The sequence below is a fragment of the Chenopodium album genome, chromosome 9, assembly GCF_948465745.1.
Source record: "Chenopodium album chromosome 9, dcCheAlbu1.1, whole genome shotgun sequence".
Taxonomy (NCBI): Eukaryota; Viridiplantae; Streptophyta; class Magnoliopsida; order Caryophyllales; family Amaranthaceae; genus Chenopodium; species Chenopodium album.
In genome coordinates this window covers 61,079,827-61,151,915 of record NC_137842.1, presented here as the reverse complement: position 1 = coordinate 61,151,915, position 72,089 = coordinate 61,079,827, and the positions used below count along the sequence as shown (strand labels likewise).

Below are 72,089 nucleotides of genomic sequence, written 5' to 3'. Positions count from 1 at the left end.
CCGTTGCCATCCCTACCAATTAGTTACATCAATCATTGCTTGGTATTTTACTATTTTATCATTTTGCAAAAGTGGTATCGTAATCCGTAGTTATGAAAGACAGACATATCTCATGGCAAACTCTTAATTAAAGCAAACTTTTTAGGGATTGTTTCACATCGTTATTTGTTTTCAGTTTTCTATTTTTTTGAAAACTAAAAATAAAAAAAAACAGGAAACAAGAAAAAGGTGTTTATATTTTTGAGTTGTCAGTTTTCAAAATTACCATGACTTTAATAAGTTAAACTAATTTTGAAAATTTGTAAAAAATAATCCCAACTTTCACGTTTTCGCTTTAAATAATCCCAACTTTCGATTATTATTAAATAATCCCAACTTTCGATTATTATTAAATAATCCCAACTTTAGGGTGTATTCGCTCAAAACAGGCCCTGACTGGTTACTAACCTATTATAACAGGTTTTTGAGACACGTGGCATCACTGATTAGTTATTTTTTTTACAAAATTTTATTAATAAAATTATTTTTAAAAAAAAAAACTTAAAAAATAAAACTGCCCTAACACCTCCACCCATGAACCACCTTTCCAATCACCACGGCGGCGGTCGGGAGCGTCGCTCTTCCCCACCCCACGCGTCGGCAGTTACTCCTTCCCCTCGTCCTTCACGTCGGTCAGCCATTCTTCCTGGCGCTCCATCCCCAATAACCACCAAATCCGCCCACCCTAAAACCCACGAAATTCCAAAAAATAAGCTCGTCGCCGCAAAAACCCCCAAACGACCCTTCCCCCACCATTGGAACTCTAGCGCTAGGGTTTCAGTGGTGGGGGAAGGGTCGTTTGGGGGTTTTCGCGGCGGCGAGGTTGTTTTTTTGGAAATTCAGGTGATTAATTCATTGGGCAGGTTTGGTGGTTTTGGGGCAAGGTACGCCGAGAAGGGGAGTGCCGGCGCGGGGGAGGAGGGCTGGGTGTGACGGTTTGGACGGGGGATGTCTGCACTGGCCGTTGGGGGAAGTCCATCGGAAATTTGGCTGGTGGTGGTGGTTGTCGTGGGTTGGGGATAATGTTTTTTTTTAAAATATTTTTTTTAAATTTTCAGCTAATCACACGATGACACGTGTTATAAAAAAGGCAAAAAAAAAAAATTACTTCTTTAACCGGTTATCGGTCACTTAGGCCTGTTTTAAGCAGATACACCCCAAAGTTGGGATTATTTCATAATAATTGAAAGTTGGGATTATTTAAAGAGAATACGTGAAAGTTGGGATTATTTTTAACAAAATTTCCAACTAATTTTTATTTCATTATATGATAGGAAAAATACACTTTAATAATCCCAACTTTGCTCAATTTACTTTAAATAATCCCAACTTTTGATTATTCTGTAATGATCCCAACTTTCACCTGCATTTTCTTTCTTCAGTCCCAAACCGGTCAACAAAAGTCAATGACCTAATATTCTAAGTCACTTGACACGTGTCAAGTCGTAAGTGGTCCAAAAAATTAAAGAAAAAATCAATTAAAAAAAGAAAAAAAAAAAATCAAAAGTAGCCACCACCAGCCCACAACCACTGGCGGTGACCACTTCCATCCACAGCCAACCCCGAACCACCGTCTCCCTTGCCCCAGCCACCAAAAACTCCTTAGAAACCGCCTTAACCGTGAAATCGCCCCCCTCTTCCTCTCCCCACCACCAAACCAGCCATAGCCAAAACTCTAGCGTCGAAACCGCCGCCAATAAAACCCAAAACCACCATAACCAAATCCCAGGCCACATCCCTGAAACCGTCCCTATCCCCCCCAACCCCCGAAACCTCCTGTAAAACCAACCCTGACCCTCGAAATCACCTCCCTTATCCCCGAAACACAAAAACACAACCCTTTCTCTCTCCTATAATCGCCGGGAATCGCAATCAAAAGGAGTGACGAGAGGGTTTTCGGTGCAGGGATGGTTTCCGGTAGGTCGGAAAAGAGGGGTTGGGGATCAAAGATGGTGGTTTGGTTGTGGGTCTTGTTGGTTGGGGAAGTGCCGCCACCAGCAGTGGATGGCTGGTGGTCTTTGTTTTTTTTGTTTTTTTATTTTTTTATTTTATAATTTGATTAATTTAAATTTATTAATTTATTTTTTTGAACCAATTAAAAAGCTACACGTGTCATATATTTTTGTTTTTTTTAAAAGAAATTAACCCTTTCTTCAGGTAACCAGTAATCCGAACTGAAGAAAGAAAACACAGGTGAAAGTTGGGATCATTGCAGAATAATCGAAAGTTGGGATTATTTAAAGTAAATTGAGCAAAGTTGGGATTATTAAAGCGTATTTTTCCTATATGATATACATTATGTATTTAGGGGTGTTCATTAATAGGCCCGGACCGAAAAAATGGACCGGACCACCTCGGACCAGACCGGACCGAATTAATCGATCCGGTCTTCGGGTCTAGAAATGTATTTTTTCGGTCTTCGTTCTGGTCCGGTCCAAAACCCTATAACCGGGATTTTTTTTATTAAAAACACGCGTGAAACCTTAAATAATGGTTAAAATTATCCTTAATAAGCATAAAAAACTTTAAATTTATGAGCTTTTTTTGTACTAAATATACAAAAAAAGACAATAAAGGGTAGATTTTAGGAAAAATTAGAAAAAATAATCCCAACTTTGTCTAATTTATGTAGAATAATCCCAACTTTCATTAATACTGGAATAATCCGAACTTTGGGGGGTATTCTTTTTCTTCAATCTCAAATACCGGTAACCGGTTCAATGGGGTAATTTTTTTTTTTTTTTTTTGTTAAAGTGACACGTGTCACAAATTAATTAGCTAAAAATATTTATAAAAAAACAAAAAAAAAACAAAAAAAAAAATTAAAAAAAAAAAAAAAAAAACCATAACCACCGGCCAAAGCCCCAACCACCAGCCACCAGCCAAACCACCATCCCCCCTCTCCGAAACTCCGGCACCCCTGTCAAAAGCCACCAGATTCGAAAACCCCAAAAGCCACCAGATTCGAAAACCCCTAAAGCCACCAACCCCACTCTCGAAAATCCCTCACAGCCACCAGCCCACTCCCGAAAACTACCAAAACACTCCTCCCCCACCATCGAAAACCCTAGACGCTAGGGTTTCGGGGTGGGAGAGGAGTGTTTTGGGGTTACGGTGGTTTTTGGGGTTGGTGATTTAGGCGGTTGCGTGGGGTTTCGGGGATAGGGGAAAAAGGCGACTCAAAGGGCGGGGGAGATGCGGCGGCCTGGGCTGTGGTTGTGGAGGTTAGGGTGGATAGGTGGGGCGGCGGGCTAGGTTATGGTGGTGGTCAGGTGCATGCTGCGGTGGGGGAAGGGGTTGCTGAGTGGTTTTCTTATTTTTTGTTTTTTGTTTTTTGTTTTTTTTTTTTAATTTTTTTAGACCAATCAGGACTTGACACGTGTCAAGTGACCTGATATAATAGGTCATTGACTTTGGTTGACCGGTTTGGGATTGAAGAAAAAGAAGACCCCCAAAGTTCGGATTATTCCAGTATTAACGAAAGTTGGGATTATTCTACATAAATTAGACAAAGTTGGGATTATTTTTTCTAATTTTTCCTAGATTTTAATTTCTTTATTTTTTTTCGAGTTTTCCATAAAATTATTTAAAAATTAGAATTCTTTTTAAAAAATTTCTTAAATCGGCCCAAAACGGTCCGGTCCGGGTTGTGGACTGAAATTTGTTCTATGGAGGCGGATGCACGATGCTCCGTGCATCCGTTTTCTCTTTAAAAACGTGGAATGAACATTCCGTTGTTCAGTAAAGAACGTACATTTGTTTTGTAAAGAACATATAGCTTTTTCATAAATAACATCACATATAGCTATATTGTAATGAACATATAGTTGTTTTATAAAGAACATATACCTATTTTGTAAAAAAAAACATCCAACTTTATGTTCTTTATATATATCTAATTAAAGAACATCCGTAATATTAATTAAAAACATGATAATTAGAGGTGATCAATTTCGGCCCGACCCGACCCGGCGCAGCCCGAAAATAGGGCGGGTTTAGACAAGCCTAAAAATGCATTTTTAGTTAAAAAAATCCAAACTCGACCCGGAAAAAAGTCGAAAATCCAAATTAGAGCTGTATTGTAATGAACATGTAGTTGTTTTATAAAGAACATATACCTATTTTGTAAAAAAAAAACATCCAACTTCACGTTCTTTATATATATATATATATATATATATATATATATATATATATATATATATATATATATATATATATATATATATATATATATATATATATATATATATATATATATCTAAAGAACGTCCGTAATATCAATTAAAAACATGATAATTAGAGGTGATCAACTTCGGCCTGACCAAACCCGACCCGACCCGATCTAACCCGAAAATAGGGCGGGTTTAGGCAAGCCTAAAAATGCATTTTTAGTTAAAAAAAAATACTAACTCGGCCCGAAAAAAAGTCGAAAAGCCCACTACATTTTTCGGATTTTTTGGACACGAGATATTATGTTATAGCCCAGCCCGACCCGAATTTTTTATCACCTTTAATGATAATATAATGTAATGAACATTATTTTTATTCAACCATCATAATCTAAAGACAAAATTCAAAGAACATTTCAAAATAAACAATTAACATATGTCATAAATAAAAATACATTATTCTGACAATCAAAGAACATAAAGATAAAGAACATTATTTAACTGCACGTTATGTTCTTTACAATTTTATAACATGTTCTTTGCACTTTAACGGAATGTTCTTTACATTTCTATACAATGTTCTTTACAATTCTATAATATGTTCTTTTCACTTAAACTAAATGTTCTTTATAGATCTATGCAATGTTCTTTCCGCTTTTTTTTGGAAGAGATGCACCATGTGGATTGTGCATCCGCCTGCACGAACCATGCATTGGTTGTGGACCTATTTTTTCGGTCTGGTATGGGTTTGATCCTAGCTTAATCGGTTCGGTCTTCGCTTCTTAAAATTCTAATTTTCGGTGTTCGATCTGTTCTGGTCCGGTCTGTTCTTGGACTGATGAACAACCCTACATATAGTTAATTTTTTTTTTAGTTATTTCAAATCTCAATAATCTTGTGTCAAAAAAAAATCTCAATAACAATGTACAGTAAAATTCATGATGGAGGATTGGATTCACTACGTACTTTGGGTCTTTGGTAGGCCATTAGTCCTACACTCTTACATTTCTAATTTTCTATTGGGGTTTTTAAGCTTCAATTAAACAAATGTTGCAGACGTCATAGCTATGTTTTCGCGCCATTTTTGAAGTGATTCTAGTGTTCAACTGTCTGTTCCCTTTGTTAATCATTTGCAATTCTCGGCATTTGCATCAATTTTAAATGTAAGTTAATTTATGATTTCTGCTTGATTTTTGAATTTATTGATTTCTTACCCGACAATTAGGGTTTCTAATTTGGAATTTCAAATTTATTCATATTTGCTGTTCAATGTAATTGTTAAAGGGTTGAATCAAGCCAATTCTTCCTTTATCCTGCTTCAATTGCTTGCTCATATCTTATTTATGTGATAATTATAATCTTGTTTATGGAATATTGTGTAATTAATCAATTCTATTGTTGTACCCATTCAATTTAATTTATGTTCGTCATGAGATTCTTCTTCAGAAATTTTTTCTATATAATTCGAAGTACGGAACAGATTATGATTAGAGAGGATGGTAACTAACTACAATATTACTCTCTTTGTTCCTTTTTGCTTTATACATTTGTAATTTTTTTATGAGAGAAAAAAAGGTCAAAGCGTAAAAAAAAAAAAAAAAAAAAAAAAAAACAACAACAACAACAACAAAACGAAACAGAAGGAGTATAAAGGTAAAGGGCTTTATTGAAATTACGAGTCCTAATTTTAATTTGAGTTTTGTAACTAGTGGTGACAATTGTGGAGGAGAACATTGCCCCCTTTTTAATTAGGCTGCACGAAGCAAAGACATAGAGGAGCTAGCGCGCTGAGCAATAGTAATCTACTTCACTTAGGAAGAAGAAAGGGTGTAATTGAAATTATGACGAGTCTTAAATTATGGCGGGGAGTAATGTGACAGTTATTTCAGATGAAAGTTTAAAAGGGATATATAACATGAGTAGGTTAAACAAAAGGCTATTATGTATATCTCATAGAGAAACAATGGGGTGCAAGCATGTGGGGATTAAAGTTATTTTTTCTGTTTGATTGGCATTGGAAAAAAGGGATAGATAAGATTCTCATGCATTGTACTGTATTACTCCCTGCGTGTATTAAAGATTGCTCCATATGACTTTTCATGGTCTCTAAGACACATTTTAAATCATCTTATCCCCATTTCTGTACTTGTTAAATCCTTAAAAAGTTGATGCTTAAATAATATACATTGAAATGAATTCATTACGATCCAACATGATTGTCCCTTATCGGTTGCTTTCAGTCTCAACTGAAGCAATAGGACAAGAACTACCTTTGCTAATTGCACCATTATATGAGGTTTTACGAAAATGTAGTATGTAAATGTGCTTTAGAAAGGCTTCCAGTATATTAGTACCCATGTAAGAAATGCAAATATACTTTGTCCAGTGATTTATTATCAATAAAACTGAAGGGTTGCCTGCTTGTTGATTTTCCTAAGCCCCAGGCATGTTTCTCCTTCTGGTTGCTAGTCTTGCTACATGCCTTCTTTCAATTATTTTCTTGGGGTATTCCAGCTACTTGTATTTGCTAACAAATACGTAGTAATATCTTAAAATTCAATTTACATTGTGAGGATTGGTCTTAACTAGATCTGTTGAAACAACATGAAATCGTTAACTTGGTACCTCCCAATCTCTCATAAAACCTTTCCCCATGGAAAACATTGTTTTGTAAGATTTACAAAGTCTATTTTTGTGAAATGCTGTTATATATCACTTAAGCGTTTAAATTAGATAGATGTTGTCTCTGCTATATGTGACAGTCTTTCTTATGTACGTGAGGAGACTTTCATGTGCTGGAAACCATTGAACTTTATACATTTGTTTATTCCCATCTATTAATACTGGCTACAGACCAACACCCATCAAAGGTCTTTCCAAGTTGAGTAATTTTTACAGTGCTAAAAGTATTACTTATTGGCTATTAAAGTGTGTATGCTTTGTATGATTTGTGCTCAGTTTGCTCCAGATCTAATCAGCTGAAATCAATCAATGTGATGAGCTGTTAATTAGAGATAACTATAGAACTTATAAACTATAATGTGACCTGTATGAAGAATAGGACACTGCTTATTGTGCAGACCATTTTTAGTGCCTGGCTATTAAATGCTTATCTTGGGGTGCATTCTATACTGCTATATAGCAGCAACTGGGTTATGGTTATCACTTATTATCGACCATTGGTTTCTTTTAATTCTTCAATTAGTGCCTCTAGGGTATTTGATTTGTTAATAATATCTATGGTTTAGTCCTAGTCATTTTCTTAGAGTTTTGTTTGGTCATGGTAGTGCATCTTCCAAGTTAGGTTGTATGGGCTCCTAGTTATAAATAAGTGTTGAACATCCACCTGGTGAATTTCAGCATTATTGTTTGTTTGGGTATCTAAATCAATCCTCCCATATGTTGGGAAAGATATGGAACATCTTGTTTTGTGTAAAAATTATAGAGATTCTATTCTGAGGTTGCTTTTAGTTTCTTTTGATGAAGCTGTGCGAAGTGAGTTGTTCAGGGTAATTACTGATCGCTGATAATCTGACATAAGCACTTAGCTGATTAAATTAGTTCTTATTGTATAAGCAGACATGAATTTAAAAAGGGCTCATTGATCTTACATTTTGGGCATACTTCTGATTTGCTGAAGTCTGGGTTTTCATTTATTTATGTCTACCTTGGTCCTCCAATCCTTGCTAGTCTTCAAGCTTGGTTTGTTGGTGATGAAGGATCATCATACATTCATACTTATATCATATTAATGTGGAAAGCATGGTGTGGTTGTTCAGGACATGGTATTGAGGTGGGGTCTGTGAGTAAGAGGAAATAAACTGATATAGAAGAGAAATAAGTTTGTCTTTAGTGTCAGTTATATTTATTATTCTCTATCATGAGGAATTTAGAAACTTTGAAGCAGCTTTTAATATCACCAGTTTTAATCTAGGAGCTGTTGTCACATAGAGTTATAGATTGTCATCTGTTGCTCATAGAACGTTTTATGTGTTACAACTTCCTTTACCAGTTGCAGGTTTTATCTTTTGTTTCATATTGAATGAAGCCTATCACTCTTCAGGTTTTGATTATAATGGATATAAGATAATAGCACAATTATTGTTTGTACTTCTTATTTGTTGTGAAGTAGCAAAAAGTTATTGTAATTTGGATATAGGGTCTAATAGAAAGAGACTCTTTGTGACATAGGAGTAACTGAGTAAAGATGCCTATGACCATCTCTTATCATGTCTCGGGAAGGAACCTCTTTAGAAGTTTAATTTCATACCAGGTTAATGTCGATCTCAATGTTTGGTGTAATTATGTAGTGTTATCTGATCATACAGTATCTGAAAAGCTCTAGAGGTTCTATTAGTTTTTACTGCATCAGTAGATTTTTGTCTCTAGATCTTAATTATCTCTAGTGTTCTTTTGTGGCTGTAAATAGAATGCGATTAAAATTTTAATCTAGTCCTTTATCTCCATTGTTCTTTTGTGGCTGTAAATAGAAAGCGATTTAAAATATTGATCTAGTTGTAATTACAGTTACCACTGTGCATAAACAGAGTAGAATCTTATACATGTGTAATTTGCCTGCTTGTTTTCTCTTCTGGTCCCTGCTTTAAAGTTATGATTAAATTTGTAATTAGAATGGCTAACTATTAATGCAGATACATTATTATTTGTTGCTTATGTTGGTTACACCTTTCTAATTTATTGTTGTTGCTTGCGTACTATAGGTCCTGATATTAACCTTTTGGAAATTGATGCCTATTTCTGTTTGCGTTTTGGTACTTTTAATAGTCATTTTCATGGAATATGACATTTTACTGGCTGACTTACCTGCTGTTTGGGAATATCTTTTCTGGCTACAATAGTATGCCACTACTTTGGTCATCTTAAGCACTATCGTTTTCTCAAATTTTACCATTCGCATCTCTTACACCACCATCACCACCCATCTTCTGTTTCTAGTTGGTTCCGCTGTCTAATGTTTCTACTACATATAATCTCTTAATTGTTGTGAGATTGCTCAGATTTGCCTGCCAGATCCTAGAGAGTGGGGGACAGGGGAGGACAAGGGAAATCCTCACCCGGAAAACTCTTTAGGGTGTGATTCTAAATTACCAACTTAAATTAAGATTATGTTTCTTGAATGGCCCTTATATTGCCTTAGTTATAGCCTCTTTAGAAGTATTAAATATATTTTCCAGTATTCTGTTTCATATAAAGTGCTTTTTCATCAATTGCTAAATTTTGTTAATACCAATAGCAAAGAACTAGTGAAGATTCATTATAAAGTTATGTAATCCCTTTATCTAGAAAGAAGAAGAGGTGCTGCTGCCTGCTAGCTTACCTTTACACCCCACCGCCTCCAACATAAAGAAATTGTTACCTAATTTTTCTAGTACGAGAATAATCTGTATTAAAATTAACATCAGTGTCTTTTCAATTCCTAACTATTTTGAAGGTAATCTTGAAAAGCCCTTTATCTTGGGGATTTATTTGACAAGCTTTTACTTTTTTATTATAATATTTTCTAATTTTCTTTGTAAACATTAATGCTTAACTTCTGTTACATGTATACAAGTGCAGATTTCTTTAAACTGAATAAATGAATGAATTGTAGAATGGTACATGGATTATTATATACCCCAGATCTAATAAAACTTTGGACTTGTGTACAAATTTTCAAAATTTTGCAAATATTTGCAACACTTACAGTAAGTTACCTTGAATTTGATTGCTTAAGAGAAGATTATAAGAAAAAGTTGACTTGATTATTTACACTTGCTCTTAATAGATGCTAATACACTTTGTTAGGTTTATTTTGATCCCGGGTTTAATGCTGGAACTTGGTTGCTTCCCCCCCCCCCCCCCCCTCCTCCTAAATTCATTGTTTCAGTTTCTTCTCCTAATATTGATTGTGCATTCTTTCGTGTGTTTTTTAATAACTTGATTTAATTTGGTGCTGGCAGGTTGGAATGTCATGATATGATGCTGACAAGACTCTTGGTTGTCTTTGGTCAAGGTATATTGATTTCCCAGCCTTTGAAACTTTTACTCTTTCAATTCTACATTTTTTAATTTAATCTCCCATCATATATGTAGCAGAGAAGGATTAAAGGTCGATCTACTATCAATTGAGCATTAGATTAGTGTAATAGTACATATACTGATATACAAGAATTATTTATGCATGATTTACCACTTAATCAATCACTATTAACATCTACACATTTTTATGGAATGTCTACATCTCTTATATACATTTCTTGTGCATAAAGCACACATGAATACATGAGTTAATCAAAATCTTCAACCAAGTTTGAATGACTTTTGATTAGATTTAGTTTGAACATGGAAAGTTTTTTTTCATAGTCGGATCTGAATAAGTATTTTGCTAACTAAATCTTGATATTGATGAAAAAAAGGTATGTTTTAGATTCTAAATACAGATTTAAGTATTGTATACACGTGATTCTAGAAGAACAATTGTTTTTGAATTAAGAGGGAGTAAAACATGTCATATCATGGGGATAGTGAAGCATAGTTTTTGTGATCTTTTCATGTTTTCTATTCTCACTTTCCTTCACTTCCACTCAAAAGTACTAGTGATAAAGCTTATGTTTAAGAAGGGTATTTTTCGACTAAATTTGTTTTAAATAATCTTTCATTTATTCTGCACATATATTTTAACAATCATAGATAATCATATATGAAAGAAAATGAGTTCACTCTTTACATTTTTAAAAGTGGCATATATTAACACCATTTTGAATTAAGTTTTGTATACGCATGAAGGGAATATGAGTACATACTACAAGAAATTGGAAAAAGTAGGGAGAATTCTTTTTATAGCAAATTTCTCTAACTAAATTTGAAACTCTCTTGAAATGGAAATTACATAATAAATCTTAAGCTGCATTTACAATCTCGGGATGATGAGGATGAAGAGATGATAGTAGTCTAGTCGATGAACAGATTTGAGTTTTCATAATATCTGAGTCTGACACTTAACATTACCCGTGTTGAGTGTTGACACGCATGCACAAGTCCGTGTAACACAAAATAAAGTCACAAATAGATTGTACAACTTTTGCATAGATTGTGCAGACAAATGCTAGTAGGGATTGTAAAGGCTTTTTCTATTGTAGATGCTACTATGCTTAATGATGTCTATTCAAGCTTGGGATACTTCTGATGATGAGAAGAATTTATGCTGCAATCAGAATATCTGCAAAAAGGTCCGTATGAAAGTTGCCATGAAGCAAACATCTATATGATTGCTATCGTATGCATAAGTTTCTTAAGTTATTCTTGTGAGTGCATTTTTGATGGACTATAGAGAATACTATTTTATAATTATTATTATTATTATTATTATTTAAAAAAAAAAAAAAAACCTGAAAGGCAGCTAATTCCTTGACATGGCAGCCCTTATGTGTCTCAAGAGTCCTTTCTATTGAGGCTTCATATTCACTAAATAAATTATATACTTCGTGGAGCACTAATTTGTGCAAGTAAAATTCTATATTTATGGTACCAATACCCTTGTGATATCTTGAAGATTCAACAGTATCCTATCATCTCGACATGATTCGGAGCAGCTTATCTTTTGCAAGATATGGTTATCTTTGCTTGATAAAGTTCAAGTGTTATAATTAATTACAACCGAGAACCAACCCTCAAATGCATATGTATGTATCTGGTATGGTTTCCATTCACAAAGTACTGTAGTAAATTGGTATTTAAGAGTTTCTGGAGCCCCTCTCTCCTTTTCCTCTTTATTTAAATTATATCTTAGAAAAGGATATATACAGTACTGAACTGGTAGTTCCCAATTGTTGCTGAAAGTGACAGAAACCATTAGGAAAAGAAAAAGAGGAGTAACAAACATCATGAAGCCTTTAGCATTCATAAAACACTGTAGGTGATGTACGAAATGGTCCTTTTATGTTGAAGTCCATCTTTGATGTAAATAATTTCACAATGTAATAACTAGCGTGTTTACACTTGTTTAATACAAAGTACATAATTTCTGGAATTCATCTTTTTGTTTTGAAAGAAGATTAAGGTATGTTAAAGCATGCAATATTTCATAAAAGACTACATATAAAGTATTTGGATATTCCATTATAATTGTACATTTGTTATTAGTAAGTTTTTCCGCCGATTTCTTTATATAATTGAGCCCCACACCCACCCACTTCTTTTTTCACTCCTCTGCAGAAGACAAGATATACTTTTTATAATGAGACGGAGGGAGTAACTATATTAAGCTTAGTCAAATTCTCTCTCTTCCTCTCCCTCTCCCTCTTTTGTGTTGCCTAAGTGATCATTACTGTTCTTTTTATGTATGCATACTTTCTTTTTTTTCTCCACTGAGAATGTATTAATGGAATTGCAATGCAACGTTTCGATTTTGTGGCTAGGATAAGGGAATTTCCTGCTTTTGTCTATCCTTGCCTTAGTATGATGCTGTAAACATGAAGTGATTTAAAGCAGTAAGTGTTGGCTGCGTGCTTAAATTTCATCCAAGCTACTAGTATTAATGTTGTCCAGGTCGGGATTCTTATCAACATAAGAGACAGTGATTGAAGAAAAGAACCACTACATATGCCTGAAGGAAACATGAGATCATATTCTGATCCCCCTCCACCCACACACCTATCTTTTACTCCTAATTCTTTAACAAAGGAGTAGATGTGACCACGCATTTGCATAAAGGAAACATTGTAGAGGTTTCATGTGTAGGAAGAGGAGTCTGATTTTCACTTCCCCCAACTCTCACTTCACTTGGCCTGTGGAATCAGAATAAAGGGAGAATCTCTTCTTTTCTCTGGACTTTCTTTACCAATTAACAATCTGCAATTTTTTTTTATTAATATTTTTTTTTTCTGCAGTAAGATGAACAAGGAGGACATGACAATGACTGATGATTGAAAGGTAAATATTTTACATCTATCATTATTGTGACCTCTTTTATTTTTTATTTTTAATTTTTTTTCCATTGTTACCTTTTCCTTTTCTGGTTATCAGTGATGCTCTTTATCAGTGATGCTCTTATCGTTGGTGTCTGCTATTTTGGGTATTCTTAGCCCAAAGAATCGAACTTAGTGTTCTTGAGCAATGAGAAATATCCTGGGATTGGCTGTTTAATCAGAATTTTAACTTCATATTAATCGATAGCATTAGATGAAGATTAAATTGCGGTCTTGAGATACCTCAAAATTAGACTTATGGTTATCAGTTCTGTGATTTTTCAATCAAGAATAGAAAAACCTATCATCAAGTCTTTTACTCCTTCCGTCCTAGAATACATGAGACGTTGGACTTTTTTCACCATTCATGCATTAGCTTTGACTATATTTTTTTTACTAACATAATAAAAACATATTTTATCATAAAATATGTTGTTAGATAGGTATTAATATGAAGTTTTATAATATAATTTTTAAAATAATTTTCAGTAATATTTAATTATATAAAAGTAAAGTCAAACAAGCGCATCGGCATGTGTGCAATGTTGACTATGTCATGTATTCTGGTACAGAGGGAGTATTAGTTTTTGGTTTGGAAAATACAATTTGGTTGTAGTAATACTGCTAGTAGCTTACGGTATCTTAAGCAGAATCTTTATTTCTCAAAAAGGTGAATATATGTTGGCGTATTTAAATCGAGTCATTTCCTGAAGTGTATTACTATAATATTGTATGAACAGAATAAATTTAGTGTGTTTACACATTTAATTTAGACAAGCATCAGAACTGTGTTGAATCCAAGTTGCTGCGCTAGATAGCACAATTAAGAGTAATTTTTTTTTTTTATTTTCTCACTGAATTGAACAAGGAAATATAGTCAAAATCTTATGATTCTGCTTTTTGGAGGAGGATAGTAGGTTTAGTGTTACCTATATTTGTCCCAACATGGAAGAGTTAGGCCCTTAATTGTGATCCTTCATCTTCCAAAGATACTGTTTTACTTGACACTCTTTAAGCTCTTAGAGGTAGGACTAGCCTTTTAGAAGATATGTTCTTGCCAATTAAACTAAACTTAATTATTCCAAAAGAGGTTATTAAGGATAATGAATTATTACAAAAGTTGGCACCTAGAATTTGAAATCCAGTTTTTTCATTCTAAGCTACAAATAAGTAGGATTCGTTGTTTATTAACTAGTTGTTTATAAATTGTTTTTGTTGAGTGCCTGTCATTTCTTGCATAACTTATATTCCTTTTGTGATTGATACATCTGCAATCTCTTAATATAATGAGAATCTTCATAACATGTTGTTAAATCAAGCACCTGTTTTGTCCAAAATAAGGAAAAGAGGAAATCAATTCTTAGCTTTGGCTCTTTTAAGATAGATTCTTCTGTCTTATGCTACAAATATTATAGTACTCGAGAATATGATATCTAATCCTAAAAATGATGTTTATGGTTAGAAAAGTAGGGCAATCACAACTAAATGTGGTATATGCCAAGCAATTGTTTTTGCTAAGTGAATCATATGTTTTATGATTGTTTAAAGTGCCTTTTTACCATGAACTGCCTACAATTATAGGCTTGTAGCACACTCAATACAAAATCATGGGCCTGGTCACAACTTAAAAAAATGTTCCCCGGGCACTGAGCCGGAAAACTGCAGCTCAACCCCTATCAAACCGACCTGGTTGAGCAGTCCCATGACTAATACAGTTTGAACTTGATTAGTAGAGCTAAAAAAATTGCTGCCCAAGCCTGTCTTGAATCAGGTCAGGATTAGCTGTACTTTGCCACTACTTTAGGTTTTTTGTTGTCACTGGAAAGGGATGAATGTATTTCAACCTTATTTTAACAGATTAACACTAATATTATTTCCTGCACAATGCATGGTATCTTTTTTTAAAAATAAAAAACTAATTAATTAATGTTACAAGCAATAACTGAAAGGGGTTTCAAAAGAGGTTGAAGGGGTCAAATTAGGTGTATGAATAACGGTTAACCCAGTTCTTTAATTCCTTTTCTTAGTATTGATAGAGACTTACGTTAGAAATACTCACTTCATCAATTGGGTTATGGGTTGAAGATTGGCAACTCCATTTGAGTTTTTTTTTTTTTTTTAAAAAAAAAAAGATTATGTAGGTAGCAAATAAGGTTATGGTTTTATACTTAACCATAAATATCAATATAAATAAAAGAGCCTTTAGATTTAGTTTGCTTTATTATATTGGGGAATTGACGAGATTTGATCAAGATGTATGTAGCCCAAGTGCCTATTTTGTAACTAGAATTAACTAGTAGATGTTCAGTGACAATCTGAGTTTTTAAGGTAAAAAGGCTTGAGGATAGAGGTCTGATTTCTTCTGATTTATGTTTCTTAGATGAAGAAGAAGATAATTGTGGTTAATTGGCATAATGTTGTTTTAATTACTTAGTTTTGCAAGCTACACAACACACTGGGTAAATATTTGAACTTCTTTCGTTCAAAAGCTGTGTAAGCTCTCAATTTACGCTGTTTGATGAAGTATAAGTTCATACAAACAAGGATGAGTTAGAAAATATTAATGCATTACAATGTTTTGTACAGGTTTGTCAAGTGTTACCAAACTGTCAAATTTCTGTCGCAAGGGTCAACTTTCTATTTTAATCTAACTTGGGGTTTTGTTATATGCTCTGTTTTCTTTTTAGGAACAGAGAATATTCTCTTTCAAGAAATCATAATCGTCTGGTATGGTGAAGTTTCCCCATACTTCTTGCCCATCCAGAGTCCCCATTCATGTGAAAAGAATTGACAAAAAAGGGGCTTTATAATTACTTTCTGGTCGTTAATGTACTTAAGGGCGGAGTTTCTACTTGTATCTTTGCTAGTTGGCATATCAGACTATTTTCTATTCTTTTTGGTTGATTCAGTTTCTAGGTGATACACTTATTGAATATGAGCATTCTAGCTAGACTCAAGAGCACCAAATGAAAAATAATTCACCATGCACCCACCTAGTGAACGGAGTTTCATGCAACCACTGGCTTGTGCACTAAATCGGTGGTGTGTGTGGCTGGCTCGTGAATTACATATTTACATGTGCCAATCGTGAACATTTCACGTGTCAGTGCATGTGGTGCACGCCCATCTACATCAGGGTGTACCGTATAAGCAGTGTGGTGAAGATATTTACACGCAGTATAAAAGATGAGAAAAGTTAAATCAAAACCTTGTACTTCACAGTATCAAATGAGAATTGAGTGTCTTAAAAGCTATTGCAGATCACTGGAGAATACAGAAAAATTGGAATCTGCAGGAGTTAATTTTCACGGCCAATAAAATGACAAACAAGCCAGGTTTGTCCGTCTGATATTTATTTTTTTAAGCTCCTTACTGCAGAACTAAAGGCAAAATGCTATTCCTATTTCACAGTGCATCCATTATCTGTTGCTTTTATGCTCCATACCATATCGTTCATCTCACAATCATTTAATTGTGGCCCCCGATATCCCTACTTAAGAACATTCTTACTTCTCTCTTTTTCTCTTTCCTCTCCTGGAATCCTGCTATATAAACACCATTTGGCTTGTCCTTATGATATCAATCAACACTCAAGCCTCACTTTGAGTTTTAAAACACACCGACACTATTCCGTACTCCGTACTCTGTACACTTCACAACCAAATTCATTTCCTTACACTTGTACCACTATCACAATAATGGAGCGTAACCAATTGCATCGTCAAGTTGCTCAGATGAGACAATCTTTCTTTGATCAGGTTTCCTTTGTTCTCCTTCTAACCTACTTGGTTCTTGGATTTAGGATATGTAATTTGTTAAGTTGCTTTATAGTTTATTCTCTCCTTGCTTAATAATGGATCATTTTGCAGGGATTTTTGGATGAGCAATTTGTTCAGCTAGAAGAATTGCAGGATGACACCAACCCGAATTTTGTAGAGGAAGTTGCAACTCTTTTCTATAGAGATTCAGGAAGGCTGCTAACCAATCTAGAGCAAGCAATGTAAGCCATTTTCTTCATCTTTCTTTTCAATGAAATTCTCAAGTTATTATGTAACCAGTTAGCAAGCCTGATACTTCAACAACATTGACAATTTTAACCAAGTTTTTCCCCTGTTTACAGGGAAAGGAGTCCACTAGACTTTGTGAGGTTGGACAACATCATGCAACAGTTCAAAGGAAGTTGCTCAAGGTATGTATGAAAAAACGAACAGCTACATATCTGATAAACTTAATGATTAATTATGATTAGGAGTCTTTGGTTTTGAAATCTAACCTCATAGTTTTCTGTTGGTGCAGCATCGGAGCCAAGAGGGTGAGAAATGAATGTAATCAGTTCAAAGAATATTGCAGGGCAGGAAACAGTGATGGGTAATTCTCTTGGTCCCGGAATCTTTGTTCTATCAGTCTAACTTACATAGTCTTTGTCAGCTTGAGAAAAGGGTATTACATGTTTTGAAGACACTAGTTTCTCGCTATAAACTTAAGATCATTTTTGAGATTCTGTAAAAACCTAAGGCGGCTGCTTATTTAATAACTTGAGATATCAATTAAAGTTACTCATGGATTGTTACATACCATATTAGACATCTACACACTTGACATAATAAACTTTAATGAACAAATCTTACCACCCAACTGCTGGCCAGGGTAGGAAGTCGGAACTATATTTTGTTTTTCTTTCGGCTCCTTAAATTTATTGCCTTGTGCTTTTGCATGGTGTGAGCAGCTGCATGAGGACTTTCCAGCAATTGAAGAGAGAATATGCGACTCTTAAAAGGAAACTTGAATCCTACTTTCAGGTTTTTATATTCATATTATTTCGGCTATTCCAGTTATTCCTTTATTTTGATTTGAAAGAAAATATCAGCACTTTTTAATTATTCCTGTCGCCATTAATGTTACTACGTATTCTTTGTGTTGCTAACTACTTGTTAATGATTTTCAGTTGGTTAGACAAGTTGGGCCCAGGGAAATGGCTACTCGCCCACGCTAGATAGATGGTGTTGTAGGAGAAGTGGCTCAGAAACTTGATTGGCGAACTTCATACCAGTTTATGGTCTAGAAATTTTAGCTGCTGGAGCTTTTAGGCCCTGTTTCTTCATCTATACCTGATGAAAATGGGAGAGTTTAGCATGTTTTACTTTGCTTTAACTCCTGTATGTTAGAAATATATGTTGTACGAGTCTTATGTTGAATGTAAGGAATGTTAATGATAATTACCTGCTGCAGTTGATTAATGGTCTACTTATCTTTTGGAAAATTATCATTCACTGACCGAGAATTAGCAGGAAACAGTAATGGTCTTGGAGCATGAAACCTGCTCATTTTGACTGCGATAATAGAAAAACTCAATGTAATCAACATTAAAAATGCAATGTGATTGGACTGAAAATGAAGAAATTTATCGAAACACCTTGGACTTCTACACTTGCTGTTGATGTTCTCGTATGACTTATATAGCTGGTGTTGATGAGGTTCGCGATATCTTAGTGTTTTTATTAAGGTTATGCTTAGGAGCAAGTAAGAATACTCCGCAATGTCAAAGTTATGTTGGGGTTTTGGTGGTGATTGGTGAACCTGCATGTCTTATTGGCAAGCCTGCTTGTTTTGGTTGCTGTTAGTTCTACTTTAATAGACAAGAGAAACCACAAGTATCTTTCTTTCAGACTTCATAGGCTATGATGCAGTCATATATTGGTATAATGAGAAAATAAATAAAGAATCTAGTAACATACTTACTTTCTTATTCCTAAATAATAGGCCACATTTTTATATTAGATATTCAAAATTAATGTCACTCTGTAAATTTCACTTATCAGTTATCACCCTTAACAATAGCCTTAAATTAGACAAAAGTTGAAAAGTGGGGGGGTGTTTTGGTGGATAAATGGAGATACAAAATTTTTTAATATTGAAAGATAATTATGGTATTTTAGCTCAATTTCTTAGTTTAGTTGACACTAAGATCGTTTATGGTCTATTAGTTAGATTGAGTGGTACTACTTTTAAAATTTCGACACGTATAGTTCGAAATTCTTACTTACGTGTTAATTGTTATAGTGTCTGACATGTTGGTTATACAAAGAAAGGTAAACACAATCATAAGTTGCACATATGCTATTCTAGAATTTTTTTATTCTAGAAACTTAGTTACTTTTTTTTTTTTTTTTTTTTTTGAGGGCTAGAAACTTAGTTACTTAAAGATGGTCCATTTCAGCAAAACCAACAATGTCAATGTGGACATGTTAGAACTTCAAAAGATGTTATTTGTGAATTGTGACAGATTCTTCGTTGTGGGACAATTCAAGTTTTAAAAGGTATGAAGAAGCATCCAATTCTAACTTAAAATTTATCCTCTTTGATAGAGAAAGTAGGTGCTTGGATGCATTGGACCTAATCCTTGATACAACTATTGAGGATATTTTTAGGAAAGTGTACAAAAACCTTAATCAGAGAATTATAAAGTAATAAACAAAGTTATCATTGGTTTTTAGAAAAGATGATCACTACTCGTAATGTTCAATTGTTAATCTCATTTAAAAAAAAAAAAAAAAAAAAAAGGACTCACTTGACAAAGGAAGTAAGAAAAATCCACGGGGATATAAGGAGGGGAGTGATGTCACTACCTTACCAATTAGTTACCACCACAAAATCACAAAATTTTCAATTGTTAATTTACTAGTGCATCTATCAAGGTTAAGAATAATATTGGTACTGTAGGCATGATTATATATCTTGAAAGTGTCTTGTTTAAAGATATAACAAATAAAATTTTTACATGGTTCACACTTTTGAGTTACACTTTGTGTGATTATTTAAAGTATTATTTTGGCCTTTTGGATGGTTTGTATAATTATATTGTATTAGAGGAATGGTATTCGTCTCATATGTTACGATCCAAAGCTGTTTAACAAAGTAAGAAAAATCTTTATATGTAATCTTAAAGAAAAAAAAGGAAAAAGACACAAATTTTGAAAACCGCAAAATTAAATTGTGGTTGCTAAATTATTACTTAAAATAGTACAAAACACTCAACTTTTTTTTTTTTTTTAACGGATCATAATTAAAACTTATCTTAATCGTTGTTGAGTGAGAAAATACAAAGCATATAAAGTTAATGGTAAGACAAAATATTTGTTGGTCTCAAGTTCAAGCCTTTATATCGATCGAGGTATGTCTTGTCTTTATATCGATCAATGTCTTGTTTTCATTTTTGTAACGAAAATAAGTTTTTTCAAATATATATTCAACATTAAAGTATTGGATAACATTTACTCCAATATCACAATCCCTCATATCTCCAAATTAGCTAGGTTAAAAGGGACATAAGGAGTATGTCCTAAGTAGTATCATAATTTAATTAAAAAAGACATGTACATGGAGTATTATACAATTTTATGCTTACTAAGGGTCTGTTCTAATTAATTAAACTGAGTTGAACTGAACTTATTGGAGCTGAACATAACTGAATATTTTATGAGAGAAGGAAATTAAGAACCGAACTGAACTTATTGGAGCTGACTGAATAGAAAATAAGCCGAAGAGAACATGCCCTAACACTACTAGTACCACAATATTACTATAATACGGAGTACAATAGTTTGAAATGCTTGTAATTTATTTCAAGACGTGTAGTTATTTCCATGACATAGATTAAATAATAATAATAATTAATTACAGAAGCTATAATATAAGATCTGATATGATATCATATTAGATTTTGGGAGATCTTCTCAGCAGGTTGAAGTGTATGTGTCGCCTTATAATGTATATGCCGAATATAGGAGGGTTTCAAGAATACTAATCATAAGTACATAGGTTAAGAAACTCATTAATATAAAGAAATACTATACATAGAATAAATTCTAAATTTATGATTAAGTATATCGAATCTTTAAGATCGCTATCAGTTATTTTCCATAATCGGGTACACAGTGATTAATAACTACAAAGGAGAAAACAATAACGAATAGATCCGACCCCATTATCAAGTAATCAATTTGATCAAGCTATATCTCTTTGGTAGTTGGTTAGTGCTTGCCTTAGCATCTAGGCTTAGGGCCTTTTCTGATTTACTGAGCTGAACTGAATTGAAATGAATTTATTGGAGCTGAATTGAACTAACTGAATATTTTATGAGAGAAAAAAATTAAGAATTGAACTGAAGTGAACTTATTGGAGCTGAACTGAATTGAAAATAAGCTAAAGAGAACATGCCTTAGTAACCTATGTTAGAATAGTCTTAGTTTAGCCTCTAATGTAATGAGATCTATGATCTTCCTCTCCAATTGTAATGACAATAGTAGAGGTAATCTTTTTTCTATCATGACTTTCAACAATTTTGCTTGTTTGCATGCGCCGCTTAGAGATGAATATTAAATAACTTTTGCTTGCTTCATTTAATTTATTAGGCTTGTTCGAATTATTTGGTTTTGTTGGTAAATTTAGACTTTGAAATGACTCATATGTTAAAGAGTCTCTTCTAATAGATACAATAACCTTTAAAATTGTACTCTCAAGACACTTTAGACCTCAAATGATAAGGTGTTAATTACTTATTGAATACTCCGTATTTCTTATCCCAACAAAAAACAGGATTAAAAAAGTATTTTAGTTAATTACTAAAGGCAATGAAATTAATGATTGTATAAGTCCATATATAATTTAACCTAATATGTACATCTATTTTGACCGTTTAAGGATCATTGTTACCGCCGTCATCCAAATTACTTGTCTCACAGGTTACAACCATTTGCTCAAGGTTGAGCAAAACAGAAAAAAAAAAAAAAAAAAAAAAATGATATAGGTGATAACAACACTCAAAAATAGGAAAGTTGGAGGCAGTAAATCTGTAAACGAAGTGAACTAAAATAGGAAATTAAAATAATTATACATCTTAATAGATAATTATATATATTAATCAAGTGAATTAAAAAGACAAATAAACCTTCCCTCAATTAGAGCATTTTTACGAGCTTCACCCCCTTCTTCTTCTCTCTCCTCCATTGAAGCGTAATCTGAATTCTTTGTTGAAGCGGCTTCTCAGCTTTTTCTCCTCCATTGAAGCAGCTTCTGAGGTAAGATGTTCTTTCTTTGTAATAATCGTATGTCAATTTCACAATCTAATGTTAATCGTTAATTTGATTGTCAGTAAACTCAATTTAGGGTTCTTCTTGGGTGATTTGATTATTGAACTATTGGGTATTAATTCTATTACTGAAAGAATAAGTAGCGATTTCGTTGTTTGAATTTTGTTGTTCATAGTATTAAACGAACAGAATTTAACTTTGAAGTTTGAACTTTGATTTGATGATTGAGTCAAATTTGGCTGTTAATGTGTTGCAGGATTTTGTATATATAACCCTTTAATGTTAGGAAGAAACTATGAAAAAGGAATTTTTGTTCCTGGACCGAGGGCGGCTGCCCCGGCTCCGCCACAACAACCATCATTTGCACCTCCACCCCCTACACAAAACCCGCTTCCGCCACCGCCATCACGGCCCCAATCTCAGTATACTCAGAATTGGGGTTCGGCGCCACCACCTTACCCTCAAAACTATACACAAGTGACTGCCAATCAAAATTTCCAGCATTCAGGGTATAATTCAGGTAGTCAGCAATATCAACCACCTCCACCCCCACCACAACCCCAGCAGCAACCACAGCAATACCCTTTTCAGCCACCGCCACCTCCACCTGATTCGTCGTATGCCCCTCCCCCTCCTCCCCCTCCTTCTAGTGGTCAAAGCTCGGGCAATGTACATCAACAATATTACCCTACTTCACAATACTCTCAATTTAGTCAACAGCAGCCTCCTTTACAGCCATTGCAACCGCCCCCTCCACCACCTCCTCCACCGTCTTCCCCGCCTCCTAGTTCATCTGTTCCTCCACCACCACCCCCTCCATCATCTCCCCCTCCACCACCTCAAAATAAAGAGAGTGGGGGAGAGAGAGGGAGGCATGAGAGAGATAGAAGGTCTTCGAAAGAGGGGAATCACCACGTGTCTTCTAGGCAGCACAAGCCTCCAGTACCTCCCGGTCTTGCGAAAAAGGCTAATGGAACTTCGGGGAGGGTTGAGACAGAGGAAGAAAGGAGGTTGAGGAAGAAGAGGGAAATGGAGAAGCAAAAACAAGATGAGAGACATAAGCAACACTTGAAAGAGGCGCAAAATCGGCAGAAGCCGCCCCAGACTTTGCCTTCTGTAGTGAAACCTGGTAATATGTCGATTACAGGGTCTAGGATTGGTGATAAAAGGAGTGCTCCAGTTCTAGGAGGTGACAGGGATGAAAACCCGATGAAGAGACAGACAGCATTCATGTGCAGGATGAAGTAAGTAGTTTTCTTGTTAATTAACATTTATGTTGCTATTTATTCATTACATTGTTCTGAAAGTTGCCTTATGGACTACTTTGTAATTCTGCTTGTTCTTTTCCACATGTATATGGTGCCTGTACTTTCTATCAGTACGATCTCTGCAGAATTCATGAAGCTGTAGAAAGATTTTTATATTGTTTTTTCTGCTTCTATGCATACACTGACATATTATATATGATAGGTTCCGGAATGAACTGCCTGATCCATCTGCCCAGCCAAAGCTTATGTCTTTAAAAAGAGATAAGGACAGGTATGTGGTTGTACCCTTTGTACCTGATATGGGTATTCTGTTCTGCTGCATGTTTACCTTGCTTATTACTCTACTTCTTCAAATATTGAGCAGTTGTTAGTTCGGGTTCGAGAATTGTGATGTGTTGGGTTCATGGCTCCTATGTGCAGTATATAGACTAATGTTAATATAAAGCATCATGGTTGAAATCTAGTTTTCTATCCCACTGTTATCTAGAACGTAATTGAACAATTGATAGTCATTTCAAGTTTGAACAAAGTCCTCTTGGTTTAATGCACAAGAATTTTCATTTGTCTTTGATTAGATATGATAGATGATTACTTGATGTGATGCAAAGCTCCTGTCTTTGTTTGCAGATTTACTCGGTATACTATCACGTCACTGGAGAAAATGCATAAACCAAAGCTATATGTGGAGCCTGATCTTGGCATTCCACTTGACCTCCTTGATCTTAGTGTCTACAAGTATGTATTATCTTTTGCTGTTTGTTGAACTATTTCCTTGTACTTGCTTTTCTATATAGCAATCAATTCATATAAATTTTATTTTGTATTTTTCTATCAACTTCTAGCCCTCCCAAAGAGAGGTATCCTCTTGCTCCGGAAGATGAGGAATTGCTACGTGATGATGAGCAAGTGACTCCATTAAAGAGAGATGGAATTAAGAGAAAAGAACGCCCCAGTGATCAAGGTGTTTCTTGGCTTGTTAAGACACAATATATTTCTGCTCTCAGTAATGATGGGACCAAACAGGTTATTTCTTATGAACTAACTGTCTTCTGATGCCTAAGCAACATAGTTTGATAATTACTGACTGATATATATGTGTATCTGCAGTCCTTAACTGAAAAACAAGCAAAAGAATTGCGTGAAATGAGAGAAGGCCGTAGCTATTTGCAAAATCTTAACAATAGGTTTGGTTCATTTTATTTTTTGTTTGAAAATTTGTGGGACTTATTTCAATCTTCATTAGTAACTCTTTGCTCAACCCTCTGTTTCCTCTTTTCAGGGAAAGACAAATTCAGGAAATCCAAGCTTCATTTGAGGCTTGCAAAGTACGCCCTGTACATGCTACCAATAAAAACTTGAAACCTGTGGAGGTTCTACCATTGCTGCCTTATTTTGATCGGTATGATAGTCCATCTTTTATGCTCACCAATTATGCTAGGTTTTTTTTGTTTTTTTTTCTTTAAAAAAAAAAAAAAAATTGTTCTTTATTGTTACTCCGTACTCTGTATTATTTTGTCATTGGAGTATTTTTTTACATAGTATTACCTATACTGTTACATTACTACGTTGGACAATAGCTGTTTTCTTTGCATGCAAGTTTGAGGTATCTTGCTGATTCATGCATCATATGATGCTACAGTTATGATGACCAGTTTGTTGTCGCCAACTTTGATGGAGAACCTACAGCTGACTCGGAGTTGTTTAGCAAAATGCACAAATCAGTTCGCAAAGACATTGAATCAAAGGTAATTTTCTAGACTACTTGATCACCAGCTCAATTGATACTTATTTTTATTACTTTCATATATTGAACTTTAGCCTGTAACACAATTGCTTCTTTCACTTATTTTTAGCTCTTCTCAAGCTTATACATTCTGTATTGCAATATTAACTGATCTGCTTTGTCCTTTGCTACAGGCTGTAATGAAAAGTTTTACTGCAACAGGATCTGATCCTGATAAACCTGAACGATTTTTGGGATACATGGTCCCGTCAACGGAGGAGGTAGATATCACGTGATTAGCTCTATTTATAAATTGACAGTACTGTTTGCACTTGCACTGGTTTACAGCTAGCAAACTTTGATGACAAGCTTTGTTGATTTTGACAGCTATCAAAGGATATCTTCGATGAAGATGAAGATGTCTCGTACTCCTGGGTCCGAGAATATAATTGGGATGTATGTACTATGATTTGTTTTCTTGCAGCATTTTAAAGTCTTGTGTTCATCCACTTGGGATTAATACTGAAGATTTTTATTTGGTCAATACAGGTCAAAGGAGAAGACCCAGATGAACTCTCAACATATTTGGTGTCATTTGATGAAGATGCTGCTCGCTACTTGGTATTTTCAACTTTCTTTTCCCAACCCAACCCCTACATAAAAGACAGACCGTACTGTTGTGAGCTTTGTACTCATATCGGTCTTTTAAAATTGCAAAATTATTGTTGTCCTTGCAGCCTCTTCCTACAAAGCTTGCACTGAGAAAAAGGAGGTCAAAAGAGGGAAGGTCCCAGGAAGATGGAGAACAGTTTGTTCAACTGGGCAAGCTTACTGTCAGGAGAAGGGAGACTACCTCTGTCATTGAAAGGAAAGAATCAGCGGTATGATATTAAACATAAATCTTGTGTAGTGATATTAGGGACACAGGGAATTTAAATTACTGATGGATTTTTTGGCTGTGATGTTTTTAGAATGATTCTTACTATAGATCAGGTCCTTCAAGATCAAGTAGACCAGAATCTGATATTGAAGAAGAGGATCAAGAACGTATGGATGTCGGGGATGCTGGGGATGATCAAATGGGGCATTACAGTGGAGGGGATGACTATTTGTCTGAGTGACACAAATGACATGTAAACACAAATGTTGAATCAGGGTAGTATGTCATCCAAGAACAAATTTTTCTACTAGCTAATTTGAAAGATTTTTGGTAGTTATTTATCCTTTGATTTTTTGGTAGTCCATTCCTTTTTACTTTTTACTTCTCATTAGATTAGATCATCTCAGTAGCTTCAACAAGATGGGAGTTGGAGCATTGCTGAAAGCAGAGTAGATTGTAGAGAAAATGTGTATTTAACTTTTTATAGTATAATTGGAATGATCATATATTTCAGTTTTGTACTGTTCTACTTGCCTATAAGCTGTAAGAATTACGCGATCTAATAATACATCTCATACCGTATTAACTAATTTCTCAACTTTAAACTTTAGCTGCATTTGTTTTGCATTTTCAATTAAAACCCCTATCCGAATGACAAAATTTAAGTCCCACGTTTGTAAAGATCTCAAGTGGCTACAACATACATCCCAATTATATTCTCAGACCCAAGTGTACAGCAGTACGAGCATATATTCTTCAAGATGTCTTGACAGTCTTGTAATCCCGGTGTAGATGAGGATGTTATACTCCTGGGTTGAAGCATATAATTGGAATCATATTTTAAATATTTGACACCTTTTTAAATTCGTAGTACCAAAATTCTAAAACAGAACAGAACCAGAACATGAACAAGATAGAAGATATAATTAACGTCTTCAGGATTACATTTATGCTTTCTTCATATAGTAATACAAATACATCTCTAAAAATCTTCCTAGTTACTCATTGCCATTACACCAAGTGAAAAAAAGCGTAGGTGGTACCTTGTCTACCTACGGAAAAAAAACTCGAGCTAACTCTAAAATTAGTCACAACAAAAAGAATATAATGAGGTTGATCCTGCAGCTATAAGTCATAATAACTTCACATTAATCATCGATGCCGAAGTGTAATGGACTTGTTTCACACCATTTGGTAATAACAAAATGACGAAACATTTACACAGTTTCAAATTTACACAACCTCGCCCATTGATCAGTTGAGGCGAGTTGAGCTGATGTTTCCAGAAGACCTGCAGAGACATGTTTCGCAAGTTAGTATTTCTTTCTTCACAAAAACAAAATTAGAAAAGTACAGCAATTCCAAAAGCAACAAGAACATATTCCCTCATATGATTAAGTATAAAAGAAAAGCAAGAGAGGACAAGTTATATGCCACACTGAACATAAAGACAAGAAGATTAGAGTGAAGATTTAAAGGCATTTCAAACCCATTAAGATCATTCATCATAGAGAAGAAAAATTACTTCTACTGAGCCTTACGATTCATTGGGTATAATATTAGTAAAGGAAAGCGATAGAAAGGAATGGCACATGGAAGAGCGAATGGCACATAAAGGAAGAGAAGGGAAAGGCTCAGTAGAAGTAATTTTGTGAGTAGGGAGCCATATGTCTTCATATTATACCACTAATATATACTCGTATAATCAAACAATAATAAAAATTAATAAAAAGTCGATATTAATGAACTTCACATTAATATCTATTTAAAAAACATATTGCATGATAGTAATTGATTTTCACACATTACTCAAAAGCTATAGTCAAAGTTCATATATCTATATGAATAATGAAAAAAGTCCAAGTGCGTTAGTTAATAAGGGATGGAGGGAGTAAGCAAATATATAACGGCGTTTTATTAGGTGAAAAGATGCCATGCGATCCTGTTCCACCTTATATTATTCTTCATTCAAGGAATCAAGGTCATTTTAAAGCACCACAGTAATCCCAATTTACATCTGAGGATGTGGCTTTCAATTGTGTTCAAGGCCAGTTGACAATATCACTTTACAGTCACAGGTGTCAGCCCACTACAAATACAAAACCCTTAACAAGTGGGCACACTGGACAAGAGAGTGAAGCCCTCAACAGAATTATATTAGCCCAAAAGATACACAAAGCTTCAAATACTCTGGGTCTACTCTAGTTTCTGGGCTAGAAATGGGGTTGTATAATTTACAGATTATGGAATTAGATTGGTGAACTCAGCAGAAATTAACTTGAAACAACCACTAACGAATGATCATTAGCCTCAATAAATTAGTCCCCTAAACTATTTCAAAATGTAATAAATGCAACGAGGACCTTGTACATAAGCCAGCAATGTCACAATTGCTAGGTATGGGGAGCATCACAAATTCACAAGGGAGGAATTTAATACTTATACATTATACTGTTATACAGTAGTACCTAGCCAGTCAAGAGTCTCTAAAAAGGCTGTTCCACATGCACCATAGAGAAAATATATTGTAGATTTGTAGGACTGTAGTAGAGTATATTGACAAAAAAGGGAAAAAAAAAAAAAAATCCCAATTATACCTCGTAAATCGTTCAGCTTTTCTTGCTGGTTTCTCATCATCTCACAATACAGCCTCCACCATGATAAATTACTATCCCATAGACCCATACTAGGCGGAAATAACAGAAGATCTACAAAAAAAAAGCAAAACACATTAGTGTACAATGAACTGCCAATTCCTCTCTTGTGTCTGCACCTGAACCCAATTTGAAATATCTCCCTTTTCTTTCAGTCTAGGAAGCTATGCAATGTGCCTCACCCTTTCCCTTCATGTGTCTACTCTATTAGCCCATAGTTGCCTTGACTGAAGATTTTACGGGTCAGTAATACAACTCCAGTCACTTTTATGCTTATAGAGCGTACCTTTTATTGCTCAACATTATCCCTTAGTGCCTACTCTCTAAAAACAATTATCTCCAAACTTTGAGAACAGCCTCAGCACCACTCTATATTCAGGATAGCACTGCACACATCTAACCACTCCCTTAGTGAGTTCTATACTAAGGTTATCGTAGAAGAATTATAAAGCTCACCACGCAACTCCTATTGGTCTTAATAATAACAAATTCTTCACGCGAATGAAGACCTGTTAAACAAAAATACAATTCAATAAGAGAAGTTTCTATGAGGGATTAACTATGATATAGATGGTAAGAGTGATATAAATAATACAGACCATGCTTGCCGGCATCTGACAGCTTCTTGGCGAACACTCCTCTTTGGATCATCAAGAACCTTGGACAAAGCTCTTAGCACCTAAATTATCAAACATAAAATCCAACATTAACCAATTCCATCTCTTTGGCACTACATTGACTCAAGGGAAGGGTATTTCAAATAGTTCTCAATTTACAACTAATTTCAATTCACCAGTCATCAGAACATTTTGACAGTTCGGCGATAGGAAATGCAGTCAGGACTCAGGATTACACACAATAACCCGAGGGCGTGATGATTTTTGCTCAGGACATCCTAGCATACACTATGACACCTCCTTGTACATAACTTTTTATTACTTTTACCAACAAAAAAAAAAAAAAAAAAAAAAAAAAACTACCAAAAATAAGGTTCTTAACTACCAAAAATAAGGTTCTACCCAAAAAGTAATTGTCTTGACAATTATAGGGTAGATGGTACATGTGTTTTTGGGTATAGAAAGTTATATTAACCTGTAACCGCATTGGATAAATTCTTGTATGAGGCATCCCTGACACAGCAACAAGACACTGTATTGCAGTTTCTCGTACAAGCTGCATAAATTAAGAAGGAACTAGTACATTACTTCATCACAATCAAGCTAAATTACATACATGAAAACTAGAAACATCAGCCTTCAGAGCCACAGGTCAAGCAGTAAAAAAACAAAACAAGCTGCACTTGTATATAAATATCTGTAAGTTAAGTTACTTCAGGGGTACTTTATGAGTTAAAACTGGGAATGTATTGTGAATTCTTAAAGTGTAAAGCTACCTGGTGAGAATACCTAATTTAAAATAAAGGCATGCAGAATTAGGTATGCCAAACAATGTAAAAAACAAAAAGATGAAAAAAGAAAGCTACTAAGTGACATATATTACCATCTTATGGGGATAAGAGACAAGTCCAGTCAAGCAGTTTATTATAACATGGACATTCTCCACAGCAGTGTCTTGTCCTGCAAAAGACAGAAGTGGAATACATATATTCATTTGTTATCCAAAAGCTAATAATAATAATATTCAGAAACATTTAATATCTTATTCAAAATAGACTTTCAAAGAAAATATAGCAAGCTCAAAAAAATGTCTTGCAGTTATTTCCTTCTAGATAAAAATGAGTACTATCAATGAATGTATCTAAAGTACTGATTTTGTACGACTATTTTTAATCTCAAAAGGGCAACCTAAATCAATGTGCAACCTGAGATGATTAGTTTGGTTCCAGTATCACAAAAGCAGATCTAAGCAGAAATTTGCTAACAGGTATTGTTCTCACAGTCTCACTACTCAATTGCAAAATGTTCTTGCTCCCACAATGGAGAAACTAAATACTTCTAAATATACTGAAAGTAGGATTGTCTCTTCAAGGGCTTGTTCTTTAAAAATTGTTCGAAAATACTGTTTTGGTCACAATTGTGGGAACAATCATGGTGTAACGGAAACGGAATTGATGTGTTGATTGCAGATCGTATCTTGGTCATCGTGATACGATTTGATTTCAAAGCCTATATAGGGTTTTATATCAATGTATGCTATTACAGTAGTAGTTATAGTAACTATTAGAGGCTTAAAACCATTATTAGGGGAGACATGGGGACTTTTTCGCTATATTTTGAATAATTAAGTAATATTCAACTAGGATTTGAATGTTTGATTTGAACGATATTGTGGGATTTCGAAAAAAACACCACTAACTGTTACAAACAATTTCAGCGCCATCAATTGAAATCTCTTAAAATACAACCTAATTGAACGAAGCGGTCATATACTTGTACCATGCTTACAACTCACAAGTCTTTCAAAAGCTGCTGAGCAAGATCCTCTAGGTATTAGCTTCTCCAATTGCAAACTTCATCTGGAAGGCAAAGGTTCCTCTAAACGTGATAAACCTTCAAGAGAAGTATGGGGTTGGGAAGGATTAATACTAAGATAGGCTCCAAGTCAAAGTGGGCTATTTTACCTGATATCTCCTGCTTTCTGAGTTAACAGTGAATCTTGTCAAATAATCTTTAGAGGTTATTTTCATAGAAAGTCTAGGGGGTTTGTACTCTGAATAATAAATATTGGCTGTAGATTTTCTTTACAGGGTATGGAGATAAACAGGTAAAAGAAAATAACTTGATGTGGGTCAAAGCTGTTACGATGATTGTGTAGTGAATGATCATTTGTAGGATATAATAACATCTTTAGTGTTGCCATGGGCTAAGGCAGCTGAGGCTACTAAGAGTTATTTGATTGTACTATAGGAGAGATTTACAGGAATTGAATGGAATTGTAATACTACCTCCGTTTCATATTATGTGCAACATTTACCAAAAATGGTTGCTACACATTATGTGCAACAAAATTTTTTTCTTTCCTAATAAGTTGTCATCTCTCTCTCTCTCTCTCTCTCTCTCTCTCTCTCTCCTCATCACATGCATCATTATCTTTCTCTCTTTATTCAACACTCACAAACAAATTTTGCCTAGAAGTCTGTGCAAGTTTATTTGTTGAACATAATATGAAACAGAGGTAGTAGTTGACGCGTTTCTATTTTAGGCAAGTTTTATATGTTAAAATGTCATTTTTACCCTCACCAATTTCCCCAACTCATCTTCTATCTCTCTTAAGCAAAGAATCTGATTTCTCACTCCTCCATTATCTTCCTCACTCCACCACCTCTATCATCAAAATCATCACCATCACCATTTCACCATCACTATCAACATCACAACAACCACTACCACCACTTCTCTCTTCTCTCTTCCTTATAACATACCCAATTTCCCAAAGAAATCACCATTAAAAGCCCCCAGAGCTTCTCGTAACTCTGCAACCACTACCACGACACCACTTGCCCGACCACCACAACCTCTCCGACCCCTGCTTGACACCACCTCTCTTCCCCGACGTAACCCCATCTCCCTCCTCTCACTAACTCTCTCTCCCCCTCAAGTTCTCCTTTCTCCTCCGCGAACAGCGCCATTCAAAACTACCTACGCCGCAGAGGATAAAACCTTCAATCATAGATCTAATTTACATTTTCAATAAGCTAATTTGTGCTTTTTTGTTTTGAATCTTTAATTGCTAAAAGAAAAGGAGAGAGATATTTTAGAAGGTGAGATGATCAAGAATGGAGGTGCAGACCGTGCAGTTGAGGAGGAGAGAGAATGATGGTGAATGGTTATGATGAGAGGGAAAGATACTCGTAGGCGGTAACTGGTAATGGTTGGAAGGTATACGGATACCTTTGTCTTTAATATTTCTTTCCCACTTCTCCTTAATTTGTGTGCTAAATAGAAATGTGTTGACTAATAAAAACGGAGGAGTATTGTTTTCAACTTGAGGACAACCCCTCCCTCATACTCTTTGGCCATTAATAGATGCTAAGTAACAAAAAAGAATAAAACTTAAAATAATGTGGTCTTTTCAAAACTTTGGCTAACAATCATTTAATCATTCTAATCAATTAAAAAAAAAATCATTCAATCTATCATTTAGACTTAGTAAGGCTGTAAACTGCATCTACTTTATCTACAAAGTAAATCATGATTCAGATTTCTTCTCCGAATTCTGTGAAGTAGAATAACATACCAGATTTATCCATTAGAAGGCCAGAAAGAACCAGCAAGAGATTGTAGATCATATCTTTATTGAGTATGTCCTCACTAAGTACAGAGATAACATCCAAGAGTAGAGGAAGCAGCTGCCAAAAATGTCAAAAACAAGATCAGTTACAGCCTGAGGCATCCATTACAACAGAAAAATAAAATAAATAAATAAAACGGCTTAGTAAAATCAGCGACCAAGACCTTCTTAGTTTCTGACAAGACAGCTGCTAGAGGTGTATCAGTGATAACATGTCCAATTGCCCGGTAAAGCATAGATCTGAAATTGCAGAGAGTAGTATGTCTGTTTACAAGACTATAACATGAATTCATTTTACATCAAACTTGACACTAGCAAAGCATTTAAAACATCTGGAAGTTGGCCTAGCTGCAATGACAACATCACAGTTTTATGCATATGTTCTGCTGACTTAAATTGATGGCAGACAAATCCAAATACAGATCTAAGCAACATATACAGTAGTTCTCAGAATCTCAGTAGTAAAATAGAATCATAAGAAACTACCCTACTGGACAACACAGCTTGAACATGCAAGAAAATAGCTCACTTGTAGAATTGATAAAGACATTATAGAATCAACAGTCAGAAATACAGAGATGAACTTCATAGGTGATGTAATTGTAAGAATCATGAATTCAAGAGCTTTATTTTGGGTACCTCACTGTAGGGGAATGGGTCTTTTTCACAGCAGACAGCAGAATTGGCATCACAGTAGAGAAAAACCGTTGCTTGTATAGAGGCCTTATAGTAGCATGAAATGTTTTATTCAAACAATCTTCAGAATCACTCATAAGAACATGAAACGCATCTGCTGCAGACCTCGCCAACGAGTGTTCCACCTCTCTCTCTAACCCACCAATATTTTCAGCTAAGGTATCTAATTCACTGCTTAAAACTAAACATCTCAAGAAAATCATAGTTATGTCTTTTAACTTTTCATGCCCCCTCATTAGCAGCCCTTTCCCTATCCATGCAAGACCAGAGATACAATGGGCTTGAGGCAGTACACAATCAACAAATTTTGAACGAAGCTCATCAGAATCACAAATCTCAGAGCTGCTTGAAAGAAAAAGATCAGTACAACTTCCCAAGCTCCTTTCTAAAATCAAAGTCAGAATATCATCCAGGTAAAAGTAGCTAGAGTCCTGCATGTCTTCTTTCGCTAGAGACATTTTATTGACGATTGAACACAATGCTTGAGCTGATGTCACATGACCATTTATGAAAGCTGTCAGCAATGACTCAATAACAGCTCTAATGTTAGTAATTTGTGTCTTAGGGCGAAGTGCAATAATTACAGATGCAAACAATGTAGTAAGCCACTCATCTCTACATGTGAAACCATCTGAATCTTCTGATATTTGCAACTCTCTAAGCTTGGAAGGGACAAAGTTGGGTGAGAAAGATAAGTGGAATGAAATCACTTTAAAAGCTTTCTCGATGATTCGCCATTGATTTTCTTCCGACAACATAGCAACAGCTAGCTTTAGTGCCATCTTTGTTGCATCGAGAAGCTGCTAAGCCATTAGAAAATTTTAGTTCCCATATCATAGAGAATATAGAGTTTAGTTACAAAAAATAGATGGAGCCTATATGCGGAGAGTTAAGACCACAATAAAAGGCTTTAAAATGAACTTATTTACTTACCTTTCCTTCAGCACAAAAACTGCTTCCCGTGGCTGCTTCAATTTGATCCCAGACATCAATGGCTAAGCGGAATGGAACAATTTCAGAGCCCTCACACAAGTGAAACCTAAGCCCACATGGACAATAATTCAAGTCAACAATTTCTACTTATTAGGCCATTGTCCTCAGTGATACGTCCAGCATCAATGAGTGATAGCAAAATCATAGGTAAACAAGAATCAATGGGGGGTCAAATAGAAGAATATCTGGAATGATGGCAACTAAATTATCTTCACTGTAGGAAAAAAAAATTTACTGTGATTTGTCCCTTTGGAAGTGTTATCTTTTAATCATATTCAAGATAATTGCTGAACTGGTTTTAGCTAATACCCAGTTAGTCAGTTATCATAGTGTATACAAGGAACGTGAATTGAATGAGATTCCTTTATATTACAGAGAGAGTTTAAAGCTAAACAGATACAATGAGCCTTTGGTGAGCTGGATGGAAGATTTTTCTAGTTAGTAAATACCGTGGAAGCAAGTTCTTAGAGTAGCAATCCAAAAGCTGGACAAGTTCTGCACTCAGTTTCACATCGCCATCAACCTATTAGAGAAAAAGCCAAAGTAAAATTACCAATTCTGTAAATGCACGATAGAGGCAAAGGATTTGTGCAATTGCTAGAATACACAGAAAAGATACAGATGTACTTCCTTTGCCAAATGCTTTTTAGGTGTACAAGTTTAGCAGCAACATGACATTTTTAGTAACCCTTCTATCACAACAATTTTTTTCGTCCAAGTTGGGTACTACACCTACCAACTGAATTTCTCTACTCTACTATTCAATTCCATTAAATTGGTGCCAAAAGTATTTGTGGTAACCACAATGGAACACAGGGAGGAAGTCCATAATATAAAATGATGCAGTAAGTAGAACAGATAACAAAAGGTATACAAACTTACATAGACTTTAGCAAACTTGGCAGACAAAGCTTCTTGCCATTCTTGAACAATTCTCAACAGAAACGTATACCCACTAGTACTAATTTTAGATAATGCTTCTAAAAGTAGAGAATAAGGCATTGTGGAATCATCCATCGAGATCAACACAATCATCCTCTCAACAGCAGTAGACATGAAGCTCAGCAACTTCTCAGAACAATGGTATTCATTCAGAAATGTACCAATTTCTGTTAGTGCATTTATTGATGCTTTCCATAGTGCAGTCACATCAAAATTATTAGTTACAATTGATACCAATGTAACCACAATGTTCTCAAACAATGATTTTGACACTGGAGCAGTATCTCCAGGGAAAGTAGCCAGAGTCTGAAGACCTTTCACTGCAACACATAATAACAAGTATAAATAAATATGGATAAGAATAAAATGGCCTCAGATTCCACATCCCTAGTCCATGCAATAATTAACTTTTAGCCTTATAACGACAAAATTTGAAACAAAAGTGCAAACAAGTTATCGGAACTCATAAACAAAATGTATTAAAGATTGCTATCTCAAAAGTTGGTACAAAACAGTCACAGATAGCGTTTGGCAAGGTTACAGCAAATATCTAGTTTTCTGCCGGCAGAGAACAGGCGCTGTGAGTAGATTATCCAGAGAAAATTCAACAATGAATTTAGAATGGACATTTCATTTTATATCGTGTCTGATGAGGAATCTCTTCAGAAAAGAACATGAAAATACTGCACACAAAATTTTAAATCAGCGGAACTTAATCCAAAACTGCACACAAATTGTTAATCAGTAGAATTTTTTTTTTGAAACATTAATCAGTAATTCAGTAGAACTTAATCTGCAAACTTTCTTCATATTCGACTTTTGCTGAAAAAAAAAAAAAAATCCCTTTCAAGTTCCTTAATCATAATACTTAAACCTTCCTGAAGGAGGGAAAGAAAAAGGATATATGAAGAAGGGACAGATGAATGGTGACCGGTAGGTACTGGGAGAGTATAGGTATGAATATGATAAACGTAGAACATACAGCCACCTTTTATTTTTATATGTACTGTTGAAAAATTATATAGTCATTCCATGATATTAAAAAAGCATCATGAAGCCAAAGCACTAACCTTTAATAGAAATATATGCTTCATGATAGATCTCGTTTGTACTTGGTACCAAATCAGAGACCATTGCCTTCATCAATGAACTAGAACATCCAATAAGCTTCTGGCACCACGCATCATTGACAAAATTTGAACTTGAACTGACTTGAACAGAAGCAACAGCCAACTCTCTACATGCACCAAGGATTTCGACGCAAAGATAAAGGGCACTGAAATTCAATTTCTGGCAAGGAGAATCAGAATCTATAGCTAGCACATCTTTTTGACCAGTATTAGCCGGAACCCTGAGATTGGCCAGTAAACGGAGGAAGAGAGTATCAAACACTGTATTGCATGAAGATGTTGATGCTTTTGCCAAAACAGAGAAAATACGACCAACAAAACAAAGTTCCTGCTCATTCTGTGGTGGAATAGAATCGGAACTTCCAGAAGCAGTAAACGAGTTGATAAGGTTGTTTATGTCCCTATCTTTAAGAGCTAAGTTCAGGAAGCCACTGCTCTGTTGTGAGGCAACCTTTTGCAGAAGATTTAGTGCTTCTTTTGTAATTTCATTCTCTTCAAAGCTCATACCATTCGATAAATCTGAAGCAAATGATGAAACATCTTCTCTTGGGCCTCCAGGTAAATTACATATTGCAGCTTTCAAAGAGTTCCATATAGCTTCAGCATGCTTTGCTATTCTATCAGGCCCGTACTTTATAGTGCAGTCGCTTAGATATTTTAGTGAATCAATCTGTTGACATTAAATCTAGCTCAGGAAAAGTAATAAAGTATCAAATTCTTAAAGTAGCTGCACCGAGGCACATATGGAACTGTATTCATTACCAACCTTTGCGAGAGGCAGATTAGAAGAAAGTTTCTCCAGAAGCAAGGGAACGGCAAATGGCTCGAAAAAGGGTGAAGCAGAAAACGCCATCTGTATATTTAAAAGATTATTAGGATGAAAATTTGAAATTGAAATTCAAAGATAACAAAAGATTCAAAAGCAGCAGAAGACAAAATTATTGTAATATTATGGATCTTGAAGCCCATTTAAGTTTGTGTTAATTCCTAAAACACACAATAATAGTATAGTCAAAATCCTTAAGTACCAAACCCCTTGCAACCAGTCAGATGGACTAGTGGACCCTCATATAATTAGGTTGGCCAAAATGGCACACCCTTGGCACCAACATTCCAAGCACCAATTGCATCCTAACAGAACACCACACCTTATTCTTTGAGAATTGAGAATAGTTATAGAACAGACTGTTCACTCCCTTTAATTGTGGATCCAACTAGACTTTACAGCTAATATATTTATATTAACACACATAATCAGGTTGCCCCAGAGATCAGATCAAGCAAAACTGGAAAATAAGGCCTTTCAGGAACCTCAGGTGGGCACCATTAGCAATGAGAACATACAGAACAAAGAATCCATGCTAACAAGACCAGCTCCCTTCCTATGTTAGGGAAGACATTCAGGTTCAATTGGTAACTAAAGACACTATCGTGTTGGAGGTAGAAAGACTAGAAACCTCTTTGTAACTTAGATATGCTCTGGTAACAACTTTCACATCAGGATGTTAAGGGAACTGGATAGACAAGGATTTTTGAAAAATAGACTCGGTGAAACAATTACAGAGGCCTAAAACATAATTTTGAATCATTAGTGAACAGATATATCTTTGTTAAAAGATGTACTGGGAATTTGTAACACAAGACATTCTTTTATAAACATTGTTGTAAAAGTTAAATCTCCATTATTTTTAAGGAAACAACCCAACCTTTCCATAATGCAAACTCAGAATTCAGAGTTCAGACAACAATTAGTTAGAATTATGAGGCTCTAAAATAATCCAGTTCATTGACTCCAAGCATTCATAAAAACTATAGTTGCAACCAGAAAAGAATGCGCTTGATACAGAAATACTGCTCATGAACATATTCAATTGAACAAAGCACGCAAGAAATTGCATACCATCAAAGCCCTTGAAAGGTCCTCTCTGCTGATATCAACATCTTCACTCTTTGGCTGGATGAGAATGCACCCAAAACAATATAAAGTAGGAAAATTAATCTGAGAACTTCAAACCATAGAGAAGATGTAAAAGCTCTGTCTCAGACAAAAAGATAAACAAGTGTATTGGCCTCACAGCAGCAAAGGAAACAGATCGCTAAGTGAAGAAAGTAGGCCCATCTAGAGGGAGCAATAATTAGATAGATGGAATATTTAAGAACAGTGAAAAGATTTATCAAATTATCAAACTTACATGTGTGTAGTGGATAGGAAAATAACGGCCAATTATATCAAAGAAGTCCTCAGCAAAATTAGCTACAGGTCCAGAAGGATCAGGAAAAATTTGTGCCAGACCCTCCACGATATGGAAAACATGCATCAAGCACTGAGGATCTTTCTCTCCTTCGATGGCTTCACAGACACCATAAACAACGTGGTCACCCTAAAGTAAAAGTGAAGCTTGTTAGGGATGATTTTTAAGCTCTAAAAGTTGAGAAACATTGCAGATGAAATCAGCATGCATATTCAAAACCTTATATATGCAAATCAATGAGAGCCAAAAGTATAAATTCAGAGATACTTGTGAAAACTATATAACATAGGTGCGTAACATCAAAACCATGACAGTGAGGTGGACAGTAGATATTATAACAGCGTGAAATATAGAGACAACAGTACTATAGTAGAACAAGATTGGAGGATTCCATCAACACAAAGTGCACATAAGTGACATAACAACCACGATGCCACATTAAAAAAAATTCCAAAAAGCAACTAACAAGATTTCAGAGCAAAGCAGTAGTAATAGTAGATAATGCTAGCCAATCAATTATTACTGATAAGAACTTACTTGAGAAAGACCTGAAATGGGATTTGTACAATAGATTAAACAACATACCAGTGTGGAAATCGATTCTGGGTAACGATTAAGAAGGCCTTCTAGAAGTTCAAAGCACAGCTGCAGCAATAACATCAAAGATAAGCTAGAGCTATGTATCCAATTCTTCGACAAGAACGAACAAAATGAACATGAACCACTGCCGCAAACAAGAAAAATATTTTCCAACATTGTTACTACTTACTAATAACATTATTCACATAAGGTACCTTGTCACATCATACCTTCCTGTCATGTTGTCCCAGAGATTGCACCTGTAAGTTTTCCAAAAAGGACTGGGCCAAAATCTTAGCATCAGTTCCAGTGACCACACCTGCATTAGATTTTCTTCTGACAAGGGCCAGACAACCAACAAGTGCTCCACGTAATGCTCTCCAATCTGCCTAATGAATTTTAGTATGATACATCACATTACAAAAACAGAATAGATATTTTACTAACTTCATCCCAATATTATAGAACAATCTTATTTGATGGTTAAAACTCGTTAACCTAGACCATAAATTTATTTTGAAAAAAATGTTGAGTAATGATAGAAAAAATATATTACAGTTGCATAATATATATTTAGCAAGGTTTGACCACAAATTTCAGATGTCTCTATTATGATTGAAGGGAGTATTCTGTTTTACAAGAGCCCACAAGAAAAAACCATTGTTTATCATTTATCTCCCAATAGACTATGTATTAGAAGATGCAAAGACCATTGTTTATTTGAGAGATGATAATGTCAAAATAAATTGATGAATGAAATTTAACACACCAAGCTTTGATCTAAAGCATTTATAAGAAATATATTAGCAAAAAAGTAAAAAAAAAAAAAAAAAAAAAAAAAAAAAGAGAAAGAAAGAGGAAGCCAAGTTTTAGATTACAATTAATAGGAAACTTACTTTGCTCTCAAAATATACTCAATATTTAAAAAAGATAAAAATAAAAGGGAATGTGTAAAAACTTCATCACTAGATGACAACAGCAACCAGACAAAATTATCTCCCCCAAATTAATAAAAATCATAAGGAGTTGCAGCCTCACCAGTCTCTCACTGAAGAATCCTACTAATGTGTGTATAGTAGTTCTATCTTGCGGCTTTGTTTGAAGATGCCCAAGCACTTCTCCAAGGAGAAGTATACCTAAAAAGAAACAAGCATGATCACACATGAATCAAACAGTTCAATGAGAGCAGCAGAAACAAAACATATAGTAGTACTACAGAATCATTGACTTTGCAAAACCGTTTGCTACTCAGGTGACAAATTACAATGACGTAAATCTATAATAAGGCCTTGTTTGGTTCATGTAGTCACCTGTCAAAGAACTATGTACAGCTCTTATAATTGGTAGCTCAGCTACAAAAGCATGCAATAGAAAATGTAGTTGAGAATGTCCAATGCTGCCTGTTCAACTTCACCACAATGGATGTTTGTTTCTATGGTATGTTATTTGGGTTAAATACCAGTAAATACACTTGTCACAGTTGCATGAAAGCAGTATGTTCAAGGAAAACGTAGTAGGAAACTAGGATTTAAGCCATCTAGTTCTCCCATTAATTAGTGAACAGTAGAGTAGTTCAAGAATCAACTCAAAATTGGCTTTCTCGAGGTTCGTTTAAGTTCAACATGATATCACAATGGGCAAATAGGATAATGTTAAATCAATTATACATGAGAATACGAGATCATCTTATTGAATTTGGAAAAACAGCTTGTTATGCCTGTGATTGATTGTCAAATACAAGCAAAATCAAGCTGATCTTCATGCAGAGCTAATCTCTTTTTAAATGACTATCTAGCATAACTTTCACAGCTTCGCATCTATGTTGTATCTTCAGCCCCTTGACAACTTCTACCAATTTGTCGGAAACATGATTCAGTGTATCAGATGCATTATAATACATTATATTGGGCATCAATAGTACAGGTACGGAGGTACCCCTTAATAGCTAGAACTTGCCAATTCCTTCGCCTAACCAAACATGATTGCCAATTGCTGAACAAAAATTACAAAAGCATAACCCCCTAAACTACAAATAATACCCTCAACCAATAAAACCTTCACTGGTATCCTCGCCTTGCAACTGCCACTGTGCTGCCCCACCCCCAATAACGTCCACCAACAACACATTTGTACTACTATCATCTGTTAATATGTTAGCATCTATACAACTACCTCATTTACATGGTTACCCGACATTCATGCTACCAAGAATCTCAATCATGCACGATTGCACGGAAAGAAATCTCGAGTGAGTACAAAACATTGACTCGAGTTCCCCTTATAAGCAATAACCTAGCTAAAATCCTCTCATGCTATTAAGCTAGAAATTTTAACACCAATATTTCTTATTCACCAATTATTAGAAAGACAAACATCAGCAACAAATACATAAAAAAGGGAAGAACTAATCTTTTATAAATGGATGTAAAACATTTTATTAAAATCAAAGCTTAAGAACAAAATTAGTACCTCTTGCACGAAGAATATGGTCAGTGGTGGTCAAATACAGCTCCATTTCCTTTACCTAATGTTACCCAAATTAAAAATACTGATCATGCAACGAATTCAATATAAAACCCAGATAATTTTTACACAATAACGAAGAAAATATTGATGTAATTATATATGAACAAATTATTTACCAAAAACTCCATTGTAATTGAGTCATTCTTCAACAGAGAAGCAATTGAATTAACACTTGTAATCTGCAAAGAAAGTTGCAAAATGGGGAAATTGAAGTTCAAATTTCGATTAAATATAAATGAAATTATAAAGTTAAGATTGAAGAAATTGGACCTGTTGAGCAGGAGTGGCTGAAGAATCAACAAAGGATTCGATTTGTTTTATCAATGATTTATGTGGCTCCATATATTTCTTGGGAATTATACAGAGAAAAATAAAACCAGTTATACTTGTAATTGATAAGTGAATGAAGGAGAAGATATGAGAATTGAAATTAAGAAGAATCACTTTCGATTTTTTGGGTTTAAGGGTTTAAGACTTTAAAAGGGGGTGCTTAACTTCTTGATAACAAGACATAAAAATACTCCCTCTATTCTAGCCTACAACTAAGGGCGTGTTCGGCGTTAGCTTTTGAGTAGCTTTTAGGTAGTTTTTAGTGGTTTGACTACCACTACTCAACAAAAAATGTGAGTGTTTGACAAAGTAATGGTTCAAGTAGCTTTTAGTGGTGGGGGTAGCTTTTATTAAAAGCTAGGATTATTAGCTTTTGAAGTTAGAGGTAACTTTTGAAGTAGCTTTTGAAAATTAATGTATAGTTTTAAAAATAAAATATTGATTTTTAAATGTAACAGCTAGTCAACCACTACTTTACCGAACAATCATACCTAAATTATCTTTTTTCACAGCTAACAGCTTGTTGACAGCTAACAGCTATCTCCACAGCTCACAGCTATCTCCACAGCTACAGCTACCTTCACAGCTACATTTTGCCGAACATGCCCTAAAGGTGGGCACGGGCCGTGCCGGCACGCGGGCGGCACGACGCCAGCATGGCCCGGCACGGCATGGCGGCCCACCTGTGGGCCGTGCAGTGAACAAAAAAATGAGTTTTGGCACAGGCACGACACGCGGCACGGTGGCCGGCACGTGGGCCAGCACGCCTGCACGGCACATGGCACGGTCGGGCCCGACACGGCACGAGGCCCATATTTACTCACCATTATACACTATTGTACAATTTTTGTAATATCGAACTTCGTATTTTGTATAATAAATGAAGTTATTCACCAAATATTGTACGATTTTTAATTATCATTAATTAATTGTATTATCGATTTATCGTACCGGCTCCCGGCATATGATAAAATAAGTTATTCTTCAATTTTTTGTATTTTCGGATTATCACAGTCGTAATTTTTTATTATATGCATTGTTGTTTATTGCTAAATTAGTAAAATTGTTTTTATTTGTTTATATAAACTTAAACATAATTAGATAAATAATTTATATAACCTTAATTAAAATAAAGTTGTTCCAAACAAAATATATTAACATTAACATAAACATAAATTAATCACATTATTTATATAAAATTAAGTTGTACTAAAAAATATATATCGTTTTTTTATTTACATTTATTATTTTAAAAAAAATAAAAAAAAAATTAAAGTGGCACGGTTTAGCCCGCGGCCCGGCACGGCCCGCCAGGCACGTGGGTCGTGCCGTGCCGTGGGCTGGGGTGTGCCAAAATTAGGCACGGCACGGCACGGTCCGCCGCGGAGCCGGCACGGCATGGCACGACCCCCCACCGCGGCACAGCCAGGCACGGCCCGCGGCGGCACGGCACGGCCTGTTACCCATGTTTACCTACAACGGTTAAACGTTTCTACACCGGGATCCGATTGTTTTGATTGGCCGTGGATCCAGTTTTGATGGATACTCCGTCTATGCGATGCAACCTTTATTTGTTTTTTTTTTTTTACAGGGAAAAAAAAATCAAAATATGTACTAACCACCCCTCAAAGCACTGAAAATTGAATAAAAAAAACCCTAGCCTCCGTCCTCTCTTATAAACTTTAGCCTCCATTACCAATTTTGTGGAAAGCCCCAAACTTTATTTTCTTTTAAGTTTTTTGGTTCTTAGGTTACAATAATGTCTCCCTCGAAAGAAAGGGTTTATCTTCTTCAAAAGACAAGGTTTTTTCGATCTCCTTCGAAAGACAAGGCTTTTCGATCTCCTTCGAAAGACAAGGTTTTTCGGACTCCTTCGAAAGACAAGGTTTTATTTGTGTTTAATTTGGTCTCTGGTTGTAATCCCCCATATTTTTAAATATATTATAAATGAAATTATATATTATTTATAATATTTATTTGTATTTTTTCGGAATTTAATTTCAAAAGTTTCAATTTTTAATTTTGGGTCGAAAATTATTTTGGTACAAATTTTTATACATACCTTCATTCTATAATTCATGTCCAAACAAACAAAGTCAAACTCATCTTATTTACTTAATTGGCCCATTAATTTTATGAGGCTCAATCTTACTACTTACCCTACAACTCTCTCTCCTATAAATACCCCATACATCCCCAAATTTTTCCCCATACAAAAAGGTTAGTAAACTCTCTTCTCTTTATTTTATTTCTTCATTTTTTTTCCCTTAATTATTTTTTGTCTTTCCTTTTCTTTTTCTTTCTTTATTTTCTTTCTTCACGTGAGCATAGCTCACTGCTTCCCCTGCTGCCGCCTGCTGCCCACCACCGCCGGTCGCCGGTCACCGCCCACCACCGCCGGCGACCCACCAAGCGGCCCAGCCGTGGCCCACCGTGGCTGCCCCTCTTTCCTCCTCCTTTTATTTTTGTTCTACTATCTTGTTTATTATTAAATTGTTTTGGGTTTTGATTTTGTAGTATAAAGATTATATTTTTAGTATCAAAATCATGTTTTTGATGTTTTAAACTAATAATTTCAGATTTTAATTATGTTATAAATTTTCAGATTTTATGAATTATAAACCAAGGGTTTTAATTTATTGAAATTGGGATTTTAGGGTTCTTATAATCAATTAATTTGGGGCTTTTGTTCCTATTGTATTTCTATTGATTAATTAAGCATAAAAAAACATGTTTTTAAGGAAATTTTAAGAACTTTTAATCTAATTTATATTGCTGGAAATTTGGTTAAGTATTAATTTGTGATTATTGGTTGTTTTCTAGGAAGTGATTATTCCCTATGAGACTTTTAATTGATTAAAAGTGGCACAAAGGATTGTTTATACGAGGTACGTACATGTCTACTTCGTTGTAAGTAGTATCATGTTTAGGTACCAAAGAAAAGAACTTAGTTTATGATTAGAAAACACTTGGATGAAAATTGTTTGGTTATACATTTAATTAATTCATGTGCTTATGTTTATGAGACATGTTTTGGTGAATTGATTATGTTTGTATGGGATTATGGATGCAAACATATTGAATTATATTGGATTATTTGTTTGTATGGAATGTTGATACAAGCATATTTTTATTGGATTGGTTTGTTAACCACATTTGGATTATTAATGGATTGAAATTGAATAGTTTAAGTGTAATGAATTTATTAATTATTCCACAAGGTTGTTATTTATTTTATTATTCAATCATGACTTGTTAGTATGTTTAATAAAGGTGGATTAAGCCGAAATGGCTAGGTGAGTTGACTATGTTCAACAATTTGGATAATTTGGAAGTTTAATGAAATTAAAGGTCAATTTGTGATGTGATCACCATTGTCCTAAATAAGATTAAATGTAAATTGATGTATGATTTTTATGTATGGTCTATTGGATTGAGTCGGCTATTAATTAAAATTGTAATCACGTAAAGTGAAACATGGATGAGCAATAAAACTCTAGAAAGCGTGCACTTCTAGAGTATTGACAATTATGGGTTGGGGTACACGGTGGTAGCCCGTGGCTTTCCGAGGCTTGTTTGATCAACATGTCCTCTTTTCTTTTGGTATTTACATTTTATTTTATAATGAAAGTTAGATGGGATCCTAGACTAACTTTGTGAGAATGGAGTCGCGCCCATTCTTACATCGCGCTAAACTTTTATTTAAATGGTCATTTGAGACCAAAATGATTTGGTGGATTGGACAACCTCGTCTATTGCTTACTCCAAACTAAATTAATTAAATTAAATATAAAGAGTCGAGTGTTTAGAATTGGTTAGAAAGTATGTTGAGTCAATTGAATTGTTTAAGTGTGGAGTCTTGATTAATGAATTCAAGTTGTATGTTTATTACTTTAATTAGTTGAGCATGTCAGGTTTTGTGCGTTGTAGCTTGTATGTACTCAGCTTTGCTGATTACGTGCTTTTGTGTGTTTTCTTTTGGTCATGGCCTTCGCCTTTCAATGACCTTGTGATGATCCAATTATTACACTTGTATTATTGGGGAGCAATATTGCACAGGTTAGCTTGATGATGTGAAGTTCGGTGATTTGACATACGCATTGTCAAGGGATTGGTGTGATTGAGAGTATTCGTTCTTTGTGTTAAACTTATTTATGTTTTACTACTTTAATTATGTTTTGGGACTTTGATTATTGGTTTGGTTTTAAATAAGGGCCTTTATGGTTCCAATTTGTAAGCTTTGACTTATTGGTTTTCTAAATTATATTATTTTAAGATTTAAGTTGGATTTCCGCTGCAATACTTTGATAAAGCCTTAACGTTTTAACACGTGGCGGTAACATACATGCCAATGGTTCTCCTCTATTTTTATTTAAAGTAAGTGGTTTGGAAAAGGGAGAATTATTGGGGTGTTACACTGGTTGTGCAGGGCTACTATTGATTATGGCTTGAATTCGGGTTACGGAATCAACCCAAGAATTTACTTTCTCACAAAATTGCGAAGCGACGACGGATCCACTAAAAAAGTTGTATGAGACAACGAACCGAGAATGTACCGAATTGTTATATTTATGTATTTGGATTCTTAGCCCTTCCCCGATTAATTCTTGTTTGATTTTGTTAACTTCGTTTTCATTATCGTTAATTGTCAATGGTAGATGTCGTTTGGCTATTATTAATGAATTTTAATGTCATTTGAGACTTCTTTCCAAAAAAAAAAAAAAAAAAAAAAAAACACATTGAAAATTGATTTTATCACCTTTTTTTTTTACTTTAAATAACCACCTCTTTAAAAAAAAATCACCCCCTCTTAAAGATATCATTCAAATTTAAAATTAAAAAAAAAAGATTAATCATATCATCCAAATTAAATAATTAATAATTCCAACCTATAAATTAAAGATCAATAGTTTCTTGTGCGACAGGGTGCCACGTCAGCAAACAAGTAACCCCCAAACAAAGAACCTCTGACTGAGTAATTCTTGACCGACTAACCCCTGACCGACCTAGTAACCCCTAACCTAATAACCTCTGACCGACCTAGTAACCCCCAATCTAGTAACCCTTGACCGACCAAGTAACCCCCGACCTAGTAACCCCTGACCGACCAAGTAACCCGACCAACCTAGTAACCCCAAATCTTACACCACCTCAAAGCCTTAAACTCCACCACACCGCCAACTAATGCACCTCACTCATCACACAAAGCACTTCCCCGCACCACCACTACCCCACGCCACCAGCCCCAACCCCAAACACCACGCCACCAGCCCCAACCCCAAACACCATGCCACTAGCCTAACCCACGCCACCAGCTCCTAACCCACGCCACCAGCCCCTAACCCAGATCCACCAACCTAAAACCATTACCCAAACCCACCCTAACCTTAACCAAACCTGAACTCACGCCATCGGCCCAGCCCCGATACGCCACGCCACCAACTCCCGTACCCACGCCGCCACCACTATTCACCTAACCACAAAGAAACCCAAATCCAACCAAATTGTAAAAAGAAAAAAAAAATTAAATCAAACAAATACCTTAAAAAGTTAACAATGGCTTCGAAATTCACTTCAAATATGGCTAAATAGGCCAAATTCGACCATGAAAACTCTAGATGGCTGATTTTGGCCTTAAAAACCTGGAACTTGTTTTCCGGTGACGGAGTTAACCACCACTACCCACCCAGCGGAACCACCACCATCGACGAACGAACCACGAAGACGAAGACGACTATCGACAATGGTTGCGGAATTTGTGTTTTTTGAGAAAATGAGATGAAGGATCTAGCGTGGGCTTGGAGAAGAAGAAAAGAGGATAGAGAAGAAAGAGAAAAAAATTTAAAATAAATTGTAGCTGGCCGCACGTGCGGCCAGGTAGCCACATATGAAACTTTGTAATTAAAGACAGCATCCAAACAATTAATCATATAAACAATGAGTGATATCATCCAATCTAGATCGAAATCATAGTTATCATCCAAACAATTAATGATATCATCTAACTAATTAATTATATCACCCAATTGATGATATAATCAAAACATTGAATGATATCATCCAACCTAGAAATTAAAGATATTATCCAAACATTAAATCATATATATCATTCAAACATATCATCCAAACAATGAATAATATCATCCAACCTAAAAGTTATAGATATCATCAAAACAATTTATCTTATCATCTAGACACTTAAAGATATCATCCAAACAATGAGTGAAATCATCAATCCAAATAATAAATTATATCATCCAAGTAGTTACTAATATCATCTAGACAATTAACCATGTTATCTATCAAATCAAGTATATCATCCAGACAATTAACCATGTTATCCATCCAATATATGTTCAATCTTCATAAATTTAACGTAGTTTTGTGAAGAATAAAGGCAGTTGTGCTGAATATTAGTCGGAATAGTGGTGGATGAAGAAAGGTAAATTGGAGAAGACAATCACCATTTTTATTTTCGCAGATATACTTGCTTGATCCAAAAAAGTAAAAAAAAAAAAAAAAAAAAAAAAAAAGATCAATCTAATTTTAAGATATGTTTGTGAATTAGCCTTATTAGGCATTGACCTAAGGGCCTGTTTACATAAACTAAACTGAGCTGAACTGAATATTTTATGAGAGAAGAAAATTTGAAACTGAATTGAACTGAAATTAAGCTGAAGTGAACAGACCCTTAATGTATATTACCTGAACAATGTAGTTAATTACTACTACCATATTTTTGGAGATTCTCGAAAAAAATTGCGAAAAAATTATACTGGTAGAATTCTAGAATAGACCCGATGCACAATAATTAAAATAGACCCGGTGCACAATAACTATAATAGATCTGGTAATAACTTATTGTGCATTCAACCTTTTAGAATATTATTGAAATGTGATTATATCATTTGAAAAGTGACTATATCATCCAAAAACTGATTATGTAAATGTACACAAAGTCTTATATGTGGTTGGCCACACCGTGTGGCTAGCCACTATAGGGGTTATTTCGCTAGTATATTGGGGTTACTTAGTCAGTGTTAAAAAGATTACTTCATCATTGTTATAAAGTTACTCGATCAGTGTTATAGGGGTTACTCGGTCGGTATTACAGGGGTTACTTAATCAATCTTATAGAGGTTACTTTAAGTGGCCACACGGTGTGGCCTGCCGAATACAAGATGGGCCGGTAAATGTATCATTAAAAAAAGGCAAAATTGGCCTCAACAACACGAACTTTTAAAAGGTGCATATGGTAGCATGAACTTTGACTAGCTGCTGTAACAGCACCAACTTTTTTATTGGGTGCACAAAATATCATAAATGAAACCTAGGATCGAAAACTTTATCAAATATTCATATTCTATTAACTGTTTGCAAATTTTGATATCATATTTAGTCCTGGAGGTCCAAATTGAGTTTTTTTTATAACGCGCAAATCAATTTTTTTTTTGTGATTTTTATAACGCGCAAATCAATTTTTTTTTTGTGATTTTTTATGCTAAAGTTGATCTCAAATTTGACTAAATTGTCCTCCAAAACCTCGTTTAATAATTTTTACCCATAAAAAAATTGTGGCACACAATACTAAAAGATTTTTCATAATAATAAAATATTAGATACCATGTCTTCGTCAAAATTTTTGGTATCAAGCTTCATTTATGATACTCTGTGCACCTAATAAAAAAGTTTGTGTTGTTATAGCTACTAGTCAAAGTTCATGCTGCTACTTGCAACTTGTTAAAAGTTCGTACTGTTGAGGCCAATTTTGCCTTAAAAAAAGTATCAAACAGTAATTATATATATCGTTTAAAACATGATTATATCATCCAAAAGATAATTACATCATCTAGTTTTAGGAAAAAAATTATTGATTTTATATGTAACAGCTAATCAACCGCTATTTTATCAAACATTTATTACTTAAATTATCTATCTTCACAGCTAACAGCTACTACCACAACTATATTTTGCTAACACACCTCAAGTATATTTATAATTTCTCCGCTCTTCTTCATAATTCTATAACTCACTCTTCTACACATAAACTCTCCCTCAATCCATTACCAACATTGAAAGAATTATGTCTTCGATAAGTGCAATTACTAGATATACCAAGGATCACTATTATGGAGATAATAAGTTCGTTCTTTTGGGTCGTCATTGTCTGTTGCTAGATATGATAAATGATCTTTGGGCTAGTCAAATAGTTCAAAGCCCAATAGAATGGATCTTATGAGATCACATGACAGGCTAAAGTCGTATCTCCTAATCAAAAGTATTACCTTAGTCCTCTAACTAATGTAGATAGGAATGTAGGGTCGAATTCATAGGGAAACAAGTCTTTCTATTCCTAATTAATTAATATAATCTAAACTATTAAGTAACCGAAATATTGTTGTAAAAGGAATTAAACTAAGGAGATTAAGAATAGCGAGAAATCAATTGATAAAGGAAAAATTGTCCGGAATAATCCCACCTTTGGGCCGTCCACTAAAAATAATCCCACCTTGGATTATTTTTAAATGATCCCACCTTACCCCTAATCTGCTTCCAATGGTCCCAGGTGACCAGTTACCTGTTAAAAAGGTAAAAAAAAAATTGGGTTTGAAGTACACGTGTCACTATACAATTTGTCCAAAATTTATAATAAAAAAATGAAAAAAAAAGCCAGTCAGCCACCCCTCCACCAGCCCCAGCCACCCCTAAGCCACACCACTTCAGCCACCACCATCCCCACCTGACCGTAACCCACCACCATCCCCACCTGAACGCAACCCACCAAACCGAAACGCCACTCCCAACCGACGCCGGCCGGAACCCTAGCCTAACCAACCCCAAAATTCCTTCAAAACCCACCAACCCAATGCCTATTCAAAACCCCACAAACCCAGATCCCAAGAAACGGCAGACGAAAAGAGGGGTCGGAATCAGGTCGGGGGACAAGTAAGGGGTCGGAATCGAGACCGAAAATGGTTTTCGAGGGTGGAGAAAGGTTGTTCTGCATTTTCGTGGGGGAGAAAAAGGGGTTGGTGTTTCGGCAATTCGTGGAAGAGGGTAGGGGATGCACCGTGCTGGGGGAGGGGGGTAGGGGCAAGGAAGTTCGACGCACCTGGAATTCGGGAAAGGGGAAGGTCGATGCGGCCAGAGGGGGCAGTAGATGTTAGAAAAGCCGAAATTGGGGGATGGGGGTGGTTGCGAGGCCGGAATATGGCGATAGGGGTGGTCGGATTCGCGGGACAGCCGGATTCTTGAGACAAGGGAGGTCGGCGCGTCGAGGTTAGTGGTTGGGGAGGTTGGCGCGTCGGGATTGGTGGCTGGGAAGGTCGGCGCGTCAATAACGGTGGCAGGGGAGGTGGTTTGGCTGGTGGGTGGTTTTAATATTAATTAATTGTTTTTTCTTTTACTTCTTTTTTTTGTAATTTTTTTAATTTTATTATTTGGATTAATCGGGTGCCTACACGTGTCAAGTAACTTGCCAAAGCAAGTTAAGTGACCGGTTGGGACCATTAAAAAAGATCGGAGGTAAAGGTGGGATTCTTTTCAGCGGACGACCCAAAGGTGGGATTATTCCGGGCAATTTTTCCATTGATAAAAGGCCTAGGGTCACAGGTTCACCAATAATTAATATTCCAGGATAAAACATAACGATCAATAATCAACATTGCACATATAACATGATTAACAGGCTCTCGCAATTTATTAATCAACATTGATCTAACAGGCTCTCGCAATTTACTAGATCTAAGTTCCTATTGAAAACATCCTTTCATACCAAATTAACATATGCTTGATTCATCAATTCAATATTGTTATACTTTTACAATCAAATCACATCTGCTCGATTCATAATCCAATTGTAAAGAATTAAAGCAGTCTAATAAGAAATTATCATGCAATATCAATAATCAACAATAACAAATTATCCCTTCATATTAATTATAGATCCCTAAGAACCCAAGAATTAAACTACTCACACATAATTCAATCAAAACTAATCAAAGCATATGAAAAATACATGATTAAGATCAAAGCAAGAAAATAAGCAATGAAGGAGAGAAGAAAGAATACCGAAAGAAGGAAAATTGAAATTGCACTAAAAGAGGAAAATTTGAGTTTAAAAATAATCACCAACTAAGAATCTCTTTAAAGTTTTGAGTATGAAAAGAGAATAATGAAAGCATAACTAAGAAAGATTAAGAAAGATTACAAGAAGAGTATTAATCCTAATTAAGCTCGGAGATTAGCCAAAACAAAAGTCCTAAACCGCTTGGAATTACACGCGGCCGATCGGATGAAGGGCCGCCCAATCGGGCCCGCCTTTTTTTCCCCTTGTTCTTGTTTTTGGGAAGCCGCCCAATCGAGCCATAGGCTGCCCAATCGGGCCCGGTTCCTCTTGTCGTGGCTTTCTTCTTTGTTTCCTTGGGCTTCAATCATCAAGAGCCCAACTCCTTCTTAGTCCATTGCTCGGACCAATTTCACGAATCAAGCCCTTAGTCACCGATACGATCGGTCTTGGGCTACGATCAACGGTCATGAATGTGTTACAAGCTCCAATATCTTGTAGTGGCCGGAAAACCATAGGAATTACCGACAAATCCGGGAAATTTCTACAAAACAATTGCCAGCTCTACAAAACACTTGAAACCACACATTAGTACTAAAAGTAGCTCCGAAGAGCTCAAATAAGCATATAAATGACCGTGGGATTGGGGATAAAATAGCATATTAAACACATATATCATCAGACAACAAGGGTATTGGGTTAAACAAGTAAGAGGCTCATTAGTGGGCCTCATGAGAATATGACAAGCCATGTAAAGGAGTAGGGCTAGTGTAGTTGGAAGTGGGCTAGGAGTTTAGGTTTCACATGGACTCTAATTATGTATGTGATATATAAATAAAGTTCATGCCTAGGGTTGAGATAAGTCACAATTAACCTAAGTATTAAATTGTGAAGCAAGCAACCAAACTCTCTCAACCCCTCTCTCACACGCCTTTCTCTCTCCCCTCATCCATACAATCGTACGGACCACCCAAGCAAGGTGGTTGCTCGTGGTGGTGGTGATGGTTCGTGGCTTTATCGTTTCCTCTCCTCTCCGTAGAAGGTTGGTTGAAGCGTTCAATCACGACTAACTCGCATTAGTGGAGGTTTAATCTATGCCCGTGGACCAAGTAGAGGAATCACGCTTGAGGTTCTTTATCTCCCATTTTTCTTGCTCAATCGCAAGTGGAATCACGCTTCAAAGGTACAATTATATGTTCTTTTTGTGTTATGCATTGATCTTGGTGTTTAGATGCTTGTGAATATGATTCATGCAATTTCGCTTAAAGTATCTAAAGTCCTACACACTCATCTTAAACAATGGGATATTGGGATATCTTGGTCTTTATCACTTAGTAGTTCATTTGATGTTCCAATATTGATCCATTTTATTCTTCTTCGCTATCTTCTCTGTTTTATTTAAGGTTAACTCACTAGAATTTCTAACCAAGACCTCAAACACAAAGTTTAAAAAAAATGAGACCCCAAACACAATATTATCAAAAAAGTGGATCCCATTTGTCATCTTAACTCTTTTTTTTTAAATATCAAACAGTAGTATTTACTTTCCAACAATATGTCCTTTTGGCACAAATTTAGGTTTTGGGTTCTTAGAGGTCTATGATAAACGGGCCTGGGCTAAACCCGTCACAACTGTTCACTTTATACGACCAATGTGGGATACACATCTCAATACACTATTCTCACTTATACACTCAACTTATGTAGGACAACACACCACCTACATGTGAGTTGTCCATAATATTGGCCCATATCACAATACAACCCAACCCAACCTAGCTCTGTTACCATGTTAGTGGACCATCTCGACCAAAAGCTTAAGCTGATAGTTGAAGCCTAGAAATATATTTTATACTCTATCACTCCCCCTCACATAAAAGACCCTTTCATTTAGGCTTGAAATGTGGATGCAACACAGGCCCACCCATACCTGATGCGAATTAATTCCACTTTGAAAGAGGGGCGGATGAGATTCAAACCCGTGACTTTTGTGTCACGCTGGCTCTAATACCATTTTTAAGGACCAACTTAACCAAAAGTTTAAACTGATGGTTAAAGCCCAGGAATATATTTTATACTCTATCAATTTAGAACTTCTTTTAGAAACTTTAGCCAAAAACATACCGTTCTTAGTCATGGCCTCATGGGACCCAACACTAGGGGTTAGGGATGGCAATCCAGTCCGAATCCGACCCTACTCCGCCCTGATCCGAGGTAAAAAAATCCGCTCCGAGTCTGAGAAAAAAGTAATCCGAGTTCGACTCCGTTAAAATAAACCGACTCTGAGTCGGAGGGGGTCGGAGTCGGATCCTACAAAAAATCCGAGAAAAAAATCCGACTTCGACAAATATCCGACTCTAATGGATTATCCGACTCCGATACATCGGGGATTTTGGTGTGGGTCATGGTGGCATTGGGTGTGGGTTGTTGATAGGTTGTCGTACACCTGTCAAAAATAAATTCCTAACAAAACCAACTAACAATGTAGTAGGGTAAGTAGGGTCGAATCCACAGAGAGATGAATATTTTTTTTGACTTTCGGCCACCTTCACTCCTCAATTCCTCTACTTCCTCACCAAAACCCTTCATTTCCTTCACTCCGGCCACCGTATCTCACCACCGTATCTCACTCCGGCCACCTTATATTGTCTCCTTGGTCGAATATCAGTTCCTTTCTTCAGATCTGGTGTTCGTAGACTTCGTACTCCCTCAATCCGCGACACGCCACCACCTTCTTTCGCCACCACCTCTCTCAGTCACTCAAAGGTAAGGATTTGTTTATTTACTCCTCTTTTCCTCTTTCATTTGTTTTTTTGAATTGGGAATTTGAATTATGTTCGAATTAGGAATTTTGAGTTATTTCTGGGAAATTAATTTATTATGTTCGAATTGTGAAATTGAGTTATTAATTTATTATGTTCAAATTGGGAATTTTGAGTTATCTCTGGGTTATTATGTTCGAATTGATTCCATTCAAATTGGTGATGTTTTGTTCAATCTTTATAGTGATGTTTTGTTCTGTTATGTTCAAATTGGTGGGTACTTATGTTATTTTTGATAGATTCATTATTTTATGAGCCTTATTTTTGTAGTATAATGATTAATTATCATATGTTTTTTTTTTCATTATGTCATATATATTATGTAACTTGTTTATTTTTTGAATGTTAGACTTGAAGAATATGAAAATTACTGATCCAATCAACCCAAACTTGGTTGAGCTTGATTGAATGCATGAAGAGTACGCTGCCAAGAAGAAGAAGCTAATGCCAGATTTGAATGAAGCTGCTGCCAATCTGCCATACTGTCATTTTATGTTTAAGACTATTGTTGTGTTTGACTGTCTGTAATTTTTATTTTGGCTGGACAAACTTAAGTGTTGTAATTCATGACATTAATTGTGGTGGTGGAAGCTTTGTCTAAAAATTTATGTTTTGTTCAGGAACAAGTACAAAAATTAGGTCTTTAAAAGGCCCAAAACTATTTGTCCAATAACAGCCCAGAATTCAAGGCCCAAAAAACAGCCCAAAGAAATTCGGTTCGGTTTGGATTCAATATCCAAAATCGAATTATTTCGGTTTGGATTGGATTGAATCCAAATTCGGTTTGGATTCGGTTTCAAAAATCCAAAATCGAAATAATTCGGTTTGGATTCAGTTTGGGGTATAATCCTAACCGAATACCGAACTTTCACCCCTAGAACTTGGTGAAACTAAACTATGTCACGAAATTGGGATAGAAAAGTAGTATAAATTAAAAATAAGAATAAAACAATTGATAGGGTTATGGTTCACCATGTTTACAGTTCTAAATCTATCAAATATCAATAATAATTCATTCAATCAATTATCTAGAGTAATTGCTAAGCCTACGGTCGGGTCTTAACGCTCTTAATTCAACATAATATGTAGTTCGGTAAGCCTCTAAAAGTAAGATCTTTCAATTCAAACTTTTATTAACAATAATTAATCAAAAAATTGCTCAGGTTGCAAGATTAACAACAAAAACACTATCAATTAGAGAAATCAATAATTAAAATATCAAGAACAACAATCAAGATTCATTATATAAGCATGGATTCCCAAATCCTAGAAATAAATTACTCAAGCATGAAATAAATAATAAAAACTAGAAATAATAAAGAAAGCATAATTAAAAGTAAAGAAATAAAATTACCTCAAAATTAAAGTAACAGATTCAAAGACAAATCCATGGAGGAATCCATGGAGTTGTCAATGAAAAACTAGGGCTAGAGAGAAAAAAAATAAAAAGAACGTAAAATTAAAAGTGTAAAAAGGCATATAAGGGAAAAATAATATCCCTTGAGTATTTATAATATCCTAAAACTAATCTAAAGAAATAAAATAAAATAAAATAAAATAAGATAAAACTACATAATTCATATTATGATTGGTCGACTAAGGCGACAAGTGGAATCGTAGTCAAGGAAGCTTGCGAAGGTCGGAAAACGAGGGCCATCACGGCTTCCAGCCACGCCCAAACCAGCGCCCGCTGGGTATCCATCGGGCCAGGCAGAAGCTCGCTCGTGGCTGGGCGTATCGAGCTTCGGGCGCTGGTCGTCCGCTGGTTCTCAGGGCAGATTTTCAGAGGCTGTAACTCGAGATCTAGGAAGTGTATAGGGGCGTGCGACCAATCGTTGGAAAGCTCTTCAAGTGTAGTTTCCAATGCACTTTGAATCGCTTCAATCGGATCGATAGAAATCAATTTATGATCAAAATAGTGAGCAAAGGTCAATTTTTTATACTTTGCAAACCTTCGTTTTTCTTCGTTTCTAACTCAAATTCATTTCCGTAAAGTGCATAATGACCCTTGTGGATGTTGTATTCATTACTCATTCATATGAATCTCAACCTAAGCTTCCACAGACACATATACTTCTTTAAGTGACCTCGATTCATCGACTTTTCATCCTTTCATTGTCCGATTCTTCCAAAACCACTCCAAAAGCATCCAAATAGTTATAAAAACTACCTGAAACATTAAAAAAACACAAACGAAGCGTAATAGAGCACAAAATGGACAACTTATGCAATCGCGACCTAAAAAGCGACAAAAGACTCAAAAGGCAACTATAAAATTAGCATAAACGCGTCTATAAACTCTATATAAATATGATTCATCAGTTGTAAAGACCCAAATAGCCCAATTTCTCAAAGTATATTGAATAACGAAAAAAACTCAAAGTCGGGTCAGATCGAAGTCGGAGCCGGATGTCGGATATTAAATTCGGAGTCGGAGCCGGAGTCTAGGAGTCGGATGTCGGAGTCGGAGTCGGATTTAGCCTCCGACTTCCTGTAGGGTCGGAGTCGAATTTAGCATAATCCGCTCCGAGTCCGACCTGTTGTCATCCCTACTAGGGGTGTTCATAAAAACCCGACCCGCTTTACCCAACCTGACTAACCGAAGACCCGATGGGTAATTAGGAATTTTTTTGCAAATTTCTCGGGTCGGGTACTCGGCCCGCTAGAATTCCAAGATCATGGGCCGACCTCCCAAGGACACGGGTACCCGTTAATACCCGAATATTTTTTTTTAATAAAAAAAGCCTCAAACAGATGGAGTACAATACCGAACTGACACTTGTGGCAAGTAAGCCCTAAGACTTAAGTCTCATGTGCAAATTAACCCCTTTACTTTTAATTATTGCAAATTAAACATATAGCTTTTGTAACATGTGCAATCAACACCTATATGACATTTTCCGGCCACATCTAACCTAGATTTTTAATTCAACCGGAATATATACAATTATGTCTTTTCAACTTTATCTGAATATACAACTATATATTTATCATTATACAATACAACTATTATACATTTGAGAAGTAAATACTAATTGAAGGTACTGAAGTTTGCTAAAAGTTGCGCCTAAGGTACTACCGTTTAAGAAGTTGCACAAAAGGTACTGAACCTGTTATAGGAGGTAAAGAATCCGGTACTAACTTATTGAAACCGGTTAAAACAATTTTTTGGTTTTAAAATAAAGGAAAATAAAAAAACGAGTGACGTGTACTTTTGGAAACGCTTCCCTCATCATTTCTTTTTACAGAAAAGAAAAAAACAGAGCTCCCTTTCACTAAAAAAAACTCTTCCTTCCCCTTGAAGCTCAACGCCATTAATGTGGAAATTTGGTTCAGAAACATCATCCAAGAAAGCGAAATTACGGCAGCTAGATGCAATCATCTGAAGGTATATTCTATTTTTTTTCTTCATCTGATTTATTTCGACATTAATGGTGGTTTTTGTACAGAATTGTGGGTTTATTTTTTTTTTTTGGTTCAATTTTACTTTTTATGGTTTTGCATGTTGTTTGTTGTCATCATCTGGTAATTTACTTGTGAATTTTTGTGGCTTTGTCGATTTATCAAAATGGGTTTTTTTTTTTGTTGAATTTCTGGAAATGTTCTAGGGTTTTGTTGTCAATGATTTTAAAAAATCAGTAATTTAAAATAATCAGTAATTTTAAAAAATTAGTGATTTACAAAAATCACTAATTTTTGTAGTTTTGTCTGATTTATTAAAATGGGTTTTTTTGGGTTGAATTTATGGAAATGTTCTAGGGTTTTGTTGTCAGTGATTTCTAGAAATTTTCTAGAGTTTTCTTGTCAGTGATTTTAAAAAATCAGTAATTTAAATCAGTAAATACTGATTCTTTTAAAAATCAGTTTTTTATCGTGTAATTTTGTAAATTGCTTCTTCTGATTTTTTTATTTTATTTTTTTTAATCTGCAAGGTATGTGAGTAGAAGAAGATGGCTATGGAGAGCAATATAAATGGAAGTCAGTTTTTTTTTAGTTGTAATGGCTATATTTTATCCGCTGAAAACATTAAACAATTGCAAACATTAGTACCTTCTGACTTAATGTCATAATTTTTAATTTTTTTTTAATTTTTTTAAAATTTTGTTAACCTATTGTAGAAGGTAATTTTTTGGTTGAGTACTCTACCTGCAACTTCTAAAACGTTAGTACCTTATCTACAACTTTTGACAAACGTTAGTACCTCCAATTTGTATTTACTCTACATTTGAGCTACGAAGAATTTGTATATGTAGTACATACATGTAAAACTTCATTACAAACAGAACATCATTGAATACAAATCAATTTATACTGACATATACAAAATAGAAATTTGCAAGAGCCAGTGGCGGATCCACGTAGTAACAAGGGGTAGCACATGCTACCCCCATAATTTTGGTATAAATTTTTTAATACTGATGATTTAATCTGTGATACTCATTGTTGTAGTGGCGAGAAAGAAGGCGCATAAGTTTTGGAATAGCGGCAAGGTAATCAAGGGTTCGAACCCCACTTGGGCCACTTCCCCCTTTTTTCTTTTTTTTTTTTCATTTATTTTTTTTTTTAATTTTTGCCTTACTCTTTGTTCCAAATTTGCATAAAAAAAACTCTTTGTTCAAAATCAATATCCCCCTAGACTTTATTTCTTATACTATGTACATGTATAAGCAAAACATTAATAAGATTAAAAGTAATTTAAAATTCTCCATTACTTTTATTAATAAAGATTTTATTTCATATTCACAAATTATCTATGATGTATGGAGTATTTTATGAACTATAATGATAAATTATATACGATTTGGTTGTTAAAAAAAAGTATGAGTAAAATTATTAGTATCAATTTTTGAAAACAATTAATTTGATACTTCATACCATTATGCAGTTGTTTCTTATTGTAATTATTTTTTTATTAGTATAATATATCTTAGTAATTGTTTTAATTTCTCGGTAATGTATGCATGTCCAAAATCACATTTTCAATTAATAAGTAGCACAACAATGTACTAACACATTGCATTGCATCAATAAAACCACTCGGTTTATTATTTTGCTAATCATTTTTGTGGGAATTTTTCAATATGAATCCCTAAAATAAAGTCCGGTTTTAATTTAAATTTTCTTAAACAACTATGCGCTACCCCTACTTAGAAATCCTGGATCCGCCACTGGCAAGAGCAGCCAGCACGCAACAACCGCGGTACTAATGTAGTTTAAGAACTCCATCCTCTGAATTTGTGTAAGATGAATAGCTCATAATAACAATAACACAATTAGCTTTATGAGGGAAAATTAATAATTCTACAAAGATCTAAAAGAAAAAAAAAAAAAAAATAAAGTAGAGTGTAGGAGGGAAAATTCCTTCTAAAAACAAGTTTACTACTCTCTCCGTCCCCGAATGATAGTCACTATTTCCATTTTTGGACACCCAAAATGTTAGTCACATTTCACAATTTTTGTTCCCATACAATAACACAAAATGACCTATATGCCCTCATTTTTTTTGGCTTTATTATCTGTGATACCCAAAATACCCTTAAAATTGTCTTTGTACTTGTGCCATAATGAATGAGTTGTCTCCCTTGATTTTTGGTGTTCTGACTATTTTTGTAACGTTGCTTTCTCTCTCTTAATTTCTCTCTCTTCTTTTCTCTCTCTTCATTTCTTTGGTTTTCTGGGTTCTTCCATTGAAGAACGACTCATTTCTTCATTCTCTCTCTTCAAATTGGGCAAGTTGGGGTTCAAAATCGCCGGAAAAATTGTTGATTTTTGTTGTACGTGTTCGAACGAATCAAAGCCCTCAACTAATTTTGTGAATCCGCCCTTTTTAAAGGTGATAGGTATCGTTTTTTTCGATTTATTGTATATTTAATTTATGCAATTTTCTGTTATGAGTAATTTGATTATATGGGGTATTTGTTGATTCTTTATGATGTTTTACTCAAATAATTTAATTTTTCGGATTATTTTTGCCGATGTTTACTTCTTTGCCATGGATCTTGATTTTGTTCAATGCTATGGAGTATGATTTGGATTTAAAATATCTTCCCCTAAATCATGATTCTTTTGTGAATATTTTTGTTTGCGATTTTATATATTTGCTTTAGAGTAAGGTTATCTGTTCAATTTTGTGTATTAGGGTTTCACTGTTCACTTGAATTAGGGTTTCACTGTTTACATGATTTAGGGATCACTGTTCAATTGCATGTATATTTATCTGTTCAATTACATGTTGTAGACACCCATTTGTGTCTCCCCAAAACCAAACCCAGTGATGAGTACCTTTCACGTCGAATCATAATCGAATGAAACGAAAGTGTGGAAAGTCTAGTGTTGCGGAAAGTTTTTATTTCTTTTCTCTTCTCTCTGTTTTTGAAAACTTATTTTAAGAAAACAGTCAATCCAGTTTGGTTGGTCCATGATATGGGTCCAATAGTAGTGTAGTTGGATGGGGCTTGCAAAGACCTTTCCAACGATATATTATAAGCCCAATTCCGATGGATATTGAGGAAGTTATGGCCAATTTACCAAAATGGGCCCGGTTTGAGCTTTATGTACGGCCCAATGATCTAGGGGAGGGCCTAATATGATTTATCATTCCTAATGCAATTAGGAATGGTTTTAGTCTTCTAGATTCTTCTAGAAGGTTCTTTTCATTCCTAATTCAATTAGCATTGATAAATTGACTTTTGTTGACTTTTCAGAGTTTTAATCAAAATCAAATAGCATTTTCGAGGAAATTATATTATTTTATCCTCCAGTACGGTAAACTTATCGGATTTTCGAAAACGCGTTGGTATCAGGCTTAGCGCCTAACCCCAGGCCTTGGCGCCTGGAACCAGGCCTGACGCTAGCAATTGGTGCCTGGAGCTAGTGCTGGTGCCTGGCGCCTCTTTTTGGCTGATTTCTCTATAAATATCGTATTAAAAACTCCGTTTTCATGGACCGATCATCTACATTCATTCATCATCTACATCTATCATTCACCAATTCTCACGATCATTCACCTACAATCAGTTTTCATTCATCATCAATTCTCTCTAATTCTCTTTCAATTCTCTCTTTCTCAAAACTTTACTTTTCATACAAAATTCCGCATTCGCAAGATCTAGAAACACCTAGCCATATTCGAAGTTGCCTTCGCCCTAGACGTGAAAGGTTTAATTTCTGAGGGTTTGGTCCCAAATCTCTCTTTCAATTATTTAATTTAATTGTTTGTTTTATTATTTTCCTTGAAGTTACTAACGTGTGTATTTTGTAATTAGAAAGAGGTACGAGGCATCAAAGTAAGTACTTTATTGATTAATTAATGTTATAATGTAGAAATCATGTTTATATTGTTATTATGATATTCCTAGTATCATGTCTAGGGTAATTTTAATATCAAATATGCTTATTATGATTCCTGCGATGTCTTTTATGTTCTTCGTAATATTTATGATTGTTAGTATCATGTTAGGGCTAAAGATTTGATTTTTATTGTTTAGTGACATGCTAGGGTTTGTTATTAATCTTGTTAGTATCATGCCTAGGATCTTGCTATATTTATTATGCTTTAATGTTAACATGAACATGATGATTATTGTAATTGTTATAATTTATGATGATTATGAATATTATTATTTTGATGTTTATTTTATTATTGTGATTATAATTATTATTCATGATTATTATTATGATATTTATTAGGAAAAATTGCCCATAATAATCCGACCTTTGCCTCATCCGCCCAAAATAATCCCACCTTTCGATTATTTTTTAATAATCCGACCTTTATTATCAATCCGCTTCTAATGGTCCCAGGTGACCTGTAACCGGTTAACTAGGTAAATTTTTTTAAATAAAAGTTAATTTACACGTGTCACAATGTGGTTGGTAAATAATAAGTTTTACTTTTAATTTTTTTACAGAAATGATTATTTAACATTAATTAATTATTTTAAACTAACTTTTGTAAAAATAATATAAAAAGAAAAAAAAAATTGAGAACCACCAGGCCCAACCCCCCAGCCACCTCCTCAACACCACCATCGGCCCAAACCAGGCCATTCGCCGCCAACCCTGCTGCGTTCACACCCTAGCCCCACCGCGTCCTCACCCCAACTCCTCCGCGCTGGTTGTTGTCCATTCCCTAACCCCTTCCATTGCCTTAAATTAAACCACCACCCTTATTACCGAAATGGCGAAACAACGGGCCAGAATTAAGGCGTGGGAGGGGGAGGAGACCGAAATCAAGGCGTGGGAATGAGAGGATGGCCAAAATCGAGAAGTGGGAAAGGGAAGGGGCCGGAAAAGGAACGGGATCGGGAGTGGGAGAAGAAAGGGGCCAGAAAAGAGGCGTGGGGTTTTTCGAGGGTAGGGAGGTCGGGATCGGGACGGCGAAGGAGTTTTTCGAGGGTTGGGCTGGTGGAGGTAAGGCGACGGTTCAAGAAAAAGGAGGCAGGGTGGTCGGAGCGGCGCTCCAGTGCTAGGGGGAAGGCAGTGGGTCGAGTTGGTGAAGGTGGCGGCCATGGAGGGTGGTTGGACGGTGATGGGGTTGTTTTTTGTATCTAATTAAATCAAAATTATTTTTATTTTTTCTTTTAAAAAAATATTTATTTTTTATTTTTTTGACCAATCAAATACCGACACGTGTTATGTGACTTGCTACAACAAGTTAAGTGACCGGTTGGGACCATTTAAAGCTGGTTGATATTAAAGGTCGGATTATTAAAAAATAATCGAAAGGTGGGATTATTTTGGGCGGATGAGGCAAAGGTTGGATTATTATGGGCAATTTTTCCTATTTATTATTGTTGCTTGATATTTATTTTTATTGCTTGATCACGCCTTTTATGCATGTTTAAAGGGAATTTGGTACTTGTAATCACGCTTAATAAGAAAATTAATAATCTTGTTTAGGGTTAATGTGATTATAATTTCAAGTGATCGTCAATAATAGTTTATTTGTGCATTATATTCAACCAACATAGATTAAACTTGTTTAGGGTTAAACCTATTGATTGCATGTTAATCAGAAAGCGCACATGAATACGATCAGAATAAAGTAGAGGCCTATTATTAGGGCAGGTTCAATCTCTTTTAGGTTGGATTTGTACCTTCATCCCCGAACCCTTATTTGGTTCATGACCTTATGGAGTTGACGATCTCTTGGTTCGTTAAGGGGTGTAACCTTCACCTCGTGAACGGTTTACAAGTTCCTTAAAACTTGTTGGCGACTCTTTTGCTCTATCTTCTTCCCTTTTGGACGCCACCGTACTTTAGTGTATGATCACAGTGGGGTTCAAGCTAGTGGGATTTAAAGGCTTGAAATTATTCCCTACACATGTATACTTCACTATTCAATATATGAGGGCTATGACTTATGAAACAATGTTAGAGGTTTAGTTATGTATTGTTGACATTGTTATAACATGAATCCTTTTGTTTGAATGCTTCATGAACATGAACAAAGGACCCATTGTTATGCATCTTGAGTGATTGTATACTCATATACTCATGTTGGTTTGATGTGTGGCTGTCTTTATTACTTGTGTACTCAATTAATCTTGCTGGTTCCATGTTTGGGTGTCTTGTTTGCTTGTATACTCATATAATCATGTTGGTTTGATGTGTGGCTGTCTTGAGTACTTGTATACTCATATAATCATGTTGGTTTGATGTGTGGCTGTCTTGAGTACTTGTATACTCATATACTCATGTTGGTTTGATGTGTGGCTGTGTTGAGTACTTGTATACTCATATAATGATATTGGTTTGATGTGTGGCTGTGTTGAGTACTTGTATACTCATATACTCATGTTGGTTTGATGTGTGGCTGTCTTGAGTACTTGTATACTCATATAATGATATCGGTTTGATGTGTGTCTGTCTTGAGTACTTGTATACTCATATACTCATGTTGGTTTGATGTGTGGCTGTGTTGAGTACTTGTATACTCATATAATGATATTGGTTTGATGTGTGGCTGTGTTGAGTACTTGTATACTCATATACTCATGTTGGTTTGATGTGTGGCTGTCTTGAGTCCTTGTATACTCATATAATCATGTTGGTTTGATGTGTGGCTGTCTTGAATACTTGTATACTCATATACTCATGTTTGTGTGAGGTGTGGCTGTCTTGAGTACTTGTATACTCATATACTCATGTTGGTTTGATGTGTGGTTGTCTTGAGTCCTTGTATACTCATATAATCATGTTGGTTTGATGTGTGGCTGTCTTGAGTACTTGTATACTCATATACTCATGTTTGTGTGAGGTGTGGTTGTCTTGAGTACTTGTATACTCATTTAATCTTGCTGGTTCCATGTTTGGGTGTCTTGTTTGCTTGTATACTCATACACTCATGTTGGTTTGATGTGTGGCTGTCTTGAGTGATTGTACACTCATTTAAACATGTTGGGTCAATGTAAACTCATTTAAAGTTGCTTTTTTTATGGTTGTCTGTCTTAATTGGTTACATGTTGATTAAGCCATGATTGAGTGAGTCCCCTGGTTGCTTTTCAGGTTGCCTGTGACCATGAGTGAGTCCCCTGGTTCAAAAGAATCACACTAACAACTATGAAATGTATAGAAAGCAGAAGGCAAGCAGAGAAGAGGTTGATAAACCATCTAATTCTCTAGCCAAACCACCAAAATCTCCAGCAAAACTCCCATCTACCTCTAATGTGAAAGCTCCTGCCTACTCTCCTGTCAAACCCCGTGTTCCCACTCCTTTGGACCAACAAACTAGTTCACTTGCTGACAGGATATTTGCTGATTCCAAATCACACTACACATCTGAGTCCTACCAATGCACTAACCGTGACTGTGAATTAGGCAGTGGCTGTGATGGGAAGCACAGTTACAGCAATGAGACTTTGAGAATTAGATTTGGAATTGTCCCTACAGGCATGCCTCCTGCAGACTTTGACTATTAGCCTCATAATTGGTACAGAAGGCAATGCAGGAAGAAGGGTTTGCCAAGACCCTATGACAATGTTGACTCAGATTTCTCAGAGTCCAATGATGATGATGGTGGTTGCTCCCCTTCTAAGTTGCCTATGTCCTAGAGAAAGGATTCTGATAATGAATCTCACAGCTAAGTTTCAGAATGCCTTGGTGTTATTTGTTGTGGTTTTTTTTTTGTTTTCTAAGATTGGGGAAAATTGAATGTGATGGTTGGTTGTATTTAGAACATGAGGATTATCTTGTTGGTTTTGTTTGTTTTTTTTTTGTTGCTGTTGATGATGATGATCTTTGGTAGTCTTGTTGATATGCTCTTTTGGGTTGGCTTTTATTTTTGTTGCCTATTATCATGATATGTTGGTTGGATATGCCTTGTTGGTTGCCTATGTTGGTTGGATATGCGTTGTTGGTATGCTTTGTTTGGATATGCCTTGTTGGTTGCCTATAATTGTACTTGTATACTCATGTTGGTTTGATGTGTTGCTGTCTTGAGTATATGCCTAGGATGAGGTATGTGATGATATTTTTTTGTGCATTTAGAAGGCATATAGGATCTTGTTCATGTCATTTAGACCACAAGGTACCATCTTCCTCGAGGAATCTATAAAGCATGATATCAGTTTTATTTGGCTGCTCAATTTGCCTATTATGATAAAAACTTTAAAATCTGAGACCTTTTCTCATAACATGTCCTTATACTTAGTGTGTTATTACTAATGGGATATATGTTTAGATGTTCAAATTATTGACCACTTCACAATTATCCCATTTGGTAATAACACATTATGTGAGTGATTGTGATTTGATAAGGTCAATGTTGAATGATGGGAGTATGATGTTAGGAGGCATTTTGTTTTTGCCATATAACATGTATTGTGTTTTGGTTTCTTGTTTGGTTAGTTGAGATTGCTTGTGTGTCCTTTGTGTGAGCTTGTATTCCACAATATAAGTCTTCAATGATATGCATTAAATGGCCTGAGACCTTGTGTATGTTGTAATTTAACTTATGATACTTATGTTGTTCAACAAGTGGGGTGTGTAAGTAGTTTAAACAATGGTATTTACCTATTTATACACTCCGTCTGTTGAAACAACATAAGGTGTTGGTTTTATTTGACAATGATGAGTCTTTTTTGTTGAGATGCCCAACTTTAAATGCCCTATCATTCTGTTGTCCTTAGAGAATAACTCAGACTACTCTTGAATTATTTTCTTTGCTGACTATGGATTGTGTGTGGATGTTTGGTTGGTGTGTCGATGATGCTTGGGGACAATCTGAGTTAACAATAAAAGAGTGCAATGACATTTTTAGAGCACTTTGTTTTCCAAAATAAAATGCATGTTTCATTTCATAATAAAGGATTTGATTACATATTTATATTCACCTAATGTCTTAAGCAAAAGATAAGCACAAAAAAAAACATGCCAAATTTTTTTACACTTGACCCCTATTCACTAGTCTGCATTGGCATTTGAAGTAGATGCCTCATGATCATTGGCCATAACAGGCCTATATGCCTCTATGTTTGGTCTTTCTTGTGTTTTGTGCTCTTCATTTTCTTGTGTGTTGTCAATGTTGACCTCTTTAGTGTCTTGCTCATCATCTGAGTCCGGCTTGTCCATGTACACTCTCTCCCATGCATCAATCACAACCCACATAGGAGCTTCTATAGGATCTTGTAGCCTCCTCTCTTTCCAGCTTATCTTTGTTAACATGTGGAGGTTCAATCTGTTAGAACCTTTACTTTTCAGAATTTGGTTCATTGTGTGGCACAAAGTTACCCACACCTTGAACAGCCTATTAGGAGGTATCTCACTAAATGCATATTCAACAACCTTTATCAACTGGTCTGGTGTCTTAGCCATTTTCTTGTGTTGAAGTGATTGGATGCTTCTGAAAAATCCCAAGTCTAGAACATTCATGTCTGGACTGTTTGGTGGTTGCTGAGTTAATATAAAAGTGAACCCTGGCTGTTCACAATGTTCTTGCCAAACTGCATCATCTTGAGTAATATGTGCCTTTGCATTATCTTGCTGAATGTAGATTGTGTTGTGTTAACCTGTGTGAGGCCATTTTTCCATAATTGCTGGAATGACTTTTTCAATCAACATCCACCTTGAGACATCCCTGTTGATTGGATCAATTACCTTTGTGACCATTTCTCCCTTTTTCCTGTATTTTGAGGACCTAAGTGCCGGCTCCTTTTTTGCAAATGGAAAAATGCATATTTTCCCATCAAAAATTACTTCTTTTTGTGCATTGTACCAAGGTTTTGCAACTGCTCCTTGGAACATGAATTTTGAAATGAACTTGGCTGATTGCATTACTTTATGTGGACCTTTTTCTCCTTTTGCTAAATATGACCTATGTGTTTTTTTAGTCAGTGTAAACCATTTTTCATCAATATGTACTGTGTTATACATTGACTGGTACACTCTTTTTGTGCCTAGTGAATCTCCTACAATGCTGTTGAGTATGAATCTCAGCCTATCTAATATTTTTGCTGGTGTAAGCTTTGGCTTTAATGCATTTGTGTGAGGTCTGACTTCCCCTCTCTTAATCAGTCTCTGGATTGTGCTTTTACCAACATTAAGCATTACTGCCAAGTCCCTTTGGCATGATCTGTTCCCCATTGCCACTGCCCTTATGGCATCATTTGGGATACTTATTCTCTTTCTTCCACAATTGTGGAAGCATGTTGACATGTTGTACTGTAGCTGTGCATCCCTCTGTTCCTTCCCCTTTTTCCATATTCTGAGAATAGTTCTTGAGCACAGATTGAAATGATTGGCTGCCTGCTAAATGGATCCATATTTCAGGTTTCCATTTGTTGACCTTGTTAATAACCATATCAAAATGTCTAACTTGGCCCCACTACTGAGCCTCCTCCTTGTTGGCTGATGATGACCTTCAGCGTTTTCTGGATTGATTGGTGTTTGCTGATTGTTGTTGTTGCTTGCTGTGTCATGGTGATCTGATGTTGCTTGCTGATTGCTGTTGTTACCTGCTGTCTCTATGTGGTTTCTTGCTGGTTCAGATGCAGCTGGTACATCAGGGGAAGGAGTTTGGTTGAAGTCAAACCCATTGTTGTCATGGTCATTTTCTGAGTCAATCCCATCATCGTAGGCAAAGTTGATATCATACTTAAACATTTCTCGCATTTCAGCATCATTAGCAGCAGCATCTTCATCCATGTCATCATTCAAATTGAAGTCTGAAGCCATTTGGAGTCGGAGGCAATGATGTGATTTGGGTGTCTTTGAATTTTTTTTTAAAAGTGTCAATGTTTTTTCTGCAATTGTTCTCTGTAAAATTCCCTCTCAAATGATTTGAAAATTTGAGAAGGAGTGGTTTTTATAAGGATATATGTCTTAACATTAGTCATGAATCCGTGTACTTTCATTCTATTGGATGATGTAATTTTTCAGCTAATTTGATTGGTTAAAAATCAATTACATGGATTACAAATGCATTGCTTTAATCTCATTGGCTGTGTATGTAATAAAGACAAAAAAAACCCAAAAGTTTCTCTTTGTAATCCGCCCTTTTTAATGACAACAACTTTCTCTCTCTACCTTTTGTTTTGCAAATGATTGGGTTTAAGTTCCCATGTACTTCATTTATTTCTCCTTAATTCCCGTGATTTTCATCCAAAAGTGATTATCATTCGGGGACGGAGAGAGTATAATCCCGAAAGAACGACTCATTTGGGTTGATTTCGCGGGTATTAATAAATTTAAATAAAGATAAGTAAAAGTACATTGGAAAGATAAATTTACATGGGGTTTATAAAAAAGTAGAGAGAGATAGTAATAAAAGTACATGAAAAAAAAAATTATATGGAGAAGCTAATTTTACACAAATATTGTTGTAAATTGGTGGGTATTTTAATGCTAATGAGTCTCATTCTTTTTGGGACTAATTTGCACATACTGAATATCCTTAGGGTTTTTGTTCTTTTTGTTGTAGCTAACTAGCCGCCCAACACTCCCTCCTCTCCACTTTCTCTCTCCTCCTTCCTTCTCTGAATTCTCAATCTTCCTCCTTCCTTCTCTTTCTTTATCTCTCATCTAATTCCTAAGTAAGAGTTTCTTTCCCAAAGTTCCCATTAACATCTCATCTAATCTCCTAGTTCACTTTCCTCCTTTTCTAAGCTCCAACCTCCGCGGCTCCGCAAAACCACCTCCCTTCCTTGCGGCTGAGAACTCGAAACGACGAGAACTCCACCCCGAAGCAAAGATTAATCTCACAATCCTTGTTAATTATTAATTGTAGATGTTTTATATTTAAAGAAAGTTTATTTTTTTTATTATCCTAGGTGTTAGATTTAGCATATTAATTAAATGAGAATATTTTGTTTTGTAGTATTGTAAAATTACTGTAATAGTAATTTGAAAGACATTATTTTTGTTTTCTTCGAATCAAGAGTGAAGCATTGTGAATTTGTAATTTTTTATCTCAAATTAGTATTATTTCACTATTCTTCCTTCTTAAAAAAAAAAAATAATAATAATTATCACTTACTTTAAATTATCGGGTACCCTACGACCGAATACCTGGTTTTACCGGGTCGAGACATGGGCCGAATTCTTAACTACCCGAAAATCTGGATACCCACTTTTTCGGATGCCCGAAAATCCAAATACCCAGATCTGGACACCCCTAGGTGAGGTTCCCAATACCAGTATTGGGAACTAGGACCACACAAATTTACTTCCTTAGTAGAATTAAGAAAAATAGAACCCTTCCCCCAACTGAATTTTCCCTATACATCACTAGTCTCACTACGTTAGAATTTATTGAACCCTTCCGGCCTTCCCCAAACTGAACCACTGGTTGTTTGTTTCGTACGTAATAGATATGCCCAGGGGCGGATCTAGGGGGGTTCAAGGGGGTTCATTGAACCCACAGATTTTTCGGAAAAAAATTATAAGTTTTAATTTTTTTTTTAAAAAAAAAAAAAGAAAAAAAGGGTTAAAACTAATTTATGTGAGATAAATAATCAAATGTTAAAGCTTGGCACATTGGTAAGGGAGTGATTGTTAGAGCATTGAATCTCCTCCTTAGGTCTTGGGTTCGATTCCTACTGCCAGACCTCTTATTCCTCTACTTCTCTTAATTCTTAAATCTTTATTTAATGGTTAATCTCATTTTATGTTTTTATCTTTCTTTTTTGTAATTTTTTCCGAGTTTTTCCGTTCTTCGTGAGTTTGTGAGACCTCTTATTCCTCTACTCCTCTTAATTCTTAAATCTTTATTTAATGGTTGATTTTATTAAAATTAGTGATAATTAGTTAATTACATACTGATTTTTTTAATTGGTTTTGATATATTGTTGAATACTTGAATTGTTGACAAATTGAATTGTAGAAACTTAGAATTTAAAATTTTTACTTGGTCTTTTAATTGATAATTAGAAGAAGTTTACATTGTTAAATTTGTGTTTATTGGGGGCTTGAGATTTTTTATTTTAATTTTTATGTGTAATATTGATTTTTTGCAATAGAAATATAGATTTATAGAAGTAGTAATGTATTAGCACGCTTTAATTTCAAACTATGAAAACTCGAAAAATGCTTTTGTAGGTGTTTTTTTTTTTTTTTTTTGTAAAATCCATCCATTTGTAATTAAAAAAAAATGAACTTATGTATTGAATATTTAGTTAATATATGATCATCATTTTTTAAAAAATTCCGAACCCACAGTTCGGAATTCCTGGATACGTCACTGGATATGCCTGACTTATGTCACTCAGCAACC

At 35.2% G+C, this 72,089-nt stretch overlaps 3 protein-coding genes and 2 long non-coding RNA genes across 6 annotated transcripts; 4 read left to right on the top strand and 1 right to left on the bottom strand.

The window, feature by feature from the left end:
• The first annotated feature begins 5,114 nt into the window (after positions 1-5,114).
• LOC145560031 (uncharacterized) lies at positions 5,115-11,445 on the top strand. Of its 2 annotated transcripts, XR_014093075.1 has the most exons (4): positions 5,115-5,189; positions 5,268-5,374; positions 10,172-10,224; positions 11,351-11,445. It is a non-coding gene; the product is annotated as an uncharacterized LOC145560031 (long non-coding RNA). The 2 variants fall into 2 exon arrangements; XR_014093074.1 differs by having other exon boundaries at positions 5,143-5,374.
• Positions 11,446-15,826: 4,381 nt separating this feature from the next.
• Positions 15,827-18,474, top strand: LOC145560030 (pseudo histidine-containing phosphotransfer protein 2-like). Its single transcript, XM_081621284.1, has 6 exons — positions 15,827-16,935; positions 17,047-17,177; positions 17,298-17,366; positions 17,474-17,545; positions 17,904-17,976; positions 18,123-18,474. The coding sequence occupies exons 1-6, from the start codon at positions 16,612-16,614 to the stop codon at positions 18,168-18,170; spliced, it is 717 nt and encodes a 238-aa protein (XP_081477410.1). The 5' UTR covers positions 15,827-16,611; the 3' UTR covers positions 18,171-18,474.
• Positions 18,475-22,036: 3,562 nt separating this feature from the next.
• Positions 22,037-26,677, top strand: LOC145560029 (protein PAF1 homolog). The gene is made up of 13 exons (XM_081621283.1): positions 22,037-22,254; positions 22,523-23,510; positions 23,737-23,805; positions 24,162-24,269; positions 24,377-24,557; positions 24,642-24,718; positions 24,814-24,933; positions 25,174-25,279; positions 25,452-25,538; positions 25,645-25,713; positions 25,807-25,878; positions 25,995-26,138; positions 26,229-26,677. Exons 2-13 carry the CDS (start codon positions 22,546-22,548, stop codon positions 26,376-26,378), a joined length of 2,148 nt encoding a protein of 715 aa, XP_081477409.1. The 5' UTR covers positions 22,037-22,254; positions 22,523-22,545; the 3' UTR covers positions 26,379-26,677.
• Positions 26,678-27,058: 381 nt separating this feature from the next.
• Positions 27,059-42,603, bottom strand: LOC145560027 (MMS19 nucleotide excision repair protein homolog). The gene is made up of 22 exons (XM_081621282.1): positions 42,431-42,603; positions 42,277-42,339; positions 42,104-42,158; positions 40,673-40,770; positions 39,865-40,023; positions 39,641-39,700; positions 38,996-39,184; positions 38,704-38,757; positions 37,570-37,656; positions 36,744-37,473; positions 35,614-35,993; positions 35,181-35,254; positions 34,672-34,777; positions 33,682-34,538; positions 33,207-33,282; positions 32,989-33,100; positions 30,292-30,368; positions 29,884-29,964; positions 29,391-29,470; positions 29,248-29,300; positions 28,735-28,845; positions 27,059-27,428 (listed from the first exon to the last, which is right to left on the bottom strand). Exons 1-20 carry the CDS (start codon positions 42,500-42,502, stop codon positions 29,285-29,287), a joined length of 3,426 nt encoding a protein of 1,141 aa, XP_081477408.1. The 5' UTR covers positions 42,503-42,603; the 3' UTR covers positions 27,059-27,428; positions 28,735-28,845; positions 29,248-29,284.
• Positions 42,604-55,103: 12,500 nt separating this feature from the next.
• Positions 55,104-55,968, top strand: LOC145560026 (uncharacterized). The gene is made up of 2 exons (XR_014093073.1): positions 55,104-55,322; positions 55,728-55,968. It is a non-coding gene; the product is annotated as an uncharacterized LOC145560026 (long non-coding RNA).
• Positions 55,969-72,089: the final 16,121 nt, after the last annotated feature.

What these genes read in the sequence shown, in the direction of transcription:
- LOC145560030 (XM_081621284.1), top strand. Translation starts at nt 16,612, where the DNA reads ATGCTCCATACCATATCGTTCATCTCACAATCATTTAATTGTGGCCCC. An exon ending in AGGGCAGGAAACAGTGATGG is followed by an intron (nt 17,546 to 17,903) that starts GTAATTCTCTTG and finishes TGGTGTGAGCAG; the next exon opens with CTGCATGAGGACTTTCCAGC. An exon ending in AACTTGAATCCTACTTTCAG is followed by an intron (nt 17,977 to 18,122) that starts GTTTTTATATTC and finishes AATGATTTTCAG; the next exon opens with TTGGTTAGACAAGTTGGGCC.
- LOC145560029 (XM_081621283.1), top strand. Translation starts at nt 22,546, where the DNA reads ATGTTAGGAAGAAACTATGAAAAAGGAATTTTTGTTCCTGGACCGAGG. An exon ending in GCAAAGACATTGAATCAAAG is followed by an intron (nt 25,280 to 25,451) that starts GTAATTTTCTAG and finishes CCTTTGCTACAG; the next exon opens with GCTGTAATGAAAAGTTTTAC. An exon ending in TGGTCCCGTCAACGGAGGAG is followed by an intron (nt 25,539 to 25,644) that starts GTAGATATCACG and finishes TGATTTTGACAG; the next exon opens with CTATCAAAGGATATCTTCGA.
- LOC145560027 (XM_081621282.1), bottom strand. Translation starts at nt 42,502, where the DNA reads ATGGAGCCACATAAATCATTGATAAAACAAATCGAATCCTTTGTTGAT. An exon ending in CAGAATCGATTTCCACACTG is followed by an intron (nt 39,185 to 39,640) that starts GTATGTTGTTTA and finishes CTTTTACTTTAG; the next exon opens with GGTGACCACGTTGTTTATGG. An exon ending in ACCTTTCAAGGGCTTTGATG is followed by an intron (nt 37,657 to 38,703) that starts GTATGCAATTTC and finishes TTAAATATACAG; the next exon opens with ATGGCGTTTTCTGCTTCACC.